Here is a 68,061-nt window from a genome sequence, read left to right as displayed (position 1 = left end):
GGTGGCAGCACTTCCATTAAAATTCGACACGAACCTTTTGCAAGAATCCGATGTGTGCTGTACTACATACACATATGGACAATGGATTATGTATACATATATATATACACACACACATATATGAGTGTATATCATATGTTTGTGTATCTGTATATATATATATATACATACACATATATACAGTATTTACTTATTAAAGTAAAATTTCTTTCTTTAACGTACTGATTTTGAAAGCGAAAGATACGTTTTAATTATTTGTACATAATACGTTTATTCAAAAACAAAGTAAAAATATCTTATTAGCTGTGTATAAGATTCCAAATGATATAAAATCAGTAGAAAATTAAAGCCTTAAACGATGAAGTTGAAGCTTTAGTGTTTCAGTAATTCGTAAGTAAAATTCATGTACTTTTACATGGAAATCACTTATTTACGACCGAAAAATTACCTAATTATGATTGGAAATTTTTTTTCAGATTGTTTAAAGTGAAAATACATATTAATTAAATAAAATATGCATAAAAGTACAATTTTTATGCAAAAATAACTTGTAGTTTTTAATTTAAGCAGTATTATTTACAACGTATAAACAAATGATTTTACATTTATTGTGAATTATTGTAGTTGTAGTCAGAGGCCCGTATTCAGAACGCGCTTTTATCGATAAAAGCGCACTTTTATCTCTGAAATTTTATAATATACGTGACGTAAAATATAGTATGTTAGCGTGCTAATATCGTTGTAAGCGCGTTCTGAATACGAGCCAGAATCTGTATACTCGAGGCGCTGGGCGTCGAGAAAACAATTGACGAGTTCAAGTCGGCAAAGCGGCTAAGTTGACTCGCCACATTTTACATTTTGTATGTTTTATTAAATATGTAAAATTCCATATCGATGGAATCCCGAAAATACATATTGCATGTGAAATTAATTTGTAATTTTCCATGTGGTTTGCAATATTACGTGATTATGTTAGATCGGAAAAATCTAGCATAATCATGTAAATATTTTTTTTTAGTATCGTATAATTCTGTAAAAATTACATTTTAAGACTGAAAATTAAATTAGACACACGCTGAAAAAAATATTTGTGTAAAATTACATAATTATGCTGGATTTTCTTTCGACCTAGCATAATCATGTAATATTGCAACTCACATGGAAAATTACAGATTATATTAATTTCACATGCAATATATATTTTCAGGATTCTATTGAAAAAGGAATTTTATATACAAAATGTAAAAGGCGAATTCAAATCGGCAAAGCGGTTCCCAGTAAACGAGAATAAATTGAAATGGATAGAGATGAAATCATTTCGACATTTCCAAATTCGCACTTCTGATTTTTTGAATCCATTTGACTGCATGAATTCATCGGATTTCGACATGACAAATAGTTCTTTCGTATTTTAATTTATTTCAATCAAAAAATAATATAATACGGACATGAATACATTCAAATTCATCACGATGAATAACTCACTTCGTATTTTAATTCATTTTAATCAAAAAATAACATAATAAGAACATAAATCATCCAAATTCAACATGATGAATAGAACATTTCATATTTCTATCCATTTGAGTTCAAAAATACTTATGTCGTGAACAAGTTTAGCCATGAATATATCCCAGTTCAAAATTACGAATAAGAACAGTCTCATTTGAATTCACTTTAATTAAAAAAGAATTTCAACATAGCTAATTTGTAAGCTATATTAGTATGAATAAATCACAGTCCAAAATTACGAAAATACGTACTTTTGTTGGTAATTGTGAAGGAGACGGGTTCATCATCGATTTCGACGAAATTAGGTTCATTCAACGTGTTTTTGCACAAAATGAACGATAATCTAGCAGAAAAATGTCGCTCTGCCCTGCAAACCGAGATATTAGCTACGTTTACAGCGACCTGATAGCAACTCGACCTACCATATATCGTTTAGATTGGTAACTAGACCCGAAGTAGGTCTAGTTACCAATCGTTTACACCGAAACAGACTTAAAAATTGACGGGGTCGTATTCAGTCCACGCTGGTCCGAATTATCTAGTCAACTCGTATTTTGTGCAAATCTCGCGTGTTTAACGGAGAAAGCAGACGACCCATTTTAGGTCAGGCCGCTAAAAAACGAGACCTGACCTAAAGCTAGATCGAGTCATCTACCAAGTTTACAGCATGGGGCCTAAATAACTTAGGTCAAATTTGAGGTACAGGCCGCGGACTAAGCGCACGGTGTAGCCATTAAGCGTTGGCGACTATAGAAGTTAGGAAATCTGTCACAGAGGCGAAACGAGGTCTATAATTGTTCTGTTCCACATGGGTTTCGACTTTCCACGCAGAGCGACTTCCACCCCATCTCCCCCTCTGCCAAGAGGCACACGATTTTTTATACAGGTAGATCTTACAGTACTTTGCGTGGAAAGTTGCACACCTACACTGAAAAAATTGCATGTAATTTTACATGGAAATTACATGTCTATGACCGAAAAATTATCTAAATATGATTGGAAATTAACAATTTACAGTAAATTTCCAATCATATTTATGTAATTTTCCAACCATAAATATGTAATTTCCATGTAAAATTACATGCATTTTTTTTAGTATACGTGCAACAGTACAATTATAGGACTATAGGAGTGGTGCGTCCCTTGGCAGAGGGGAAGGGGGATGGAAGTCGCTTCGCGTGGAAAGTCGAAATCCATGTGCAACAGTACAGTTATAGGAATAGGAGTAGTGCGCCCATTTATATGTCCACGATGCTAGAACTCTGTCCGAATTCTTGGATCCGTAGGAATGTGTAGTTGATTGGCTACACATTTCTCGGTCCGAAAATTCAGATCGAGTTCTAGCACACAGGGTTTAGATTATGGTCACAGTATAGCCATACCCAGCGTCGGCACCTTTGATATAGGTGTCCTAGGTCACGTGACTCGCCGCCATTTTGTGAAGTGTACACAATAGAGCTATGATAGGATAGACTCTTAAATTTGAATTTCTGTTAAGCTCATAATATGTCCGCCATATTCATAAGTATACAAACTAACACATACGCACTAAAAATTGCAGGCCACTAAAAAAGTTTAATGTCGCTGGGTATGGTTATACTGTGTTATGGTTCTGTAGATCCAATCAACCATGTTTAAAGGTGCATTTTCACGTGTCACTCAGAGGTGCCTTCCAAAATTTGACTTTATCAATTTGAAATATCTTTTATCCTCGTTCAACATTCCATGAACAACAAGGATAAAATGATACGCGGGTTGACCGGGTCAAGTTTTGGAACGCAACCCAAACTGGCCGTTTCAACAAAAAAGATCACGATGACTAAAAACTATTAGATCAATTTTATATATAAAAAAGGGTAAGAAGCGTTAAATTTGACATTTGAGCGAGATTTGATATGTTGTTTGTATTTTTCACGTGTCACTTGCAGCATTAACATGCTAAATTAAACAATTATTAGGTTATTCTGACTGCATCGAATCCTTTAACGGGATGAGCAACAAAGAAAAAAAATTAATTAGGTTATATAAATCGCGATCAACGCTGGTCAACATGGTCGAGACAATGTGATAGCACTATCAACAGCGTTTGAGCGTTTGATGCTTGTAGTTGAAACTGTTCAAACTACAAAATTTCAGCCGTTGAAATAAGAGTGACAAATCTGTTGCTCCAATTGCTTATTTTAGCAACACGTGAAATTGTACCTTAATTCCTCGGCGAGAAGACCTAAGTCGGTATTCATAGTCACTTCTTATTTTAAGATCATCTTAAGACGCTAATGCGGCTCTCTGATGGATTCATAACATCTTAAGACTGAACTTAAGATGATCTTGAATATAAGAACCGACTATGAATACCGGCCTTATTTATAGTCGACTTAAACTCGATCATTGTTTTTTTCGGCGCGCCGAGTTACACAGGTTCTGATCGGCTGCAATAATCAGAAATAAATGTAAAATTTTATTTCTTCTCTAATTTCGGGTGAAACTTTTTTTCCGTCTATACGTTGTAAAAATACCGCGTAAATTTAAAACGACAAATTATTTTCAAAACAGTACTTTCACATATGTTTTTACTATTAAAATATATATTTTCTCTTAGAAAAAGTCTAGAAAAAAATTTTCAGCCATAATTAGAGAATTTTTTTATCATAAACAAGTAATTTTCATTCAACAAGTACATGGATTTGTACAGTGCAGTTTACAAGATTAAATATGCACATAAAATTTACACCGAAATATTAGCATTAAAAGCTCGATCGTTTAAAGCTTTTATTTTCTGGTTGTGTATTCACATCACAGTTTTACAAGATGCTTTGTTTAATATTGACAATTGTTTTACTTTTTATCAACATTTTATCATTAAAAGCATTCAAATTTTTGGCAATTTCAGATCTTAAAATCTATAGTGAAGAAATACACGTGCGTATATCAACGATCATTTGATGATGCATTTGATAGTGGATTTTATGAAATATCTATCGATCTGATGTATTTAAGCATTGATGAAGCAGAATCAATCAATGAAAGTTCGGTCATTCGTGCATTTCGGTCTTACGAGACGATCTTGCGCCATGTGTGCCGTATTGCGTCAAATACAGCGGTGAAAGCAGCTGCAACGTCGTGACACGCGTCCATTGTCGGTATTTCGTGGGCAACGAAAAATGAAAAATCGTCCCTCGTATTCCCGTCTCTTGCTGTATGAAATCCCTTCGGCCTTTGCCCTCTGATGTTGCGAGGATCACCTGGACCGCGGAAGAGAGAGAGAAAGAGAGAGATTCTTTGGGAAATTTATTCTCACGGCTTGATATCTTTTCTCTTTCCCGTTAGCGTTGTGAAATTTCTTCTTCGTACAATTTGTATCATTTTAATTAAAGAGATCTCGAGGCATATCGAAAAAATGTAGTTACGCAATGTTACGAAAATAATTTGATGTGTTACATAATACAAATAAATAATTTAAGAAATCGACTCGAAATTTGTATTCTTTGTGACTTGAAACACCTTATGCCTACGATAGTGATGGCGCTACAGATCGAAAATCGGTGAATTTATCGAAGAACCCTAGGGCGAGGGTGCGAGGGGTTACTCTAGGTGTTCAAGCGAATTGGGGGTCATCAACCCCCCTCCCTCTCTTCCTATCCAACGCATGCCATCATCGATGTAGTGGCCTGCCACTAAATCACCCTAACTGAAAGGGTTTAAATGCTCTTTTTCGTGCTCTTCTGCAATAGGATAATAACCGTAACATTTAAAGAGAAATATGAAATAGTGATATACAGTGTGTATCTCTTTCCTCTTTTTCATAATTTCAAAAATATCCAAAAAATATTAGTACATATACACATGCAAGTTTTTTTTTAAAGTAGATTCGAATGTTAACAAATAAATTTCTAAATATAATGTATTCTAATTAGATTCTAATTAGAAATAGATATTTGCAAATGTTACTAAAATATAAAAAATTATTAATTACATTAATGCAGAATGCAATTACAATGTGCCATACACAATGCACGATTATTTCCTCATAGCAAAGTCGTTAAAACTTATCTTCATTATGACGGACAACGAATCGTAGCGATATCACGATCGATACTTTCTCTCACAGAGGCTCGTTAGAAACATCTGTCGCGACCTGACATAGTCGTTCCTACGTTGCGGCTGCGAAACATCAGGACAATTTCTGTGCATTGTCCTTTTGAATTATTGCTTCTCTCTCTATCCGAATTTTTTCAAGTCCACATACATTCTATACCATCAATCAACTCTTGATAACAATAATGCTGCGAAGAGTGCAAGTAAATAAACTACTATTAAATTAATGCTTATTTACATAGCGCATTAGATTATTCGTAACTATCGGAAGATTCAATACGTTACGCAAATAATTGTAATCTGCGGTTGCACATTGCGAAACGAGACGCTTCATAACAACATAAATTAGGAAGAAATACTCAAGTAAGTTGACAAAAACTCGACAGGAAATTTGGGACAGCTGTCGACACGGTAGGCTAGAAAATTTAGAAAAAGAGCCACGTCGTTAACGGCTAATTTCGGAGCAACTTTTGCCGCGTGCGAGCCTTCCAATATCTCCCAGGATCAAGTTTTTATGTTTGATAAAGAGACATTCACAGCGTTGTTTTCTAAAAAAAAAATGTTATTGAAGATGATCTGCGTAAGGGATGCTGCGTACAAACTAGCAATAAAAATTCTATTTTGTAGCTTTGTGTCGATATAAATTACGTATTCTTAAAATAACTATCATTCAAATTACAATTACAATTAACAAAGGTTGAAAAACAAACAACGCATATCACGTAAACTTGTATGCGTTTCACGTGCTCATCCTAGTACCGTCGCGAAGTTTGCGAGTACCATCGATCGTCCTCTGCACGCGGGTCTTTCGCGAGTTTCGTCGCGGCACGTCGCAGGAGGCCGTCTGTGCGCGAGAGTGTAAGTGAGATGATGCGCGCGTGTGTCGTGCGTGCGTGCGCGCGCGCGCACCCGGAGCACGCACTTACGCACGATCGACGCGGATCGTTCGCTCGTTGTGCGTGGCGCGCTACGTTGCCATGACGACCAGTGGCAGTGCGACGCATTGATCGCAGACTCCCGCTCGCTCGCTCGCTCGCTCGCTCGGCGGTGCGTGGACTACGGAGTCGAGTGCGTAGAGACGCGACGGAGAAAGGAGAGGAGAATACGCACGCACGTACACACGCCCGAACGCGGCATGTGCGCATGCATGCACGAACGCATGTAGCACGCACGCACGCACGCACGCACGCACGCACGCGAAGAGGCAGGCACCGGGGATAATGCGCGTACGAAGCGGACACGCTGGGCTTCCTCGCTCTTTGCCAGGCTCTTTTTCGTTTCGTGTTTTACAATGACGATTTAGAGCGTCGTTTAAGCTGTGGACTGTTATTATTCTCGCCTATATACAACGATGATTATTAATTCAGCTTCCTTTTCTACGTCTTTCATTTCCCTAGTCTTTAATCAAACACACGTTATGGTTAGACGTTCTCAGTTCAATCGTTTTGCCTTTATTCTCTAGATTTTTACAGGATAACGCACGAAACGTCATACCTATATTTGCTTTATTTGACACATTTATTTTTAGTAAAATTGGTACAGAGATGAGAGAACCGATATAGAATTAATTGACGAAGTTTCGAAAATTGGTTAAATGGTATGACATTTTGCATGCAGCCTGTATCCCGCTTCCTACGCGCGGGTGATCTGTTTCAAGTAGGATTGATGTAAACTGTAATTTTAAGATTTATCTCACATTTATCTCTTTCTTTATAAATAACAACTATAAGATAATGACATAAACATAAATTTAATTATTTTTCAGCCGCGTGCATAGCGTTATATCACAAAATATAGTCTCTACAGTTTTAGTTCCGGCTTTGAGCGAAACAAGATGCACAAGATATCCCAGTTTTTTCTCCACAAAGATACACTTCAAGGTAATAAAATCGCGTCGCCACGCCGCGCCGCGCCGCGTCGCGCGATGTCGGCCGGGCAGAAGCGGCAATAGATGGACGAAAGGGTTAGCTTCGAGATTAAAAGGAAGTCACCCCCTGCTCCTCCCTTCTCTTCCATCAATCACAATTATATCCTCTCTCTCTCCCCTGCTATCGTTCATAATTACTGCTCGTGACTTTATCCCGGCGCGGCGCTCGAAGCTGCCGGTCGAGCAGCTTGGTGTAACGCGAGAGAAAAAGAGGAAAGGGGAACACGGATGCTTGAAGCGAGATGGAGCACCATAGACTTTTGGCACGGAGATTACTGTAAAACTCCCTGTCGGGGGTGGCAAGAATCTCGAGGAGAAAAAAAAAGTTTCGTACCCTCCGGCCGTTGTTTTGCTCTCGTCGTGGAAACGGAAACGAAGCCGCTATATCTCTCTTTAAAAAAAAAAAAAATCTCTGCGTGTTTTCGAGCTCGCAAAATTTCTACTCGGACGAACCCAGTGAAATATTTTCTCGAACGCAATTGAAGCGCGATCGCTCGGATGCGTCCTGTTATGCAGTTCGCTTTCAGTAAATAATGTCATGGTATTCGATGACGCAGAGCGTTCGCGCGTGCACGGTGCATTAAACGCCACCGATGAACTTACGTCACATTAAAAAAATTGTTGCTGAGTACCCAAGGTCGCTTTTTTATGTAAGTTCGCTCGGGGAAAAAAAATATCATAGGTAAAGTCTGTGCCGTCAGCGCTGACCTTACGCAGTCCTTTTTACACGCAGAAAAATCTCGATTCCGTTCACGTGATGATATTTTCAATCAATCGAATCGAGCGATCAATGAGACGACGACGTCTAATTAATCTAGCGGTTTCGCGAAATTGTAATTGTGTTGGCGCAACCGCCGTAGGACCGACTGCCGTCGACAAACTTGACCTATCCGATTGCGCGCTCAGGAAATGGCACGGAAGCGGAAATGGGTCAGACATGTGATTTGATACAAGATGCGTACGATTTTGCACGTCGAAATCGGAATTAATTAAGTCTCTCGCCGAATTAATGACACGTACACACATATATACGTGACACAGCAGCCTTTCTCTACTTATGTATTCGGAGCATTTTTTTAAACAAGTCCACATCATTTGCGCGCGGTCCATGTGCTTCGCTCGTCATCTTGCGACTTGGGAGGGATCAAAGGTGGGCTTCCTCTTCCTGAAACGTGACATCTGGACGCCGTGAATCGACTCGGAATCTCGATTTAATCTCGCCGAGACCCCAGATGCGAGGCAAACCGCTGTAAATTATCGCGGTACCATTTGGCGTTTTTATCTACGTACAATGAGTATGAAAAAGAATACTCTACCTTTAAAAAAAAAAAATCGTGATACTTTTACAATTGGTTTTCGATTATGGACTAGTGAATCATAGAGTAAAACGCGAGATATAGCACGTGAGATAAATTATGAATTAAACGTGAAAATGTTACACTTGAGATAAATTATCAAGTATTTATAACGGTTCGAAAATTTCTCGCAAGTAAGATTTCTTTTAATTAATACATTATCCTTCGCTCCATACAATATATACATACGCTATCGCAGGACGACCTCGCTTCCCTGCGGAAGGCCCCTTACGTCCGTCGTTGGCTCACACACGCTTACGCGCGTGCATATAAACGGAAACCCTTCAAGTAGCCTACCATCCACCTCATATGTACAGACACTTCTGTCACGCACGAGTGGAGGGAAACGCGTAAGGTACAAGTGCACGCGTATAGGCGCACCGCGTGTAGGTGCAACCCGTTGCACTTATGTACGTACGTACGTACACCTACAATTCACCCCTCGTTTCGCTGGACGCGAAGGGGTGGCCGAGGGGGATACCGGGGTGGCAACTCTTGAGCAGGTGCGAGTGAGTGGGTGCGTTTCTCCATGCAGAACGGAATCTACAGCGAATCCGAGACGCACTAAATAGTTCCTCTCTTCCTTTCCCTTGAAAACGCGCTTTTCAGCATTTTTGTGTTCATTGCCGTGACGTTCGGTATCTTCATAAAAAAATTATACATGAGAATCATGATTTATGCATCGTTTCGTAACCGGCTATCGGAACGGACGAGATACCGTGAAATATTTACGCATCAAAAGCATAATCATTGTCGTTACTATTGAAAATTACGAGCGACATTCTGTGTCGTATCAACGTTATGATAAGGACTTTGTAGGTACGTGAAAATTGTCAGAAAACGACGTGAAAAGGGTCGTATTACATCCTCCATAACATTTCCGCGTGGAACTTGCGCGTGTCTGACCTCCAGTTTCTCCCCCGTCATCCCGTCATTCGGCCTTCATCCCTCTTTTTGTTCGTCCTTTTCGAACTAACGCAAGTTGCGAAATCGAGATCCTTTATTTTACACCCTCTGGAATCTTTCCTTGCATTCTTCGAACATTAGTATATCCACCTTGATAAGGTGTCACGACTAGTACTGCGATGTTGTGATTCATGCAACATTACCCTGGCAAAGTCGATAAATTATTTAGTACGATAAGTCGTCATAACAAACACTCGATATTTGCCCATTTTATTATATAACTTTGAATAATAATTTATTTCAAAGATTCAAGATATCTTTTAAACAATAATTCCTTTTTTTCTTTACTAAACATTTTACGCGATTTACGGTAAAATAAGCATTTTTACTGAAAATAGCGATATCATAAACGACAAAGGTAAATGAACTGTCTTCGTTATTCATTCGCGTATTAATCATATCACGTAGAACAGATTTGCTGTTATATTACATAATTACGAAATTTTCTTCCGCCGTCCTTTTCTCATTGAAGTACTTATATTGTATAAATAATCTTAACATATGGTGATACAACTATTTGTTGAAACATCCCCTAAATAAAGTTCTCACATATTGTTGAAACAAAAAAAATAACATTAATTAAAAACTATATGTAGAATTAATAATCTGTGATAATAGCGCGCAATTGCGCGATTTATCTCTGTAGAATGCTTATAGTGAATCAGTGATCGTGGATGCCAAAACATAAATAAGAAATATTCGAGATGATTTTGCTGTAATCAATAAAGTATATAAAAGATTCGTATATATATGTATTTAAATGTACGATGCGAGTAATAATATTGGTATAGCGACATCTCTCACTGAAAGATTCTCCACCTATTAATCGCAGAGAAACACGTCGAGTGCATTCATTGACGCATTTAACAGAATTATGCTGTTCGTGATTCGCAATTAACAATGGTAATTAACGATAAACTGACAACGTGTATCCGCCTCTGTCTTACACCGCTGGTAATACGTGTCGCGATACACACTTTTACTCGGATACACACCGTTCATAGAACACTACATTATCGGTACCCACTTTCAATGCTGTTGCCAGGCGCGCTCTATGTCGCAGAATTACAACCGTGAAGAGAACGACGTGCACGACCGCGTTTAATAGCGCTTACCCCCTGAAATTAACCCTTTCGCGCTATAGCACGACGCCGTAGTCGCAGTATCCTTAGAAATTCGGTATGATCTGGCACGAGCAACCATGCGGAAACCAGAATAAGTCGGTGTAAAGTCGATTTCCGCTACCCTGGAGTGCGACTAGTCTCTTTTGCACAAATTGTTGCTCGCATCTACTCTTGTACCCCTCCGGGATGGAGCATATACCGTCGCACACGTCATTCCTAAAAGCACAAAGAGAGGATTGATATTTTCTCATTCTCGGTCTCCCTTATGTTCAGTTCATCATCTGATATGATGGTTCTAATGTGACATAAAAACATGACCTCTCTTGAATTAATACCACTTAGAGTAAACGTGAAAATTAAAAGTAAAAAAAGTAAAACGCAAATTAAATTAGAGTGATTTTACAAATATTACAAGTATCCTTCGTGGCCCTGTGTTAGATTTACTGTTAAGATAAAAAAGACAACACAAACACAAATTCTCTCAGCATACTTACAAACATTTCTCGCTTCTGACAAGCTGCGAATACTTGTTTTGTCCAGGAATATTAACAACATACATCCAGTTACCCTGTTTGTTCAAAGCGGCTCTGGGAGCGATATATTGGGCTCGTGTGGGACACAGGGAGATGATTTCCGAATCCGACTGCCTTTTTACTCGGTCACCCTTAAGATTCGCGTATCCCAATAACGGGTTTACGCTGTAACTTCGCGGTGCTATCTTGTCACCTCGCGAATACCTATTATTTAAGACAAGATATAAATATATACAGTGAGTGCAAAGAGTATACGCACAGATGATCTCTTTTATAAAAGTCTTTTAGAAAAAATAAACACTAATTAATAATTTTATACAATGAATACGTTCTGTTTTAATATAGAATAGAATTTATTTATCTTAGCTTACATTACCAAAAGGGACTTCCGTTCTAATATAAACAAGAGATCTTCGCATGTGCCTGGTCTTAAAAGCTAAATTTCTCGACTCTACGAATACTTTTTGTACATCTAAACAATGTTTTATTTTCGCTTATTTTTAAGATAACATGTTTTAATTATTACATATACATTTTAGATCAAATAATTTTGGGAAAAGTATTGTTTATTTTATCTTTTGTGAATAAATTGCTAATTGATGTTTACTTTTTAAAAATAAGGTTTTTGAAAAAGATATCTGTACGAATATTTTTTGCACTCACTATATGTATATTAGGTTGCAAGAAGAAATCATCGTTTTTAACTTCTCCGTGCGATATTTCATACCTATTCGTTAGCCACGATTGGTTTGACTCAAATACGTTTATGGATTCTTGCGAATGAGCACGCTCGATTTGTCGTTGGACGTCGTGATGATACTTCAGCGTTACTTCCGGAAAGAAAGGATTTCTTTGCGAGTACGGCGGTGTAGAATATTTGTAACTGCAATTCGACAAATCGAAATTCTAATTTTGTACATTAATATCATTTTAGTGCTTTTTTGTTTGTATTATTATTTGTGTCTTTTCATCTAATCTCATCTCATCTCGTACAAATAATATAAATAATTTAACATATGAATACGTAATAAGTCTTACCCATGATAACGACTACTATTGGATGGAGGTCCGTACACTGGAGCTGGCTCTCCTCCAAGAGGAGACTGCGAATATAATTGACTATCGTCTTGTCGTGGATAATCATAGCCTTGATTATAATCCGGTGGAGAACTTAAAAATGATAATAAAAAGGATATGAGTGAAGATATCAATAACATTCAAATAAATGATTAATTGAGACGTATCTAAGCAATACATTACATGCCATTTTTTAATTTTTCAAGTGAAAGAAAAAACTTATTTTCTTGAAAATTACTTCAAAAATTATCGTAATAACTAAAGATATGAACAATCAGTCTCTGCAAAAAATTTTAATTTTTAATTCTAATTAAAAAAAATCATGTTAAAGTTGTTAAAAATTCAAATGTAAGTCAAAGTAAAAATGCAAATTAAAAACGTTGCTTTCCAAATAAAAATGTCAGTCCAAACGTTGTAAGTCCAAGTAAAAATGCCAATTGCACAATGGACATACAACATTATGTGTTGCAAACTCTCCGTTTATAGCACTTTTCGCGCTAAATATGTGATAGAACACAATATATATATTTACAGTTCATGCAATAAAATATATTTTCACAATCTTGGCATTTAAAATATTTTGTTGTGACACGTCTCAATTATATAATATGTCAACGTCTCTAATGATAAAAATGAGTAAATTATTCGTACTTATCTGAGTCTCTTGTGTGTATATAAGTTTCTTTTACATATATGTATCACGATATTCCAGTTGTACTGAAAATATACCTGTAAGCGTTGAAATCGTCGCGGGACTCATCTTGCAGCGCGGTGTTAAAGTCGAAGCTGCATTTGTCGACGAGAAACTTGATGAGTTGTCTAAAAAAAAATAATAATAAAAAGGAAAAGGAAAAAGAAAGAAACCGTTACCTCTGCCGAGAACGGAATACAATACGTTGATAAAAACGGGTAATGCATTCTCTCGAGGATATTACATTCGACCTTTGGCCTCGCGCGCGAGCAGAGATCTTGCTGCAACGCGTATCAAAGATACCGGCCATTCTGTCTCTCAACTAGACGACCGAGATTCGTCTCTCTTCCAGGTTGACAAAAGGTTATTTACGCAGGTGCGTTCTCAATTGGGCATTGCGCAACTGTGTTAGGTCTGAGCAAGCATTAACGAGGCGAGATGCAGTGTGTTTGTTTGTGGCAAAATGACACGCGCGACGTCGCGCCGTGAGCGATAGCTAGGCCGACTTGAGTCAGCAATTTGATATTGTCAATCTAATTGACCGTTGCTCAGGTCTTTCTTAAGCGCATATATAGCTATCGGAAGTGACAGCTGTCGTAGTCCCAAGTTTCTCCAGTTAAAATTATTATATCACCTTGCTGCGGTAGGATCGTTGCAACTTATCGAAAAATTCTATCTTATTTTACTATACGGTGCTGAAAGATTTGGAAATTGCATGAGACAGAATACGGTATTAGCGATATTTTTGAATGTCCGAATTGTTTAAAAAAAAAGAGTTTGTTTTGTACGTTAAAATACCGCGGTTTTATTTGTACACTACCCGTTTCATTATTTATTTCCTGCAAATTTGTCCACAATCGTGTACGATTCGCGAATGTTAAATACGAGTGTTATCCATTCAAATATTTGAGATCGTTTTGAAAGAACGATTTGTCTAGTGGAGGAGAAAGGAAGAATCGGCGTTTTTGATGAGGCTCGATTTGGGACTATTATAATGGGTCCAATAATTATCCAACAAAAAAATTATGACCGCGCCAAGGCCATGGTCATGGTACGCTGAGCAACGATCTCACGGACGTTCTTACATTATAGTTGCCGCTCACTTTACGTAACTCATCCTAACATCTTCAGAATAGGACTTAAGTGTGAAAGTGCACGCAAAAATTTAGGAAATCGACTTACAGCCGACTTGCATATGTAGCACGAGAACCGCGGCACAAGCGGAGGAACTAACGAACGCTCGAACATTTCATGTCTATGATTCCATTGCGGCAAAGATGGAGTTCTCTTGCGCTAGGTCGCGCTTATTAAAAATGAGAGACAAAAATTATTTTATGCCAAGCGAGAGTCTATCTGGCATAAAAAAATTGGTTGTGCAAGCCTATTAAGGCAAAACTCGATGCTTTCGAAAAACAGATTCTCACCTCAAAGGAAGAGAGGAGAGTTAACAGACTTTCCCCTCCAGAAGCTTTTCTCAACGTGTGCGTCGGTCATTTGTATGCATGGAAGAAGGCGGAAGATGGACATGGTGGACGCGGCGAAAGGAATATCAACAATTGAAAATGGGTCGACCGGATCGTCGCAGATTTCCACTTGTTGCGTTACCACTCGCCCGCCGGGCTGGACAGCGATATTTTTAGGAGAAAAGGGGGACGAAGAGTTCTAAGGGCACTTACCGAGGATAATGATCTGGGGTTTCGCAGAAGGTCTGCCCCGGTGGCGCGCATTGGGGGGTGAGTCCTGGAGGCGCGGGTACGAAGGGTTCGTACTGCGGCCGTCCTGGACATCCGTACTCCGTACAAGGTTCACCCCAGGTAACCATTAAGAAAAACTGTTGGTACAAACAAGACATTACAATACAGACATCGTAATAATATGATTCAGAAAAAGACGTACTTCGAAAAATTAAAAAGTGCCTATTTTTAAATTTATTTTTCGATTATTAATATTCTGTATATGCCAAAATATACATTCTCTTTGTATACGCATGTAAAAGCATAGTTTACGCACGTTTTGTATTTGCGGTCAAATACACGTAGATGAAACACGAGATCTTCACTAGTGTTGACTAAGCGTAATGTATAATATGGGACCAGTTATTGTGAAATACTGCACCGACTTGTAATTGATCGCTTATCAGGATACTTCCTGTACTGTGCCTATGGTACAAACGCGTGCTTTTTGCGACGGTATTAATCGGCTCTGATTCAGCCTACACGTAATTCGATCGGCAGATAAAAATGCGTTAGCTATTAATCAAGGTGAGTCAATGCGGAAACCGCGATTAGAAAGATGTACAATGTGCAATTAATAGAAAGAACGTTACATCATATTTAAATACAGCTTCTTGGATATTCTACTATGATCGGCGATTGGTTATTTTTAATATTATGCTAGACCGATCACTTACGATTGATATTAGATGCCACGCGAACGCCATTTCGATCTATCGTTATGATTCACCCCTCCGTGATAGAACCTTCTCTCCTGTGGTGAGCACGGCAGGTGTCTCGGCAGGAAGGAGGCCGCGAAGTCACTTAATTGGCATCGCGTGCTGATCAATCGCCGTGCCAATGTCACCGCTGATAAACGATAACCCGACCCGACCCAGGATCGCTGCTCAGAGGATGATCGTAAGAGACAGAAAATCCCGTTAAGAGAGGACAAAATCAAATTGAGTTTCGCGCTCGATACCTTCGAATTTTTCAGATAAACGACAGCTTGCGTTCGTTGGCCGAATCTCGATCCGCGTTGACTTTTGCGGATTCTAAGCCGAAAGAAGGCGATCCAATTCGGGATTGATCACCCGTCTTCTCTAGACGCTACTGTTGTTGCAATGCGCGTGACTCGTTGTCGCACCGACTATGACAGAGTACGGTTAACCATAATGGGCGTCTTTCCACTTTTGGCCAGCGTGATTCGAAAGTGTCCACGACACTGGGTCCAGATACTGGCGCGATTCGATTCTACGCGCCGCGAGTCTACCTAGCAACGTGGGATACGTGGGTATACCTGTGCGTTGGCCCCTTCCTCGGGCGACGTGCACGAGTTCTGCGGTGCTCAGGGTGGGGTAGGCGGACACATACTTTCACTGGAATACGTGCGGCGAGGGATTCATCGACCTTATGACAGCGTGAACTAAGTTTTTTCTCCGGATGACACGGATACATCTTGATTATGTGACGGAGCTAGTGCGTCAGGAAAGAGAAAGAGAAATGTTATTGCTTATATACTGAAGCTCGGTATAGTGAAGTTTAGTAGACAGAAATCGTTAAAATTTCTTTTCTTTTACATGAAATATGCACGTGTCTTTCACTATAAGTTCTTAAGAAGATAGATTGCCTTTTGGTGAAAATTCGAGGTCACTCGCTGTAAGATAACAATGTCAAATATTTAAAAATTGAGTAAAAGTAATGTTAAATATTTCGAATATTCCTGTTTTAATAAAATAGTTGATCTAAAATAAAGTTATATTAAGAAGGAAACATTATAAGAAAATTAAATGGTTTGGTTCAAATATTTAAAATACTTCCTTATAATATTTTCTTTAAATACATATAATAATCTGAAATTACGACTCCTGGTCGTTACTTACAGGGGATTCAGTAATCTAAAATGAAAAAAGTAGTCTTATAATTGCAGAGGGGAGAGAGACGTCATTACATAATTATGTTTTATTATTATTTAGAGTTTTTATTTGAAACTCCATCTCTATAATATTTTAAACAGTCAATTACTTTTTTTATTTATATGATACATCAAAAATGCAGCTATAACATTCTCATAATATAAGGATTTAAATAATTATTTGCGTTTATTACAGACAGAATTGCGACTAGGATATAAAAATGAATCATTTTTTGATAATTCAGAAAGCGCGCTACATGGATTCCTTCATTTGGCTTAATCTAGGAAAATTAACATTTAAATATAGCGGTTTTACAGCCATGTTCATTTTTAGGTTCGAGTTGTGCTTGTGATACACAAGATGACGCTTGAAGTGCATGCTTGCATTTAGTACAGGACTGTGTTATCTACTGAGAAATACTGGTGTCAGGACTGCTAAGTGCTAAGCCGTATCTGCCGCATTAGAGCTGCTGGCAACACTTCTCATCCATTCCAACTTTTAACATAACCCTGCGGCACAGTCGGCAACAGTCGGCTCGTTCATTCATTTTGAATCTCCGCATATGCGAAACGCGATCACCCAGCTCGCGTTATATTGCTCGAACGGATCGTGTGTTTAAAGGGAATCTCTGATGTGAATGGTGCTTAAAGTTTGTTGGTCGTTAAAACGTTTCTCGCCCGTTGTGACGACTTGTTAATCGTTGTCGGCGTAATCATGGCGGCGACCTCCTCACGAGTAGACGATCTCGTGCAATCCGTCAGCCTGCACAATCCACGAAAATGGATGTTCAACGGTTACATCCTGCCCTTCGTGATGCTACAGTCCCTGTGGATCTACTGTTGGATCTTCGTTTATGGCGTTGACGAGTACTATGACGCGGGCCTGGTGGGCATCGCAGCAATCGGCGTGCTGCAGATTTTCCTGTGCCTATGCTGTCAATGGTCGGTGCACATCCATACGTTCATAAACTGCAGCTCCGTAAGTGGCAATTATCCTTCAATCTGTCTCAAATAACGGGCACGTGGCTCTTCGTGGCTCCAATATGTTCCATAATTTGGTAGCCATTCGAACGCCCGGTCGTCTGCTAGAGTCGATCACGTGACACCTCGGCGGTACATTCGAACATCGCGAAAGATAAGCTTTGAGCATAGAATCTCATTTCAGCGTTTTATTTTGCGTTATTCCTTTCTTCTATTCCGTAAATAAAATTTCAGGAGGAGGATCCACACAAAGCCAGGATAGTTAAAGTAGTTCCCACCCCAAACAATGGCAGCTCGGAGCTGATTTCATTACATCACACGGATGAACAGGAACCTTGGTTCATTTTTCAAAAGACAAAATATTACTGGGACCCGGATAAAAGGTCATTCAGAGGGCTACAGTTCCCAATCAATCATTCCGTGAAACATTACTCTGAATGGAAAGGGTATCTGGATCAAAACGAAATTAAGAAAGCAGAAGAAAAATATGGGAAAAACAAGTATAGTGTGAACAACTTGCATCAATTCCTCGCAAGGCATCTTTTACCTCGCTGAAAATATTGTTTTTTTTTTACTAGATTGGACATGATTGTACCAGAATTCTGGGAGCTCTTTAAAGAGCGCGCTATTGCTCCGTTCTTCGTCTTTCAAGTATTCTGTGTGGCACTATGGTGCTTAGATAAATATTGGTATTATAGTATCTTTACATTGATCATGCTTATCATGTTTGAGTGTACACTGGTGCAACAACAATTAAGAAATATGGCGGAGATTCGTAAAATGGGCAATAAACCTTACATGATAATGGTATTAATACGAATACTGTCTGCTTGCGATTTACTTATTTCGGGCCAATTTCGTTTTCACGCTTATTTTTTTCTCTTTTAGGTGTATAGAAATAGACGATGGCGTTCATCATTTACAGACCAACTAGTTCCTGGAGATATTGTCTCTATTACAAGGCCTCAACATGATAATTTAGTGCCATGTGATATGTTGCTTTTGCGAGGCCCCTGCGTGGTTGACGAAAGCATGTTAACAGGTACTTTAAACAAGCTAGTAATATGTTTAAATCACAGACATAGATCATAGCAACTGAGAGAGAGAAATGTCTAGGTGAATCTGTACCTCAAATGAAAGAACCTGTAGAAGATATTGATGGAAATAGAATTATAGATATCGAAGGAGATGATAAACTTCACGTGCTTTTCGGTGGTACGAAAGTTGTACAGCATGCACCTCCTAGCAAAACTACTCCCGGTCTTCGAGGTATTATTAATAAATTTTATTTTTCACTTATAATGTTCTCACTCACTTTATTATTATTTACGGCATTAATGCGTGATATTACAGCGACCGATAATGGATGCATTGCTTACGTATTACGTACCGGCTTTTCCACCTCACAGGGAAAACTTTTAAGAACGATATTGTTCGGCGTTAAACGCGTTACAGCCAATAATTTAGAAACTTTCGGCTTCATTCTATTCTTGCTTATTTTTGCAATTGCTGCCGCCGCATATGTGTGGATCAAAGGTAATTCAATGTTACACATAAAAGTGAGAATTACGATAAATATTAACATGTACAAATTTCGATTTTAGGCAGCGAGGATCCTACAAGGAACAAGTATAAATTATTTTTGGAATGCACATTAATTTTGACGTCTGTTGTACCACCAGAGTTACCTATAGAATTATCTCTGGCTGTAAATACGTCTCTGGTAGCTCTATCCAAATTAGGTATTTAAAATAGATTTACTTTACCGAAAGCTTAAGGATGTATAAAACATGGAAAAATTATAAATTTTTCTATATTGCATTTGAAAGTAGTACGAAAAGTTTGATAGCGATTTAAAAACTTGGATTCAAAAATAATTTCAATAAGAAATACATATAATACATCTTCAAACCTATGAGAGTTACGTATAAAAATTGTTATGCCTCTTTGCAGGTGTATTCTGCACGGAACCGTTTAGAATTCCATTCGCCGGCAAAGTCGATATTTGTTGTTTCGACAAGACCGGTACGCTTACTAGTGATAATTTGGTTGTAGAGGGTATCGCGGGGATGAAGTAAGAAACTACTATCCGTTTTATTATCTTCGAGTAATCTTTCGCGCTATTAGAAAGTATGATTTTAATCTTTTACTTTTTAAGCGGTAAGCCAGACGTGGTCCAAATATCAGATGCACCTTTGGAGAGCATTCAAGTACTCGCCACGTGTCATTCGCTTGTTCAATTAGACGATGGTATCGTTGGGGATCCGCTAGAAAAAGCTACTCTCAAAGCTATCAATTGGAATCTCACGAAAGGTATAAATTTGCAAATAAAATACAACACAAACATATTAATACGCTACTTCATGCTAACATTTCGTTTAGGTGATTCTGTAATTCCTAAAAAGGGTAAATCTTCCGCATTGAAGATTGTACAGAGATATCATTTTTCATCGGCTTTGAAAAGAATGTGCGTTGTGGCTGGATATAATATTTCTGGGGCTTCAGACGTACATTACATGGCTACGGTAAAAGGTGCGCCAGAAACATTGAAGAATATGGTGAGCAAAATAACATTTGTCCACAATTTTAATTGATTTTTGTGTTTGTTGTTATTGATATAATCTGTTTCATTTCAGTTATCTTCTGTGCCAGAAAATTACGATTCAATCTATTTATCTCTTTCACGGCGCGGTGCAAGAGTTCTCGCTTTGGGCTATCGAAAACTTACCGGTAGCTTCTCCTCTCAAGAGTTAAGAGAATTAACTCGTGAAAAGTTGGAGAATAATCTCACATTTGCGGGATTTGTCATCATCAGCTGCCCTCTTAAATCCGACTCGAAAGCTGTTATTAAAGAAATCGTCAATTCATCACATTCGGTATGTATGTTGAGATGTCGATGATAAAAGTTTCAAAAAAATTTTACATAATTACCAAAAACTGAACGAGTTTAATATAATTATTTAGGTCGTGATGATAACGGGTGACAATCCTTTGACGGCTTGTCATGTAAGCCGCGAGCTACATTTCACGAAGAAACCTAGCACACTTATACTAACCAAAAATGATGGCGAATGGTTGTGGGAAAGCATAGACAAAAAGACTCAGCTTCCTCTAAGCATGAAAAATATTGAATCGCGAAAAGAGATCTGGAAAGAATATGCGCTTTGCGTGACGGGTGAAGTACGTAAATGAATAAAAATGTCGACTTTTTTACAATGATCGTTTGTTATTGCATAATTAACTTTTCTAGGGCTTATCGTATCTGAAGGAAAAAGAACGGGGACTTCTTTGGAAACTCTTGCCACACGTTATAATATTTGCACGATGTGCACCGAAGCAAAAAGAATTCATTATTATATCGCTACAATCTTTAGGCTATACGACGTTGATGTGCGGTGACGGAACGAATGATGTCGGAGCTTTGAAACACGCACAAGTGGGTAAGTTGACGAAAAGAGTGTGATAAAATTTGAATGTACTTGTTTTTCTTTCTTTTTCCCTGGTAGGTGTCGCAATTTTGTCCAGTCCGTCCGTGGTTACTGAAAAGCGAGAAGATCCAAAGAACGATAATTTGATGTCGCTCATAAACAATGGACCAAGAAATAATTCGAGAATGGCATCGGCGGGGTCTCGTGCAAAGCTGCAGAAGTTCCTGAAGGATATTGATAACGAGGTACAAGAGCCACCCGTGATCGTGAAACTCGGCGACGCTTCCATCGCGGCTCCCTTTACCAGCAAAATGTCATCCATTCAATGCAGTAAGGATCAATGCACGGGATATTATTGAATTTATTTATTCCTTGGAAATACAAATTTTTGTATACTTGCAGTATGTCACGTGATCAAGCAGGGACGCTGCACACTGGTCACCACCCTGCAGATGTTCAAAATACTAGCGCTGAATGCACTGATACTCGCCTACAGCCAGTCAGTGTTGTATCTAGATGGAATCAAATTTAGTGACGCGCAGGCGACTTTGCAGGGCGTCCTTCTGGCGGCATGTTTCCTCTTTATCTCACGATCAAAACCGCTGAAAACTCTTTCGCAGCAAAGACCGTTACCAAATATCTTTAATTTGTACACCATTGCAACTGTATTATTGCAATTTACTGTACATTTCATCTGTCTCGTTTATTTGGTGAAAGAAGCTACGATTTTATCTCCAAAGTAAGTTATGTTAATCGGAATTATTTGACCATGTTCTTCAAATTACTTCTTTTACAGGGATGATAAATTAGCAACCATCTTTAATACTACCAATGAAGTGAATTCGTTAGAAGAAAATGACAGTATTGAGGAAGAGCCGTTTGAGGCAAATTTAATTAATAGTACTGTATACATAATCGCAATGTGTTTTCAAGTTTCTACTTTTGCTATAAATTATCGAGTAAGTTGCCCATTATATTCTATTATCTAATTAAAAGATGCAATATCATTATACGATAAACACTAATTATATTACGTTCTATCAGGGTAAGCCATTCATGGAAAGTTTAACACAAAATAGAACTCTCTTGTTCAGTCTCGTGGGCAATTTTGCCGTTATTTTATTACTAGCTTGTGGATTCTTGCCGAATTTCGCGATGCAGTTCGAGATTGTAGACTTTCCAAGCAAAGTAAGTTTTACACGCAAGTACATAATTAAACTTAATGCAATTTATTTGCCGTTGAATCTATTTGGCATATGTATTTATAATACTTGCGTGTTGCAGTTCCGTACGACACTGGTTCAAATACTAGTCGCGGACTTTGTCTTCGCGTATATAGTCGACAGAGCTTGCCTATGGCTCTTTGGCGAAGGAAGACAACACAAACTGTGATGAACTATCTTTTATCGATTACAGACTGTATTGAAGTTTTTTTCTATGTAACTTTTGTTACTGATCTTGTTCCACGTTAAGAGCTGACAATTTTTATATTTAAGGATCGATAATGTACCTGTGAATATACACATAAATTATTTATCTCCATGCGCATTTTGTATTTTATGTCGTACGTTTTCCGTTTTTTTTTGTTTTCTCTATTCATATATTCTGTATAAAAATATAATGTGAGAATATAAATATATGCATCTGATCATTACCTACCTAATTGTTCACTTTGTGTAGTCAACTTTTTCTCCGTGGAACAAGAAACAACACTCTCGCGATCATTATTTATTATCGATAAAGGTATTACTCATCGCGCAAATAATGTATCTATGAAGCGTATAACTTTTTTATTTACTAAACATGTTTCTAAAAATACTTTTAGTTTATATATGTTAGTTTGTGTTTGCTCTGAGGAGGGCTCAAAAGTGAGTCGAAACATGTAAGCGCGTTTAGTAAATAAAGAAGTTTCACGCTTCATAGGTGTATTATTTGTGCGATGTCTTCTGCGCCTGACTCCTAGTGCCCTTGTTTTTTCCAATTCTTGGATTTATAAGGAGACTTGGTTAGTTTGATTTGTTATATGGTATTATTTATGCTCGATATTCATTAATAATTATTTCTGTAATAATCGTATTGTCTTTATATATGGTATATATTAATGGCGCAGAACAAATTTTATAGACAATTTTAATATTTCATTAATATATTAAAACAAATATTGATCGCTTGAGAAAAAAAATGCGTGTACATAAGTTGTAGATAACGATTCTGCTTTTTTTCACAGTGCAATATTCCTAGTGCAAGTTTTGAACACAGATATAGACATATAAATTTATATATAAATTTATATAGACATATTTTATACAAAAATACACATAGAATGCTCACGAGGTTGTAACTAAAACTTGTTCGTAACTGAACAAATGAAACATGAAAAGCTTACATGCTTACGCGAATGACTTTGTAATTGCAATATTGGACACGATTATACGTAGTAGTTTTATACATCAAAAATTACATTCCACTTCGATGATGTTGCATGTTGCGTAACATAAACAATTTTGCGTTTGCAAATTAAGCATAATTATTAATTTTTAAATTTCGTTAGCAGTATGCAATTCTCATTATTTCATTATACAGAAGGAATAAAGTGAAAGGATAACATTCGTTTATTGATATGTCGTGAATTGAACTAAGTGTAATTGTATATTGTACATTTATAATAATATTAATAAAGAAAATGTTCAAAATGATTATTGCAATTCTTTTTCAAATTGATATTAATATGTTAAAGTTAAAACATTAACAGTACAGTTAAAATTCAGAAGATAACGTAAAAAGAAACTAACTTAATTGAATTCATTTAATTTGTGTTTAAATGGCTAAAGAGATTTGCTATAAGAAAAAATTATATCGATGTTGCAAGGAGAGGATTATTTATCATTTGCCATATTCGGTGAGGTTATCATTTTTTATTCTACAGATTCGCATTTGAGCATTAAAACTGCTCGACGGCGAAGCAATCCTTACAATTTCGATTTTGTTAACGCAACCATTTTGAATTGACATCAGAAATAAAAAAATTCCTTTTTGCGATCGACAACAAATTCGTTTTTTTTGCATACCACCACGCAGATTTGATAATAATTAAACTAGTGAAGATATCTAAAACTCCTAGGCGGAAAAATTTTTACGAAAAATATAGATTGAGACAAGATCTTAGAAATTTTTAGTTTTTCGTAGATATTTGTAATGGGATGTATAGTAGCATTGTTTGTTTGAAAAACCAAGAAATCCTCCGCCATTTCCGTATACGTCTTCTGATACTGTATTGTAAGTTTTTATGAAACATTTTTTCATATTTTGTGTATCACAAATATCTACAAAAAACTGAGAATTTCTAAGATAAACGAATCTCACTTTACGTCTCACTACGAATATCTACGATAAACTAAGAATCTTAATCTATATAGTTTTTCTGTACTTTTTCGTAAAAATTTTGTCCATCAGGGTTCTCATTTCGATTCATATATACTAATAAATAGCTGCAAAAGAGGATGTTAAATTTTAATGTTAGTTTTTTAGTTAATACGAAGTTCGGAGAGATATACAAATTCTGGAAGAGTTGTAACTAAGGCGGAAATGAGTAACGTATCATGGAGAAGTATCGGAAATATAAGAGAAATTGTAATTTAGAAAAATAAATTTTATTACATTTTATTTGATAAACAATTGTTAAATAAGATTAATATTAAACATCTTCGGAATTAAACAATAAGGACTGTATTGTTATTGAGTAACAATATGTAACTTGTACAAGATTTTCAAACGATTAACGAACGAGGAGTCCGATACAAAATAATCGTTGGTTTCCAACTCTAGCTTTGAAGAATAAATATGTTATCAAGTTGTACGTGTTTGTACCAATAATACAATCTTTTATTGCTTAATTCCCGTAATACCTTGATATCTTACTTAACAAGATTTTTCGGGTTTGTCTTTGATAACAATTTTTCCATACTCCCGATGTTTCCAAAAGATAAGCAATACACTATTTGATTTTAAGTAGCCCTTTAACGATATATAATTCGTACATTTCGAAACTTCTTTATGCGATAGCAAAAAATCCCTCTTTTCACCAATTACTATCTTTTCTGATAGTATTATAGGACACGTTGATACACACAGGTTAAATCATGTATTTATTAATATAGAATAGTAAAAAGAAGAAATATTTAATATGACTGACTACTCTATATCATCGTATGATGTACACATAAAACTAATTTATGTTTTAATCTATAAAATCTGTTTAACCTTTTAATATATGAAATATAAAAAAAGAATTTTTAATGGATTTCTTACAATGACGTCATAGACATAATACGCAAATGTGGAGAACCATGTTACGTTACGTATTGTGGAGACTAATAGCGTTCTTGACCGTATTTAAACTGATTTGGGTTGGATAATAATATTGCATACTCTATTATTGGTAGAGCATGTGACGTCATTAATCTAACTCGGATCAGTTTAAAGCCGCTACGATAAAAAAATTATAAGGATTGCTAATTAGAGATTAGAATTCGACCAGACAATAAATAATTAATTTTAATCCGTTTCGTTCCGATCGACTGAATTTTTTAATTCGCAATTCTCAATCTCTAATATGTATAGTGCGACTTGTGCTTTAGGTCGGTATCCACCGGTTCTTATATTTAAAACCATTTAAGTACAGTCTTAAGATATCACAGAGTCAAATAAGAATTTTAAGATATTAGATAGTTAAGACTTAGATAGTTTTAAAATAAAAGCCGACTACAAATACCGGCCTACGAGCAAAGTTTCTCAGTCAGTATCTCTTGATCGATAACACTTAAATCATTGTAAGCTGTCGTGTCTCAGCTGTACACACTGACTGTGCTACCGTCAATGGTGCCTTTTTTTAGCGAAAGTACGCGTGATTTGTGTTTCACGACGTAATCGTCGCTACGGTGTCGAAGACTGTCGAGCCGCGGCTCAGTCGATCGCGGTCGTTGCTTACGGACGCGTCCCACTTCGCTCGCATCTGTTAGTGCACGATAGCCGGCTGACATCCACGCGCTTGAAAGGCGAGGACAGTGAAGAGCATATGTCACCGTCGTTGAGGAATATTAAAAACTCATACTTTTGGCGTCATCGCGCGGTGAAATCTCGCGCTATGTGTCTCATGAGGAATCAAACGGTCAAAAGTTCCCGACAGGAATCTATTGCGTGAGATTGGATATTCGGTCGGCAAATTTTCGTAAAGTAGTTTGAAAACTTTCTCGCTTTTTCCCACTATTGATTCTATTCATCCGAGACAACGAAGGCTACGATTATATTGACGATTTGATTCGCGAATAATCAATAAAAAAAGATCTGGAACTTGAAGGGAAGAGACGAAGAAAGAGAGAACGGAGAAATAGGAGACGGAAGAAGTATTGATATTGTTTAAAAAAAAAAAAAAAACAATCACTCTGTTTATCATTTGGAGGAAAAAGGATCGCGGTATTTGAAAACACCGCCACACAGTGTAGCAGTACCCGGTACAACAGAAATCTAGAATCGGACTGGAATGAAATAGTTTCGAGTTTTAATTTTTGCTCTAAGGTTAGTAATGCGTCAACAATTTCAAGTATACGAATTTCAAAAAAGTCAAATAATATAATTCTTTTATCGAGATGAGGATAGAGACGCGAATAAGATCGTTTTTTTTTTAACTCCTCCAGTGTCCATGATGACATTTAATGTTGAATATCAGGGTAGATTTAATTTTTCTTATGCTACCAAACCGGTTAGATACGATTCGGAAGTTTTTATCAGCCAGTTCTCCAAACTGCATGAAATAAATCCAGATTGTTAGTATAGTTTATGAGACATATGCTACATTCAAGCAAAACAGCAAGTCACGATATCGTTAAAATGACATTAAAATGAATCGGAAATAATTGAAAAATGACTTTTAATGATCATTTTAGAGTTATTTTGACATCATAATGACTTGTTGTTCTGCTTGACATCATAATGACTTGTTGTTCTGCTTGGGCAAAAGCAAATATAGTTCACTTGAAAATCTTCGGTAAAAATAGGATGATTGAATTTTAGACACTGCTTGTCAGGTAGCAAGCTACATCATTTTGACGTCAGCTTGCTACCAGGGTTGTTATATGACGCTTTAACATACGTTGTAGCAAGCTACGTCATTTTGACGTCAAATGACGTCATTTTGACGTCAGCTTGCTACCAGGGTTGTTATATGACGCTTTAACATACGCGAATATTCGAGATAAAGCAGCTATAAAATTTGTTCCGTTCTTCTACGTGATTGCCGAAAAGGAAAGAATTTTTTAAGTTTTTTCAGTTATGATTGCATTCCGGAAAATCATCGGTTGTGTTTGTATCATACAAAGGGAAGAACAACGAAAGAAAGTCAGAAAAAGGAAAATCTGACAAAAGTAGGAGATTAAACGGACACATTACACATGAGATAAAGCAGCTATAAAATTTGTTCCGTTCTTCTACGTGATTGCCGAAAAGGAAAGAATTTTATAAGTTTTTTCAGTTATGATCGCAATTCTGGAAAATCATCAGTTGTGTTTGTATCATACAAAGGGAAGATCAACGAAAGAAAGTCAGAAAAAGGAAAATCTGACAAAAGTAGGAGATTAAACGGACACGTTACACGGCTCTTACCGATCGCTGATTAAGGACAGTCCGTGCATCGCTGTATCAATATATTCCTAATATTCGAGATCTTGCTGCGGAACATTTTCGCGAATGTCTCGGCGAATCACGTAATTAGGTGTGCTAAATATAAGGAATGACTATTAATAACAATAGAAGCATGTATCGTCTGTCGACTATTTCGCGCGTGGTCATAATGGTCGGTAAATGCGAATTATCCACTGTTGATGCGACTAATTATATTCATTCAGCATATGTTATACTGTATAATCGTGATAGTAGGAAGTACTCCAATCAAAACGGAGTTGAAAAACCTCGAATTTCATAAAATGCTTGATTCAACTTCTAACTCCTTTCGTTTGTGTATTGGCTATATTATCGAATTCCATTACTTTGACGTTGATTGACTGTTGGACTTTATATAGAACGATAACGCGCGAGACTAGTCCAATTGTAGCTTTCCTCATCAAAGATCTTTCGATCTAAATCATCATTTGTGAGATGCTATTTTATCTATCTTCAGAAGAGTTCTAGAAGCGTAGCGATTAAATTTCGCGATATTGACGAATATGCAAGTAGTTTTTGAAACATTTGACGTAGAATAGCCTTGGTGATTTGAATATTAATTAGCAATGCAAATTGTACTGAGAACGGTAATGAAAACCGATATGGTCTCACAATCGGTTTACCAACGAACTTTCCGCTTGTTAACGCTCGCGACTCGGCAATTGACCCTGATTGATCAGAAAATAACAGAACTTCGAACCCGTAATTTCATGTGACTAGAAATAGTATATCTATTGTCAAATAAACTCTAACACCAGTAAAGACACTTTTTTTTAATAACAACATCATAAGAATATTCAAAATGTGATTGAATATAAAAATAGAAATGTGAGATACACACACACACACACGCACGCACGCATACAGAGAATATTCCGTAATAACGCTTAAGGGGAGACTCCTAAGATCATTTTGAGACGAAAATCTTAATACCAAAATGTTGAAAAAAAAGTTTTTTAACATATTAATGAATATTAATAAATATTAATGAATATTGATAATTAGAAATATTAACAATTTTATCTCTGTATGCATAATATTTATATCAATATTAATAAGAAGCGACAACGAACTTTTGCTTTTAACACTTTACATAATATCATGAATGCTCAAGGTAATATGATTTACTAACTTTAAATGTTTCTAATTTTAAAGACCATATCGCCTTGATATTTTGATATTAGAATTTTCGTCTTAAAATGATCTCAGAAATCTACCACTAAGTGTTGTTACGGTCTTTACAAGATACCCTGTATATAAAACAACTAGAAATCCATAATAATGTAACGACTTATATTTTTCAGTCCCTATTTTTGAGTTAATTCTTTTTAGTCGTGATTGAAAATTCCTTTGATTAGATTATCTTCCTCTGATTAGACCGTAATCTAATATACGAATAATTGTAATTCACTTCGCTCGTTAATGTAGAACGGAAATACGAGATTTGAGGGATGGCATCGCAAGCTGTGGAACTGAGAACACTGCTACGATTGTCATTCAACGTTAACAAGACCAAATTACTAGCACGTGCGAAGAAGTCACAGGTCAGTGGCTTCTCTAACAGGGAAACGTTAACGATGGCGGGCATTAACGATATGTTTGCAATATCCTTTGCGATCAATTGATGACGTGACATACATCCTTAATATATTTGTATTATAACGCGTGATACTTAATTACTGCCTATATTGATAGACGCTAGACAGTAAAACGCGACTTATACAAGATGAATAAAGAACCGGGCGCAATATTTCTGGCGATGCGCCAGTCGATAGTCCTTGCGGTAGGACTTAGCGGATTAAAAATATCGCCGACTTTGCAATCTGAGACATGACTCACAATTTTAACGCTGATCTAAAAGAAACACAATACGTGATTTGATGCAAATCTAAAAGTAAAGTGATTGTGAAATAATTTTTTTGGTTCATGTATTAAACATGAAATAATTAACATAATTATTATAATTATATGCGACAATCTTTGTCATTGCAAGCAGTCGCGATCAACAAGGTTAATTAAGTTTCATGTATACTGTCGATTCTGTAATATCTGTTATTGAATGACACTTATGATTTAAATTAGTAAATAGTATTAATAGTCCGATTAACAAATGTCAATAATAGTTCAATTAATTAATAGAAAGACTACAAGGAAAGAATTAAGAAGAGTTGAAATATACAAATTTTTGATAAAATAAAATTTAATTAAATAAAAATAGATAATAAATTATGTATTCATATATGGTAAATTAATGCCAACGTTGATTAAGATATGCTAAGAATATAGTAGAATTTTATGGTGATTATATGTTGCGGTATATGCATGTTTAAGAATTTAGTTAAGCATAATGCATCATTTCGAATGTATTGGATAGATTTAACTCTTTGATTTCAGTAAAGATGATAGCTGTATCGGAAAGAGGATACTTTCATTGGATCGATTGGCTGGTGTTTGCACTTATGCTCTTCGTGTCTGCCGCAGCCGGTTTGTGGCACTTCAGAAGAGCGCAAAAGTCGAACACACAGGACTACCTGCTTGGTGGAAGAAGCTTAGGACTCTTTCCCGTGTCCGCTTCTCTCGTCGCCAGGTAAGCTTGGTTCGTTATTCTACACGATTTAAGACTATTAAAAGAAAAAAAGGAAATATAAGGAATAAATGAAAAATGAGAATTTAAAACATTCTGAAACATAACAGAAGAATTAAAGAATTCGTTAATGTTAAAAAATTAAACAATTCTTTTTATCGCCATCGTAAATTTCACATTTTAATTCAGAATAAAGACTCTTTTAATATTTCTGTATAACAATGTTCACGTCAATTTTAGAGATTAACATTACATACTCGGAAAGAATGATCTTACCAAAGTATCTAAAAATTCAGCTCGATACAGATCTAAAATTAATCTTGCTACAAAAAAATTTTATAGGATGTTCAAACTGGTTGCTGAAATGTCAAAATTTTTTGTAGCATTGCTCATCGTGCTTGAGATTCCTTTAAAATTATTTTGATGATTCAACAAAATTATTTTCAGATTTGCATCTAGCTAAATTTTTAGATACTTCATTAAAATCATCCTTTCCGTATCTCATTTATCGTGTAATTCGGGCTTGATTGATTAGTTATGCAGAATATTTAATCCGACCGTAACTGTAGTTTCATATCAGGCGTGACGATTTTGGGTACTCCGACGGAGATCTACAACTTTGGCACGCAATATTGGATCACGATCTTCTCGATTCTTTTTTCCGGTATCGTGGTCGCTACTATATATCTTCCTGTCTTTACTACCTTACAACTTAACTCCGTTTACGAGGTTAGTTCTCTCCATTTAATTCCGTTTAGTGTACCTCTCGATGTGGCATAATTTTCACGATTCTCTTCTTTTAGTATTTGGAAATTCGATTTAATCGCACTGTAAGGATTCTGATTTCTTCAATTTTTGTTTTCGACGTGGTAAGTCTACATCTGGCCTGTTTATGCTTTCATGACGAATTCAAAGAGTAAATTGAATAAGAATCAATTAATTTCAGATTCTTTACCAGTCAATCGTAGTCTATGTCCCTGCACTGGCGTTAAACCAAGGTATTTTGTATAGTTACATTATTCACGTTCAGATTTTAACTATTTCCATGAAGACTTTCTATGATTCATTGTAGTGAGCGGTATCAACATACACTTGATCGGAAGCATCGTATGCGTCGTATGTGTTTTCTATACCGTTCTGGTAAGTTGCCATTTCGTGTCTTTAATTTTTTTTATTAGTTTTGATCAACGAATTATTCCTCTTTTTCACTTCGTAAATTAAAGTAAAAAGAAAAATTGAAATGAAAGATCGTAAGATTGTCATATTACACTTGAATGTTAACAAGAACAGTATACGCAGGGGGGATGAAAACGGTTGTGTGGCGGTCGAGAGAACGGAAGCCTAAGCTAATTTTCCGGGGGAGGCTCGTTCGCCAAATTCCCGCGGGATGGCTGGAGTTCCTCGGACACGGTCTACCGTAGGAAACAATTTTCAGTGGACAATGCCGCGAAGAATCTCACGCGAGAGCCTTAGTACTGGAAATGTTTATGGACGGAAACTGAAAGCCCGACAATGGCGCGGGGAAACAATGGCGCGGAGAACGTCGAGCGGATGTTATCGTAGCAGCGGATCACAAAGCCGGCGCTGAAGTGATTAATCGCGGGATCGCGCGCCTGTAATTATCCGAGCAATTTGTTGGATCTCGTATTAATGAGAATTTATCGTGGTTGAGTGGCTCTTTACAAATTTGTTTATTATATGCCGCCTGCGCACGCGCGAGCATGCTGTGGACTGTATGCAATTGCATGCACTCGAAAAAGCATTCGCCACTAACGCATTCTTCAGAAATAGATAATACCGGCGCGGAAATATTGCTTTTTATCGGAAGATTGAGGAAGTCGTATTTGATCATCAAATGATCAAATTCCTAATTTACCTTAACTCTGATGATTGTCACAAAAGAAAATACACTGATTAAATACAGATACGTGTAAATAAGTATATACATGCAGATCAAGTAAAATCGTTACGAGAAATTCAAGAGTGTTTCATATAAATAAAATATTTCGTTCTACACTGCACTCGGTTTTTGATCTTTTATTAGGGTGGTATTCGAGCAGTGGTATGGACAGACGCATTACAAGTCGGCGTGATGATAGCAGCGGTTATCACAGTTGCCTCTCTAGGAACTTATCAAATGGGAGTATCTGAAATTTGGAATAGAGCTAACGATGCCAATCGCATCGAATTTTTCAAGTAAGAATTCAAAGAATATCATCAAATTATATCGCGCAAGCATACCAAATATTCACTCGTATTCTTTTATTTATTTTGTATAGTTTTGATCCATCGCCCTCCACGAGACACACCTTTTGGACAGTACTGATTGGTTCTTGGTTGTATAATACCTCGTATATCGCTGTCAATCAAACTATGGTGCAACGATACATATCGTTGAAAAATACAAAGATATCTCAAATGTGAGTATACCGATTACTTTAGCAACTTTCAATCATACACTGAAAAAAAATATAGTCAATTTTAATAAATTTTTAGTTCAATACTGCCAACTAAACATTTACTTACAGTAAATAAATTTGTTCAGTAAAAAAAATGATTGTTAAATCAAATTAATATTTCTTGTATCAAATAAATATATCTTTATATTTAATAAATATTTTGTTGGCAGTATATATATTCAACTAAATATTTATTAAAATTAACTATATATTTTTTTTAGTGTAGTAATTTTGTTATAAAATGATAAGAGATAGTAAAGAATATAAATATTATATTATACGTACACAATATTATATATAAATGTATGTTTTACTCTCTATATATACTATCTCATATAATAACTGTATCTTATAATACAATTTATAACATAAAATTACTACAATTAAAAGTTAATATATCACAATACTATAAACAATATCATTATATATATATGTATATTTTTTTATAGAATAAATAGAAATAATAAAATGCTCATCATTCATCATTTTAGTTTCTGTCGGACTTTGTCTTGGTTTGCCAATAAAGTTCGTGAAAGATAATTTCTTTTGATTGTTATGCAAATTACGTAAACAATTCGGAAAAATACTCTGAAAAAGAATATCGAATCGTACATTCACTCTGCGTGCGTGTGTGTCTATATTAATATAGCCAATGTTACAAATCTTTACATATCCTAATTACAGATCCATTGCGATATTTACCATCAGCATAATGGTGTTTATTTCAACATGCTGTTGGTGTGGACTAGTCCTTCTCGCTTGGTGGTCGCCACCGAAATGTGATCCAAGAGTTTCTGGCTTAATTACGGCCGATGATCAATTGTTGCCGGCTTATGTCATGGAAATTGCTCATCATTTACATGGGATACCTGGCCTTTTTATTTCTGGAATTTTTGGCGCAGCACTCAGGTATCACAAAACAAATTAATATATATGTAAGTAAATTGTCTATATGAGTAGTTTTTGCGGTTGTGTTAGTTGGGGGGGGGGGGGGGGTTTTTTTTTTTCCAACAAATTTTTTTAGCTAAACGAAATGCTGAGCGTAAAAATTTTTTTTACGGAAATTTTATTTTAAGAACGCATAAATAGCGCATTATTATATAATTTATTCATTAAGATTTGGTTAAGTGGGGAGGCCAGCTAGGTAGACGTTATATTTACAGAGTGATAAGATACAATTCGTAAATAAACGAAATGTACTTACAAAGTTAAAATATGCAGTTAACTTCGTTATTGTGTTTTATCGTCTTAAGCCCACTTTAGACAATAATTCGCAACAGAATTCTATTTATAATATTGCATGTCATAACATAAAAAAACATTGTAAGGAGTATCAATGATATATATTTTCTATATGTATGTATTTTATTTCTTCAAATGTTTTCTATGTTTATTTTTATTTCAATATATGTAATTAAGTAAGATATAATATTCATTCGCTGAGGTGTCTTTACCAAAATCAACATATTTCGATCAACGATATTTATGGAAAGGATGGTTTTCTTAAAAATAAAATAAAACGGGCGATTTTTTTATGCGTCAAATCGATAGCAAATAAATAAAATAATTTATTATTTTTACCAAATTTCTCTGTACTTATAATTTAAATAAAAAAACAAAGTTATTTGTTGTTTAGTTTAGCTGACGTGAACCATTTGACCGAATGAGAAAATTAGCAATTTTCGTGCTCATGATGTTTAGTTGTTGATCTGTCGCGAGCAAATATGAAAATTGTCCTTTTTTCGCAGTTCATTATCAGTAGGCTTCAACTCGACGTCCGTTGTGATTCTGGAGGACTTCGTTAAAGGATGCTTTAAAATGAAGCCCAATGATCGTTGTTCCACGATTTTCGTGAAAATCCTTGTCGTCCTGTTTGGTGTGATGGCGCTATGCTTACTTTTCTTGATCGAGAAATTAGGTGGAGTTCTATCTGTGAGTGTTCAATGTTATTATTTTATTGTAATTTATATTAAAACATCAAAATGCTATAATTTTTATTACTGCAATTAAAAATACTGTAATTTTTATTATTGCAATTTAGGTGACGGGTAGTTTAGCTGCTATCGCTGCCGGAACTTCCTTTGGCGTCTTCACTCTAGGTATCTTGTTTCCGTGGGCAAATTCCAAGGTATAGATTAAAATGTGATCAACTCTCAGATGGATAAATTATTTTCCGTACAACCTCTAACAATAAAAAACTATTGTTTCGTGTATATCTGTTTTGTGCAGGGTGCCTTTTTTGGTACTATTGCAGGATTCGTTATGTCTGGATGGGTCAGTTTTGGTGGGAATGCGGCCATTGGTTCTGGTCTCATAATGCCAAAGAAACTTCCAGTGCCACAGTGCGAGGGAAATATGAGCCAAAATTTCTTAAAGCAATTTGAATGGCACAAGTGAGTCGCTACTTTTATTTAATTTGTATTGAATTTGATCTTGGTTCTAATTAACAAACGCATACATTGTGCAGCGAAGACAATGTCTTCCCGTTATATCGGTTGTCTTACCACTGGGTTGCTCCTATTGGCACGTTGGCGGTACTTGTGGTGGGTGCGATTGTCACCTGTATGACAGGTGCGCAAAATCCTTCATCGATCGACAAGAATTTGCTCTCTCCAGTGATTCATAGGTAATCAACTCGTTTAGAAACTTTTGTTACAACTTTTATTACAACGAAAGAAACATCACTCTTAATTTACAGGTGGTTACCACAACAAAAATGTTCACAAGAGGTAGATGGATGTGTACCTGTATCGACCGATTTGCAACTATCAGCGAATTTATTATCGGCTCTTCGCAAAAAATCACAACCTAATTAACAATAACGTTCTATAGAAAACATAATAAATGGTTTCGCAAATATATCATTGTTATCAACTAATGGATATGTTAAACTGGCAATTAGAAGATTTTAAAGTACTTATTATTGATTTTTATAATTAATTTTTTCTTTTTTTCAAAATATGTTATTTATAAAAATTTATATATAAAATAAATCTCCGATTATCAAAATTACATTTCACAAAAAAATTACATATCAAAGTTTCAATTTTGAACAATGGACCAATTGAATTTAATGTACGTAATTAAATTATACATATATAAATTTCGAAACGACTTTCAATCTTTAAAATAAAAATAAACAATCAATTCAAGGTTAATGAAAGTCAAAGCAGATGGAGGTGCTCAACGATACAATTACAAAACTTTAATTACTTTCCATTACACAAAACCTTTATTTTTTAACGTTTTGATTCTCTTTGGGAGTTCTCTTTAGCGAAATTACGTATCCTAACTCATTTTCGTTGAATGATCCGTCAATTAAAAATCGCTCGTTAGACGTACTCGACTATCTAGGCAATACAGTCAGAAGTTCTTAGTTTCCTGTAATATATATGGCTAAAACATTAAAAAATAGTTAAAACGTTAAAAATTAGACATCAACTACCTGTCAATTTTAACTACGAAAGCTTCGTGACATGTCGGGCTTTTTGTTTGAGAATTCACTGCAGTTAGAAATCTGATAGTGACTGATTCTTGGTGGATCGTTCAAAGAAAATGAGTTGGGATATGTAATTTTGTTAAAGAGGACTTCAAAGAGAGTCGAAACGTTCAAAAATGAAGAAAATTTTGTGCAATGAAAAATAATTAAAGTTTTGTAATTGTATCGTTGGGCACCTACGTCTGCTTGGACTCTCATTAGCCTTGAATTAATTGTTTATTAATGTACATTGAGTTAAGTGTGTAGAAGAAAAAATATGAAGTGATATTTTTATATGTCTATATATATATATATATCGCAATAATATAGATAATGCAAATTATTATATATGTATTTTTTACAGAATAAGTAGAAATAATAAAATGCTCATTATTATGATCATTCATCATTTTAATTTCTGTCAAACTTTATCTTGGTTCACTGACAAAGCTCACGAAAGATAATTGTTTCTTTCGATCGCTATGGGATATGCAAACACTTATCCTCGAAAAAATAAAAAGAATAGCGATCGAATTGTGTATTTGCTATATTCAAGGCACGAATTCGTTGAAAAGCCACTGCTAAATGATGCATTTATTTAATATCTCGATGAATCGCGTCGTTCGCACGAAAGAGCCAGGAATTTTTCGCACGAGGTCCATGCGTGATCGTCACGGGCAGCACGTCCCAAAGAAAATTGTGATTCGCAAGTTGCGTAGTCTTTATTAAGCGCGCTTCATATGCCATTTGCATTCGTCTGGGCGGCTGATAGATTCGGAATTTCCACGTACGCCCTACGCGTGTGGCTTATATTATATCTATATATATATTATATATATATATATATGTATATACATATATAAGTGTATCTATGTATTTGTATATTATATGTATGCGTATGCATATAACGCGGAGAAACCGGAGGAGCGGAGACACGACGCGCGTGGACTCGCGCGTTCGCGTTCGCTTTGGAGACAGACCAACCAGGAGGGATGGTCGGAAGAGAGCCGGGGTTGAGAGAGCGAAAGGGGTAGAGTGGCTGAGGTGGCGGGCTACAGAGATAGATATAGACAGATAGAGGTGGATAGAGAGAGGTCGCGAGGCTTGAATGGGGCTAGTTTGAGATAGTTAGCGGGCCTTCAGGGGCACAATCGGCCGCGATTGGCGGGCCTACAATCACACGTCGCATTATATGTCCATCAGCACGGCGGATCTCGCAAATACGCTATAGCGTGAGCGAGCGAACGCGCGCGCACACTAACGCGAGTCGTCGTCCGCTCACCACAAAAATACTGCGACGTGTTCCGCTTCAGCATTCGTTTTCCTTGCGAATGTTTTTACATTTCGGCATTGTCCGTTTTATCTCTTAAACGTTCTGAACATTGCCGTTACCGTCGCGCGAAAATTCCATCCTGAACGTAGGTATTCGGTCTCAAAAGGCAGCTCGTTTAGCCCGAGTGGACATTAGATAAAGTGGACAACCATGAATCTCGGTATAAAGAAGGAACGATATCTCTATTTTATTCGAGCACGACGTACATAAAAACGTTTTAATAGCTTTCTTGGCTGTGCACAATTTTGTCCTACGCACCCACGGTGGAGATACCTGCGATTCACTGGAATGGCGGTTAATAAATTCTTAATACATGGCTTTTTCGGGAGCGCCGATGACTTCGTTCGTCCATCCGAGGAAAATGTTCCGCTCGAGAGACGCAGACACGGGACATTCGTCCGGGGGCGAGTTGTCCCGTATGCAAATTCGTTTTATTGTCGCGGCACAGAGAGCGTAGTCGAGCAGACGTGGACCCATGTAAACGGTCATCTTCGCTACCCGCCTTAATTTCATTCATGCCCCGCTACCCTCCGGCTACCCCTCTCTCACCGCCCCACTTTAATTACTGCCAATTGCCCTTGCCGCACGCGAATTATGTCATTTCCACATGAGCAGCACTTTAGCGAAATTTTCGCTAGGTAGTCAGAAATGAGACGACTGCAGTCTCGTTCTCTTCCCGCACTCCCCCGCGCACTCTCTTGCGCTCCCTCGTCCTGGTGTAGCGTAATAAGGGAATAATTAATTAACTCCACTCCCCCGCGTTTCGTTTTTGCGCTTCGACCCTCGACGGAATAAAATTTACGTGTGTCCCGCGTATTAATTAAATGTCGTATCTTTCTCTCTCTCTCTCTCTCTCTCTCTCTCCCCCCCTCTCGTTTTTTATGAGAGTGCAACGCGCAATCGTAATGGTTGATTGAAAATAATCTGAGAAGCGAGTATAAAAAATGCATTATATTGTCTACGATGAGAATACGCGGGATTATAAAATATTTTTGAGTAGCAGCGTCGTGGAAACACTAACAAAATATCTGTAGGCGAAAGGAAGAGACCATTTGTTCTTCTAATTCAATTATTCCTTGTTACAGTCGCATCTGCAGAGAAGCATCCCTCTTCTACTCGAGTTATTAGGCGGCCGGAGTACGAGCGAATTCCCAGCGAGCGGTCAGTGGCGACATTCCGGCGTTGCTGCCAGCACGAATGAAAATTTCACAGTCTCTCGATTCCCTCCCAATTCGAAGGATAGCAGAGATCCTTCGGTCACGTCGAATCTCCCGTCGACCTAACTCTGGTTATATGGATCGTCGCATATCTACACGTTGACGGGGAGGATGGGCAGAAAAATAAAGCCCCTGTGCCAGGAGGCTACACGATTCCGAAAGTGAATCACGCGAATTAATCTTGTGGAAAATCAGGTCAATCGTGAGATCCCGATGGATCGCTTTGCGCACTTGTTGTTACGCCAGTTAGATCAATCGCCGAAGAAAGTCAAGTAGGATCGAACCGTTCGTCAATTCGATGGCCTTCCTTGATAGCCCGACAATTTTCGCTATGGAATTCATTATGCGTTATCGTGTAATCAAGTCACTGTCTCATTGTGCTATATATCTCCGTTACATTATTTAACGTGTGTAATATTTCTTTTTTGTTTCACATTTAGTTATGCTTAGCTACGAAAAAGATTCTTTAATGACAACACTAGTTTGTTTTTTTTTTCCAACGTCCCGACGACATGTTTCGCTTAATTGCGCGGGTAGTTGTAGCACATCGTGTAGCACATTAGCGGATACGAAGGCACCGCGTTATCACACCTGGGCGATTTTTCTCCATTAGCGGCATTGTTTCCGCACGAGTGTGTCGCCGGCCCGACCGCGCGAGTCACGTGAAACTGATTTGTAGCTGGAGCCAGGTTTATAGAAAAAAACATGGTAACCTCCAGCGGCGACAGAACGAGGCAGCCTTGGTAGTGTCAAGTTGTTAGTTACTAAACAGAAGTTATCTCGCAGCTGAGCGGAAACCATTGATAGCGCAAAATTGAAGTACGTAATTAAATTACGGGATAATTCTCAAGATTATTTAATAAAGTAATATTGGTACCCAAATGGATTATTTTTTGAATTCATTGAAAAAAAAGAAATGTATTAACACTATGGCCATCATTATCTCTGCTTGTATAGTATATAGAAACATCAGCACTCGAACCGAACTCGACTAACAAATTTCGACCGTTATCTTATATTATACAGGGTGTCTGAGCTTAATCTTTCCACGCAATCATTTTCGAAGTTAAAAGTTATTGGAAAAAATCGCGTGGGTTGATTATAGTAACGATCGAGTTAGCCCGGAATATTTGCGCGTAAATGTCTCTTGAGCGTGGCAGGGCGATAAAGGATTTCCGAAGGTAGTTTAATTTGCATCAGGCCGGCCGGTTGTATTAAAGCGACTCGGATAAGAAAGGATTTCGGGTGGGAGGGGGTGGGGCACCATTAATTCTCACGGAGAATCCGCCTTGCTCTTCTTTTCCGACGTTACGGCAGTTAGTCGTCACTTAGCTAGTTACTCGCTTACTTAGTCCACTTATTTTAATCGGGCGCTCGTCCGCGCCGCCTCAACCCGATTCTCCGCTTGTTTTTACGCCTTATCCCTTAAGGCTAATTCATTAATTAATTCCGTTAGTACCCTACCTACCGCCGCTGCCCTCCCTCCCTCCCTACCTCCTCCTTCATCCTGTGTTCCACCGTCCCCCGCCCCGTTTCTCTCCCCGTTGATGCAACTCCAGCGAACCTCTTGAAGCACGGGTGGGTGCTCACTAATTAAAGTAATTACTAAATAAATTGCAATTACACTAATGGATCGAGCATGACGACGGATACACTCGTCAGGAACTGTCGCCGAACTTTTCCTCGGTTATGTTGTCGATTACGAGATACCTGCCGATGTCGGTATTCCACTCAGATGTGGTCGTCCTCGTCGGCGTTGTCGTCGTCGTCGTCGTCGTCGTCATCGTCGTCAACGTGACCCTTCTACTAGGCCAAGTAAAATTATAGTTTTATCGTCGTTACTAAGTCTTTGCGTGGGTCACTCGCCATGAAGGCGAGGACTCTCTTCGTGAAATTATTATGAAGAAGCAGTAGGCACTTGTCGTTTATACATCACTTGTGCATCGAACCTCGGTGCGGCGGTATAAATCTTTCAATTCGTCCCCAGATATTTTTGCAATAGACCGCAAAATATATTTCCGCTACTATGACTTAGAGCGTGACACGCTCTATGAAATGATAAAGGAAGTAATAAAATATTTGGAAATCGCTGCGCGGGTTTGATCGCTCTCGGACGCTGAGCGCGCCGGCAAACACAGATAGTGCGTCAACGTGTTAATGGGGCTATCAGTCAACATACACGTTTGAGTGACGTCTCAATCAAACACCAACGCGTATTTTGAATTCGCGTTACATCGACTATTCCGATTTCCGCATTCGCGTTCGATTTAATGTCGGTAACGTTCTTCGAGGATGAGAGCGAGTCTCCTTCTCTTGTGGTTGCTCGATGAATGTGGATCAATATTAATTTGCGACCGCGAAAAGTAAATTCGAAACTGGAGGAGAATAAAACTTTGTTGTTGTACTATCCGCACCCTAATAATAAAAAAGAAAAAAAAAATAACTCCCTGTGTATCGGATTTATAGTTAGCGACGCTTTCCTTTCCTTTCCTTTCCTTTCTTTCAGCAAAAATAAAGCGTTACGCGCTCACAGGTGCGAATGCACGCCTGAAAGTATGTTATGTCGATCGAACCGACGATCGCAATTATCCAGTAGGTAACGATTCCCGAAGGGCCGCCGCTAATTAATATAACCGGCGACAATTCATTCGCGATTGACAGGAAAATGCGTCGAGCGCGCGGCATCGCGACCGGTCCGCGTGCTCGTGATGGGGTGAAAGGGGGCTCGAGGAGGGACGGAGGGGCGGCGGACTGGAGGCTCGCAATTTGTCAGGTGACAGCCGAGAGACTGGAATAAATGGACAATTACACAAATACAATGTTTGACGTCATTTCAATGACGCGAGAGACACCTGTGATTGATTGTTAATTGCCTCGGTTTGTTACCCTGACCAACGACGGGATTGGTGGGGACGTGCGCGTGAGGAGGCGGGGGAGGTGGTCCAGAGCACGATGGATACGAATAATTTAATTGAATCGATCGACGCGCGGGAGTGTTTTCGCCGCTCCCACGCCACTTCTCTCTGTTCCTCCTTTTTATTCAAATCCCGCTCATTTGTCTCGCCGGTGCTTTCAGATCTGTTTGCGACATTATCTCGCGAGAGGAGAGGGAGAACGTTGACTCCTTTCTCGCTTATTGCAGCGACAAACTAAATTACTGTTTATCTGAAGAAGAAGTTACACTTGTTATCAGACAATAGGATTGGGCAAGTTCTATCTCTCTGGAATTTGCAATAGAGATTTACCGATTCCTAGTCGTGCGAGTGCTTATCGTCAGTTTTGCATTTGTTTCTTTAATAGTTTCTTTAATAAAAGGCCGCGAGATGAGAGAGAGAGAGAGAGAGAGAGAGAGAGAGGGGTGGACCCAGACTCGTTTCGCAATGTTGTTAAGATACCATTAGTTATAGTGAGACTGTGAGAACACACTATGGAGTGTATCCATTGTGCAGCTTAGTTAAACAGGAAGGAAGGAAGGAAGGGTTACGGCCGTTCCCGTTTGTCTTCGAGCGCGCGGAATCTTCGCGTCAAATCCCCGAGGAGGATCCAATTAACTCCCTAAGAATTCGATTCCTCGTCCACGCTAATTCCAAGATAGTGCGCCGGCACTATCAGATTAGAAAAGACAATATTTGCCGCGGTGCTTGTAACTCTAATCGCGTATCGCCCAGCAGATGCTCCTTCAATTAATAGCGGCTACTGTTTGCTTCCTTCCAGAACCTTCCCTCGCACCTGCTGATTAAACAAACCGGCGGGTAACAGCGCAAGATATACCCAGTAGGTATCAGTTAGGAAAATGAAACAATCGCTAGTGTACTTTTCGGAAAGCTATGATGATTCAATATTGTTCAAGTTATATGTATATAACTTGAAAGTGTGTATATACAGTAAGTACGCTAAAAGATTTTAACGGTAATTCCTTACACAAGTTCAAGACGAAAATTTCATACGACCATACGTCCGAAATGGCTTACTTTCAAAGATATAGGGGGGAGGTTTCAAAAAATTTCGAAAACTACTCGAGTTATTTTAATGAAACTTTAAACATGTACAAAGTTTCATCAAAATAATTTAAGTAGTTTTCGATATTAAAAAAAAAAACCACCCTGTATCTTTGAAACTAAGCTGTTTCGGACATATGGTCATATTAAGTGTTTTGCCTCGAATTTGTATGAGGGACCCCTTAAAAATGTTTTTAACATATTTAGTATACATCTTGTATAAAGATTAATAGTCTTGTCATAAATAAAAGTAATCGTTTGTAATGATCCAATAATTTTAATATAATCCTGGCAGCTTGTAAGCCCGGATGACATGTTTGTTGGGATCAATGCAATTTCAACTTATTCCACAATATTGTTGAAAATTCTCTAAGCCAAGATACGTTGTTCCTTCTTCATAAAAGAGAGATGGAATAAAATTGAAAATATAACAAAATAGTAGTAACACAATCATAAAAAAAATCAAATTGTATATTATTTAAACCGTGAATATCGCACGCAAAAAAAAGATTTGCTAAAACAGCTAAAAACTTCATTGATTTAGCAAATCCACAGCCGTAATATAGGAACAGCCAGTTTTTTATATTAAAGCAGCAAAGTTGTGTAGCTGAATTAAATTAAAGATTGTAACTAATCATATTTGTTCTAATAGCACAGGAAATTTGTTAATACAAACAGCAAAGAAAACTTTCTGAAAAAATGAATCTATTATAAAAGTCAACATTTGTAACAAAATATGCTAACTAAGACAGCGCATACTTTTGTTGCTATAATGAAGAAACTTATTATATTACCAATCTTCATTGTAGCAAAGAATAGTTGCTCTAGCAATTCAAGTTAATTAAGACAACAAATTCTGATAAATACATGGTTTTTATTTTAACACAATAAAAAAATGCAATTCTTGAATTATTGAATAATACAACAATAAACGTATATACAACTTTTATTTAAAGTGTTACTTAAATGTATTAAGCTGGATCTTCATAGTACGAAGAATGCGGTTGCAAAGTTAGAACCTAATCTAACCTAATTATACGTCACGTTTAGGCTCTGGACATAAACACAGGACGCACTGAAGTTAAATTTTCGCGTTCTGCGTTTTACGTCTTACGGCCGAAAATATGTTACGCAAGTCACACTATGTCTATAATTTTGCAACTTGAGACCCGCGTTCAACATGCTATGTAGATTAAAATATGTATTGCAAATATATTAAATTAGTTATTTCAACTGAACTAATTTGTTGCAATAACAATGATAATATTACCAAAGATGAGTTTGTTATATGAGCATACTGATGACTGCTTACAGACATAATTTCTTTGTTGAACCATCAAATTTTCTTAATTACAGATGTCGAATTCGCGTAGCAAGCTACAGCTTTGCTGAATCAGCAAATCTATTTTTTTTTCCGTGCGATAAAGCCTTTCTTCTCCGAATAAATATTAAACCATAATCGGATCGAATTATTAATCATCACAACGTTAAATATTTTCGCGGCATCCGCCTTATTTATTATTTCTCTCACCGAATATTTGCGACTCGATTATCGACTGTTGACTTTTCCTCGGGCATTCGTGATGACGCGTCGTGCCTCGCCGCGATTCACAGTCCAATAATTATCCGTTTTCTGTTTGCATTGTTCTCGGTGTTCTCCAACCCACAATTTAAGGAAATTTCCATAATAAGCTACGGTTAAGAGTAATGTTAGCCGAGGCATAAATCCCTCGCGCCCCCTTTATACTGATGACTGCTTACAGACATAATTTCTTTGTTGAACCACCAAATTTTCTTAATTACAGATGTTGAATTCGCGTAGCAAGCTACAGCTTTGCTGAATCAGCAAATCTATTTTTTTTCCGTGCGATAAAGCCTTTCTTCTCCGAATAAATTTTAAACCATAATCGGATCGAATTATTAATCATCACAACGTTAAATATTTTCGCGGTATCCGCCTTATTTATTATTTCTCTCACCGAATATTTGCGACTCGATTATCGACTGTTGACTTTTCCTCGGGCATTCGTGATGACGCGTCGTGCCTCGCCGCGATTCACAGTCCAATAATTATCCGTTTTCTGTTTGCATTGTTCTCGGTGTTCTCCAACCCACAATTTAAGGAAATTTCCATAATAAGCTACGGTTAAGAGTAATGTTAGCCGAGGCATAAATCCCTCGCGCCCCCTTTTCTCCACCTTCCCATTCTTCATCCACCCACAAAGGAGGCTTCCTCTGACTTCCCCCTTCTACCGCGGGCGAAGATACACCTCGCGATAAGGACTGCTTTTTATTTCCATACAATTATATCGACGATGTAACCCACCGGATCCGTGCTTTGCGTCTATGCATTGCCTTAGGCACGTCTAACGAGGAAATATATGGACTTGTCCGTCTTCGATTTTTGTGGACGTCAAAATGTTGCAGAATTACAAATAGAAACGTGTATTTTTTTTTTATAAATACAAAATATTAAAAACTCGTCGAATTCAAAGGTGATATACATCTCTGTACAAATATCACTGTTATTTATCATTCGAAATTCTTTACTTCCCGCTTTACATTTTTTAATATCTCTTAAAAAATAATTTGTCATCACCGAACTACATAGACGCTCGGGTTAAATATTTGAACATGTAAACAAATACGTCGCGAAATACATAATGTGAATTGAAATCTAATTTATTTAGCACAAAAGCGTGCAAAGAAGAACAAGGATATCGCTTGGAGCAAATCAGAAACGATCGAGGCTACATCGTGATTGCGATCTCGTAAACTGGCAGCGGCCAGTTGGCAGGGTGATATTTCACGGTAACGGTATTTAGTAGAACCGTCGCGACTGTCATCCGCGATGAAACGACGGAGGCAGGGAAGGCATTAAGCGTAATGAATTACCAAGCGAGCGGAGTAATGTGTCTTAATTACGGCCTGCAGCACAATAATTATGTAATTAGGCATTGTTTGCCGACCAGTCCCTAATCACAATCCCGATGTCGCAGCCTCGTCACGGCTCGAAGTGCAGCGACGTGTTATCGACCGGTAGCTTTGTCTCCACTGTTGTTCGCTCATACGCAGATCTCGCACATTTCATTCGAAACGGTCAAATTAGACTTTCTTGGATCTCTCTGATAGACGTGTAAGCAATAATGTTCTGTTCCCACGTTGAATTATATTTTCGAACTAAACAACATTTACGAATAAAAGTAATCCAAGTAATATCAACAATTGACGTTATTAATTAATTAATCTGAAATTTTTGACAGATCATCTTCCCTCTCATCTTTCTTTCTCGCTTCTGGTTACAAAAGACATGAGGTACGGTATATCTTTTAGTTTCCCATTTAACCCAAACCCTTTTGAGAAACTCCAACTCCAACTCGTAATCATTCTACATTAGATCCGTGTGCTTTGAAATTATAATTGCGAATATAATTAGCAAAAATGGTCCATCGCTTCGAAAGTAATTCCCGGCACGCGACATGAGCTCTTAGCTCATGAATACCGAGGAAACTCGTGTTCGTGCTCGATATAGACGGACATGATTATTCGAAAGCTTAGGATCAAACGCGGCTACCGACGGAAACAGCGGCGACCGACTGACGGAATAACTAATTTATCAATTCTTCGCTTCGGTTGGCTCCGATACCTGTGGCTGTATTTGCGAACGCGTGTAAACAGAACTCCCGAAACACGCAGTCGCGTCGTCCTTGTGTTTGGAAAGCTGTCCTCCTTTGAAGGCTCTCTAGTGCGAATCCCGCGATCGTATATTCGCCTATCGGAATTCCTTGTTGCGAAACAATCGTACAATTGCTGCGAAGAAGCTCTCTCTTCTTCTCACAGAACGCAGGATAACGACAGGATCGACTGGTGTCCCCGCTTGTGAGGGATGTTAAAAGTTAGCTTAGCAACGTCTCGTGTTGCAATAGTCACCACGGAACAAGCCGCGTGTACCGCAGTTACGTGGATTTAGTTTCGTGAATAATGGCCCAATTAGGAAGTAATAACACATCTCTTGCCGTTAAATGACTCCGAGTTAGAATTAGCGAGAGTCTCAAATAGTATAATAGTATACGGGTCTTTCATTATGACATTTCGCGAAAGGGTTGGATGAGACAGAACGATATCGTGTTTCGTAGTCAACGTGGCAATTAGCGATTTCTAATTATTTGAAAGAAGCTTATCGGACGATATCGTACGAAGAATCGCGGCCGAATGTTTCTATCTTCAATGTCACTTTCAATATTTTTATAAACAATCTTGATAGAGTGACGTGGACGTCGCTTTTCTGACGAAAGTCGTAAATCGATTTTAATGGCAAACTGATCCCGGCCGTCGAAGATTTATACTGTCTGGCTTTCAAACGCGCGTAAAAAATGAACTCAAATACAGGTTTAATTAGTGTCGAATAAAATTGCTGGACTGGCTGTGATTGACTGAAAGGCTCGTCGAAAAAGACATTCGGATATTTCATTATGCCAGAACCGAACCGACGTCAATTATGCAAATTATGAGCATACGCATACACGCGCGCTTTCACAGAGGATCGGCCCGACCAAGAGCGAAAAATTCATTTATGAGCTTTTTGCGAGATGAAATATTTTTTTAGTTAATCGTGTTAGCCTGTCGTTGCGGTCCGCCGTGACCCCTCGTGACCCTACCTGCCCTCTGCTCTCGCCCTCCAGGGCAAATTCTCATAAATCCATCGACTTTCCGATATCATCCGGTTTAGTAGTTGCACTTGTTAAGTCTTACATGGCTGTAACTGAAGGAACTGTATGATATTATATGAAATTAATGATAGGTAAAATGATGGATTAATAAGTGTCTGGTAATGAAATACGCTAATCAATCGGTTCCTCCTTTTGTATTTCATCATACGTTTTCTTCTTCGTTTATACTTTCCTTTATTTCCTTTTCCTCTTTTACTTGGCGTATTCTCTTAGTCGGTTTATCTTTTCCCCGTACATACGCGTCTTTTCCGTTCTTTTATCCCTTTCCGTCGATTCTTAGTCGGTTTATCTTTTCCCCGTACATACGCGTCTTTTCCGTTCTTTTATCCCTTTCCGTCCTTTTTTTCTCGCTCTTCGTGTATTCCGTTCGAATTCGCGCGAGCACACTTTGGAGTTAATTGCAAATATAATTAGCAGCTCGAGTCATAAGCGAGGCCGTTTGAAAATGACTGCCCCGTTTGTTTATGAAGTGGATCTCGCTGGACACAGCGCACGCGGCCAAAGTAACGAAACCCATTGCTAATTATCCACGATACGGCGTTTAATTAAGCCGATAGCCGATGGCAGCGATATCCAGACCTAAGCATAAACACGCTGTCTGAAAATTCGGATAATTTTATTATATCACGAAACTCTTTTTAAAATCTCGACCAGAGTATTAATGTTTCAAACATATTGGATGAGGAGAGACAAGGTTTAACAATTATTGAAAAACATGCGAAAAAATATCTGTTCTTGCTTTCTACGCATTATCGTCACTTTCTATAGAAGCGCAAGTCACCTGAAACGCATACGAAGACACTTTCCTTAGGCAAAGCAACGAGAGCGGACGAATTTGATGTTGCGATGCATAAAAGCCGAGCCTCGGTTGCGAAAAGAATTTTTCGTGTGCCGCGAACGCGAACGCAAAAGCGAGCGCGAGAAGACAGTCCAATATTTCCCGGTGGGAATCGACAGGTGTCCCCCGGGTGGCGGGCTTCCCCTAAGTACTGCTTACTTGGGGAATTATGTCTGTCACGTCTGTCCGTTTGCCCGATTCATTTCACATCATCCGTCCGCATTCACCTTTCGCGCTCGCACGCTGCTTTTCCTCCGATTGAAGTTGGCTTACAGCGTTCGTGCGTACCGAAACGCAAATGCTGTCTCAATAACGTTGCGCCGGCGTGCTCTCCCTTCAATTCACCGCGAGTGTGCGACAAGATTCCTCACAATACGTCCGGATAGAGGTAACGTAAGCTCTTGGGGGTCGACGCAAGCTCTCTGACGACTCTTTGTGACATAAGAAGCAGCCACGGCCGCTGAAATTCAATGAATTACTTGGGAATCGTGCTTTTGAAATATGATCGAGCTTTTCATTTCACGCGCGAAGCTTATAGTGACGAATAAAATGTGCGAAATACTATTTATAAATGCGTACACTGAAAAAAATTTCTGGTTGAAAATGGACGAATCAGAAATTTCTCTCTCTCTCTGGTTAAATTTATTAGAATTCTAGTTGAGATAACCGGAATTCTGGTTGATACTATATTTCTAGTAAAATCTACTAGAATTCTTATTTTTACCAGAATAATTATATTAATCAGAATTCTAGTTATCTCAACTCTAAATATAAGAATTCTAAAAGACATAACCAGAAAATTCTGATTCGTCCATTTTCTACCAGAATTACTGTTTAATCCAACCAGACCATTTTTCTCAGTGTATCTTTAAAACATTTTTGTAATAAGCTAACAATCGAGATCTTGGAGATTAAAAAAATGTGCGTTCGAAAAAATGCATTGTTATACGGTATTACGTCTTTAAGATTATCCAGAACAATTAGCAATCAATTAGCATCGTTATCTAAAAGAGATTTTTACTTCTGGAGTTTACGAGATACATTTTTTTTGTATATACACGATAGGCGAGTGATGCGGCACCAGCGTGCATAGGTATCGCGTGTGTATCGAACGGAAGTGAGGAAGGGGGAAGGGGAGGAGAAGAGGGAATTGATTTTAGCGCTGGGCTTTGTGAAATGAAACCCGGCCGAGCCATCGCCATTAACAACGATAAAAATAATCCAATCCGACGTTTGTTTGATCTATCAGCGCCTATATTTCGTGCACGCTCTATTCGGCTGATTACGATCCTTCTCGATTTAGGTGGCGAACAACGCTGTACCGAGCCGAGCCGAGCGGAGCCGAGCCGAGCTGGATCCCGCGTGCGGGCAATCGCAGTCCGCGCGAGATCGAATTTATCGAATCGTGCTCGTCGAACTATATTCGCGATAGTAATTTCAATTACTAACCACTTTCCGTCACTGCGCCGGATTTTCTTTGTCGCTGGACCAACATGATTTGGATTAAGCCAGCTCCTACACACACGGCGTACATACATCGATCATTGACGAATGTACTGACCGTCGCTACATCGGTGTTGAAATGACGTTGGGCACGTGCGAATATATATCATATGATATTGGGTATATCATATAAATATTAGTTATATGTAACATAGTGAATGTGCGCGTTAATGTTGTAAAAAATGAACAGCTGAGGTAATTGCTGTAAATACTCTTCAAGTTATTTTCTATGTACAATTTTTATCAAATAATAAGAAGAGAGGAAATTTATTTGTAGACGTGATTGTGGATGTACATTATATTTCCTGACAATTATTTAGTATCCTTTATCTTCAAAAAGAAAATTGTTGAATTATTAAACACAGATTTCTTAACAAGATCATTATAGATAATTAAGCAATATATGATAAAAGAAAAATGTGCTATAAACTGTCTATTTTGCTAAATGGATATTTAAACTATTAGGCAATGAACTAGATGTCAACATTATTTTTTAATATTTTTCCCAAAAATTATTGCAAATCTAATTAACATTGGCAATATCTAGAATTATTAACTAGTCATGTATAATTTATATAAATATAACGTTATATGGAGCTTTTTTAGCTTTACAATCCTTGATTAACCAAAAGAATCTTGTTTTTGTTGTAAGAACTTTTTCGCGTTTACTCCAATTTCATTTTTAGGCACTAAACCCGCTTTTCGCGTTTATCCATTATGTGTCGTTAATAGTAAAGTTTATGTAATGTACAAAGGGAGGAAATGGATTACAGTTTCATTGAATAACTATATTTTTCCGATTATTACCATTTTTTTAATAATATTCTTTGACAGTTAAAATGTAAAAGAGAGTGGTGAGCACGGCTGCAATTTCGAATCATCGAGATAATCGCAAAGTACGTTTTTCCCCATTTTATAGCGATATTATGTAAAACAGGGAACAGGCGAATACGGAGAATCAGGCGGCGTGGTATTGAATTTTGTGCGTTAATTTATTTGAAAAAGTTAATGATGGCAGCCGGCCGATCATAAAAAATATTCGGCCAAAAAATGGTCGGAATACGCAAAATGAAATGAAATGAAATGAGGAAGCAGGTAACGCATAAACTCGAAGCGCTGCAAACGATATTTAATTTCTCGCTTCTGTTTGATGTAACGTTTTCGAAATAAATAATTAAGATAGGTCGTCCGGATGGCGAGAGAGCTTTCAATTATGATTAATGATCCGTGTAAAATTGTACTCAAGTAGATACAGAAATATGCATAATTTTTTTTCTAGAATATAAGTCAACAATAAAAAATGTATAAATTCTTTTAACCAAAATAAAAATAATGAACGACTAAAGAGATTTATTTTCAAGATCAGCGATCCTTGTTAGAATCTTGATTATGGATCGTATGCTAAATGAAAGAACGATGAGGAATGGACAAGTAATTATCATAATTACATAATTATAATAATTGGACACACTCTTAATTTATCTATATGCTAATTACTTCACGCCAGCCCATCCATAATCCTTACATATGAATTATTAATCGGCACTATACGTGGGCGCGGCGATTACTTATTAAAAATAAGCTCGCGGGGGCGGCAAAATTCAACGAATAATCATTCGTCGACAAAGCGAAGTCGTGACGAAAAAAGCCCGCGCTACAGTCACCCAATCGGCAGAGTCATTTCGTCGATCTTAATTGGTCAATTCAAAATCTATCGTGGCTTTATAATTTGCGCAGGAGAATCGAGTTAAATTTCTCATCGTCTAAAAAGCCGTTCAAATATCAAAAGAAAAAAAAAAGAGCAAGAGAAAGAAAAAGAGAAAGAGAAATTGATATCTTTCTTATTGCACTTAAAAGTGATAGGAATTCTTTTGTACAGAGCATTTCTCCATTTAATCCCTCGCGTATTTCCTAAAATATTCAAGTACTCGTCAGCACCACTCCACTTCTTTTGAACGGACTTGTTTATGATGATGGTGACTGGTGATGTCATTCGTATCTTTTTCGAGTAGTTGGACACCTCCTAGGGATAGAACAAATAACTTTGCTCGATAGCCACAGTTTTCGCGAAAAGGCAAGCAAACGTTGACATAGAAGACGGCGGAAAGAGTCGGTGGAAGAGAGGGGGGAAGGGCCGAATTCATTCGTAATTCATGGAGATCGGCCGACGGTCCCGTCAAAACTTCGAATATTCGTCCATCAAACGTTTTCCCCGTCAACTTTCGCGGTGTCTAACGGTTTCCACCCCTGCCCCTCCCCTCTCCCGTCGGTCCAGCTGACGGCTCTTCCCGGAGAAAATGATAACCTCGTTTCCGACCACTTTGCGTCGCGCCACGTACGAGTTTCACGAACTTCCCCCCCGTCGTGTACCTGACGTAATCGCGTTACTCTCCCTCGTTCTCTCGTTTTCGTTCTCGTTCTCGTTCTCTCCCTGGTTGTGCTGTTCTTGCTTCTTTTTCGGCGACGTCGTGGTGTCGGTACAACGTCAAAACGTCCTACGTGACCACTGATACTGAGAGGGTGATGCCATGGCCATCCCCATTTGGCGTCCTGTTCGACGATCGAAAAACGCCTTTTTGCAAAGACGAGCGGCGGGAAAAATTCATCGGTCGTTTTCTATCATTTCGTATTCATCTTGTTTCAATTATTGACGTTCATAGAACAACGTTGTCGAAAGTAATGAAGCGAAAGTAAATTAAACGTCTATAAATATTCCTCGCTGGTAATTAACGAACGATCATACATCGGACGGATATGTTTCGTGGGTTTTACAGCATGTATGTGACACGGAGAAAAAGCGGTGAAATAAAAATAAAAAACGTTTACACACACGAATCCCTCTTGCGCCGTGAACCACCCCTGTGCTCACATCCTTTTATTTCCGCTTTCTCTTGCTATTCGAGCTGCCTCGAAAAATATTTTTCACAATATCAAAGTTTACCGGACACTATATTTATGTACAGAGAGAAATTTTACCCCCCTTATCTTACGTCACTGAGGAGATTATCGATTCTATCACAACTAAATTTTATGCGCAACATGTGTGATCGATCGATCATTCTCTCTTTCGTCTTTATAGAGAGGTAATAGATCGTTGATCTCTCCGTCTCTTCTTTTCATAGGGCGGATGAAGGAATGCGTGGAAGCATCCTTTGCCGACGGACGAAACAAGTGTCAGTGGTACGGTCGCGGGGGGTGGGTGGATTATTCCCCATAAAAATCCGAGAGAGCGAGAGGAGCAGGCGATGGAATGGCAAGCGGGGAGAGGAAGGGGGCTTAGAGGGGGTGAAAATTACGCGATGCGCCGGAAACGACAGAAAATATAAACCAGGTGAAATTTCGCAGGCAGGGAATATACCGATTCGGCGTCGGAGTACAAATACGAGAGACTGTTCCATCCCCTCTATCTCACCCCCTCCTTTATCCAGCGGCTCTCTTTCTTCCTGTCAGTCGCACCGGCGGTGGCGTCGTTTTTACTGCGGCCTGAGCGCCGTGGCGTTAAATGTTCCATGCCGCCGAATATTCGCATCGCACGCTTCCCTGGGATATCCCTTTATTTTGTCGGAATAAAGGCATAAACTCGCGATTAGGCGGGGAAAAGGGAGCAGCGGCGACGCGAAAAGCCACCCGTTAAAAACAACTGCTCGCGTTTCCCCGCATGTTATACGTTCGTCGAATGCATTATCGAAGAATTTTAAAAGCACCAAACCAATTAATTTGTCATTTCTAATATTTTTTTCAAACTTTTTTTTAACCGTCGTGAATAAGTGAAATTACGTTCAGATCGATCACGTTTAAATAAATCAGGTGTCACATATTATTACATTTCGCATGGGTTGTTGTTTAACCAATAAAACCGTCCATTTTTTTGTGAGACAATATCATTCGCTTGCGAATCGATTCTTATTAATTTTCGGACGGTTTTTATAACGATGGTCAATTCGCAGAAGAAGGAACTAGCGTTCTGGGAACGACTGCGGCGACAATCGGGTCTCAACTGAAGATCGATACATCGATCTCGCGGCGATAGGTACTACCGTGACTCGAATTGAGTCGGCAGTTCGTGAATAATTTGGCGAAAGACAAAAGTGACATCCCGATCAATTGCGCCGTGTCAACAAGGATCTTGGCAATGGAAGGCAAACAGTCAAATATTTGATAGCCGCCTGCCCGAAATTCAAAAATATTCGACAAAAATACCGCCGCCGGGCCCGATAGAATGATTAATTCGTATCCTCTCGCGAATCTTCCCTGACCTTCCTGCTCCTCCCACGTGTTTGCATTCCTCCTGCAATCTTACTCACTCGGAATCAATTATCGTCAGCTTTTGTCCGATGGCCGTTTTATGCTTAGTTAGTTAATCTCGTCCAGGTCTAAAACAAATGAATTTGAAGTCGGGGAAAGGTTACTTAATAGGCAACGTTAGTTACGCCCAATTAATTTCGCAATATGCAAAAAAAAAAAATACAAAAAGAGACTTTATCCTCCAATACATATTTTGTCATTAGTAAATTATTTTATAAAAGGCGTTTAAAAAATGTAGAAGAGATGCAAATGTTATCTCTTCGCAGTCCGTAAGCAGGCAGCAAGCCATGATACGCGGCGCAAAACAGTAAAAGGTAAGATAAACGTTATGAATCCGACTATTTACTCGGCGAAACCGCGCGATAAAGATTCCGCGGTGCTATACCGATCGTTTCGCGAGATCGTGAAATATTCTCGAGTCCTAGGCGGAATTGTACTTTGGAAGAGCGTTTACTGCGCGTGAAACGAGGCCTTACCGGCGAGTTCTGAATTTTACAAAATACGCTGGGGCAATGTACTCCCTCGTGGTGCGAGCACCTTCACGCCAACGGAATATTCTTTTCTATATGAGACATTATGTGATGTGGCTTTCTTTATACTACATTATAACAAAGTTGCCAATCTCGCTAAACTATTGCGCGTTTTTCGCGAGGACGCTTCTGACATACCCATATAGTTATTAAACATATTTCTTTTTAATACTAGAAATTTAAAATGCCTATTACGGTCGAAGCTGGATCTTCGTTGCTTAAATAATTCAATCTTGAATTACTAATATATACTATATATGTACTTGCATATATACCATATTGTAGTCTTTTTCAAACTGCGCGCCGAATTATTTTTCCGGACTAAATAAACGCAATTAAAACTATTCTAGTAATCGCGAATTAAATCGACAAGCAATTTAATAATTTGATGCTACCATCAAGTATTATAAAGATATTAATATGTTAAAAACTGTTAATAAATTTATTGTGAAAAATATTACCTCGGCCGGGACTTGAACCCGGATCTCTTGTATTCCGTACGAGCGTCCTAAGCCATTAGACCACCGAGGCATATATCTTTTTTTCAGTCATACACTAAAAAAATTAATTGGGTGATTCAGCAAAACTATAGCTTGTTGAGCGAGTTCAACACCTACAATTAAGAATTGATGATTCAATAAAGAAATTATATATTAAGAAAAATTTCCCGCGTCATTACAACGAATATGATTACCTATAATCGTTAATTGTATATTCAGCTATACTTTGCTACTTTAACATAAAAACTACAGCTGTCCGTACATTTACAGCTGTAGATTTGTCGAATCAATAAAGTTTCGAGTTGTGTTTCAACAAATCATTTTTTCCGTGTAAATTTTAAACATAATGTAAAATATGATCCCTCCCTGCGATCTTCATCTCGTCTTATTTCTGATATACTTCCGGCTCATATTCCACTTATTCGCTTTATCTTGAGAAGGGTGGAATCGAAGATGCGTTTGCAGCGTGGGCAGCAAACGCGAGCGGGAACTGAGACGAAATCGCAAGCGAAGAAAACGTGGGCCTGTCAGATCGGGAATGCGTAGGTATTATGGGCAGGCGGACAAGAAGAAGAACAGGAAGGTCTCGGTGAACTCGGCCTAAGGCGTTTGCGGGCCTGGGCGTCCGGCGCGCTCTGTACTTACCGCGAAATGAATCAAGTCGCTGGTTCCAAGGCGGGCAGGTGCTTATTACTCACTCGTAGAGACCACGTACGCCACCCTCTCTCTCTCTCCTTCCATATATCCTCGTGCGGAAACCTCCCTTGCCCTCTGGCTGCGGCCCGAAACTCCTCCTTTATCGTTCGCGCCTCGAATACCTCGGAAATCTCTCTCTCTCGCCCACCATCTCCTCTTTGTCGCTTCTCTCGTTGCAAAGCTCGCGATTATCGCGCGTAAGACTAATGCTCGTAGTCCACCGCGAACTTCCCGCTAGAAATTCCAGATTCCGATTCCGATATTACTGCGGATATCTGCAAGTTGCGCGGCGCCGCCCGTGCCGTTCCGCTCCACGCCAAGATTTCTACGTGGAGTTCGATCGTAGATCGTACGGACCGTTTGCACTTAGATGGTGCCAACGAGTAAATCAAATTCGGCCACGTCGAAACTTCTCTCTCGCCTTAAGGGCCGATCTTCGTGCCGATCGCCGACGGCTTAATCGGTGCCTTTTCCGAATTTCCGCGAGCGCGGCACGCTAAGCTGATCACAGGAGCTTTCCCCGTAGTCGCGTACTTCCGAATGCCGACGTGCAAGCGTAATGGGGTAACGCGATTAGCTGTCGGTTTTCTCGCAGGTGCATAATGTCGGGCGCGCGCGTGAAATTTCGCCGTTGCGGAGTTTGTCGTTCGGACCGAGCGGAGCGAGCAAGGAGCGAAGAGAACGAAGGGGATGGGGAACGCGTTCCTCTAATGGCGGTCATCTCGAATACCCCGAGGCAGCTATTGTCTCGGTTTATGCCTTCCTTGCGTATATACCACGTCGTGTGCGCATTGCAGCATTGCAACAACCTTGAACCGCCAAGTAACGACGATAGGCATCTCTCTTGCCTTACCTGACGCGATTCCTTCGCGCGATCAACGACTCTATCCAAACTATAATTACAACTATAATTCTTAACTTGAAAAAAGAAAGACGCAATCCGCGCGTCCCGCAAAAAGCTCATATCCCATCTTACATTCTACGATGCGAGAAAGGCTGCTCTATCTAACGAATATTTCCTGAAAGTCAATCGTCCGGAGCCTAAATCATTCGTTCGCTGTCGCTCGATCATAAATCGTAGCCACATTCCCGCAGACTGACAATCGTTCGTGGTGCGAACGGCCAATCATGCGAGATGCATCTTCGTAGAGATGCTGGGAGAGATAGAGAGGGATGGAGAGAGAGAGAGAGAATCGTCGACAATCGATGTAGACGTATGTTTGTGTGCGTAACAGAATAGAGGCTCGAGCTCGTGTGAGAAATTGCGCTTACGGAATAAGCGTCCTTCCTTCACGCCCTTCTCCTCTTCACTTCACCCTCCCGCGTGCAACTGGCGCCCGGAGGGACGATCCCGATCTCTCTCCAACTATCATCCGTGTTTGTATCCATAACGGCGATACGCGTGTGGGTGTATATCCCCTATCGAGGACGTAGTCGCGCGTAATAACTGCGAACGGTTTCGTTCCCGGCGTTCTCCGGGATCAGATTAGGGACTCCGACCGTATTAGATCCTCGTGAGTGCGGTGCGCCGAGATCGTATCGCGGCCGACGCTAAAGAGGAAGCGGTTTCCTTCGCGACGATCGGCCCCTCGCGACCGTCTCCATAAAGCGCACGATTAACCACCGGTATCGGCATGTAGATAGAACGACACACTCTCCAACAATTTAATCATGCAATCTGCAATGCGATTCGATGATTTGCTCCTGTTAAGGATTCATTGTTTCGAGAATGGAAAGAAAGAACCCAACAACTTTGATGTCTTCATGGTATGAGCTGATAGATATATTTTAACCTTTAGAGAACGGAGGATTATTTTTTAAATTAATTGTTTTTTTTTCCATTGCCTTTAGAATGTGACACTGTCTCAGCGGTATAACAGTAACTTTTTTGTCTTACAAAGGTTAACCCTTACCGTACCATCTACAATTTGGTGCCTCATCCATACCATCAAGGGTCACTTCAAATCTCTTCGTTTTTTTGCCTCTTCAAAATAATTTTAAAAATCTCTAAAAATTCACCAACATACTTTCAACTTTCTAGAATAAATATTGACTCTTTATTTTGGAAAATAATAAAATGTAGTATAATTTATAATTACCGAAAGACTCAAAAAAACTTGCACGAGCAGGAATCGCTCGGCCATTAGTTACCCATATTAGTACGGTAAGGGTCAATGGTGCTTTCCAGCAAGAGACAGAGTGTAACACAGTGATCGTTTCATCTTGGTTCAATAATGGCAAACAACGAGGATGTAATGATTCACTGTGTAGCACTGTGTCATTTGTGTCTCTTGTTGAAAAACACCCTATAAGATTCGATTATTAAGAATTGTGATTAAGAGAGTAATCGTTCAGATATTTATATATGCTATACTAAAATCATTAAAGAATGTCGTTTCGTACTAAAAAAATGTTTGCAAAATTCGACTTTTTGTAAGAATAATTTCAAAATGTTCAATGTAATTGAGTCTGCCGTTGCACTGGACATTTGGTACGGTTCACTCAGCGAGAGTGAAGCTCATCGGGAAGTAGGATGGCTTTCGTGCCATGTCTAATCTTATCTCGTTGTTCTGCTCGTCGTCCGTCTCCCCGGTGTCGTTGAATCGCTCGTAAATCGAGCGTGCTGAGAGAGGGGCCTCCCACGAGTTGTACGCTTCGAGAGAATCGATTTCGCTTCCGTGTTTGCGGGATTGCGTCCCGACTGGATCTTCCGCGGCGAACCCTTCAAAATCGCTCTTTGACCGCTCGCACCCCTTGAAATCCTCCCCGTATCAGATTCTCTCGAGTAGAGAGCTGGACGGATCGCTAGACGGATTGCCGACTTTGGTCCAATGGCTCTCGGACATTCCGAAAAATTAGTAGCTGTCCCATCGCGATTGACCGTCGTCAAGATAGATTTGCAATATTATCGCTCGGTGTTTTAATAATCGGGGACGTGATAAATCACAAATGGCATTTCGAATGGACAAGACGCATTGTTACTTTAGCATTTGTACGTGCGCGCGTACCTACGTCATCACATTAAAATATATATATTCTCGCGAGTTTATTTTTGAGCTTCCTTGTAGGCTATGCGAATCTCATATACTTGTGTTTGGTACCTCAGTCAGTCCCAGTGGGAGCTCATGCTTCATGTAAGGAATCTGACGTGAGTTCCGGCTATGAAGATGTTCTTCGGCTTGCGGTATCAGCCCCCCCGTTGCTTTCACCTATACGAAGGAAGGCAAAACGACGGATCAGCCGAGCAGCGCCGTACGCCTGCATATTTCATAACGGCTGACACAATTTCCGCGCCTTTGAATCCCTTCGGGGTCCTCTCGCCTCGCGTTTGCGTTCCCTAAAAATTTCAACGACCGAACATAACACTCGATCGAGTCGCCGTTCATCGTTGCAAACGAGAAGAACCCGCGTTGGCGAATCGTTCGACCAAGTGTCCTCCTTGCGTTGCGCGTTGATCTCGCCTACGCCAACTCGAAAAAAGCAGAACGACTCGGCGCAACGACACAATAACAACGACAACCGAGTACTGACGACGAAAAAAAAAACATCGAGAGAAAATCGCCGAGTGAGTGAGAGGAAGCCGTAGCCGAGCGCGAATTTGACAATAAAGCTTCGTTGGAGGGAACGGGAGGGAGGGAGAGGGAGAGAGAGAGAAAATAGCTGGAGGCGAGTTTTCACATTTAATTCGCGCTCGCTGGAGCAAAGGGGTGGGATAGGAAGGCTCAGGGATTAACGTCGCGAAATATCACGAAAATATGTAAATATATCGAGAGACAGGCAGTCGAGCGGGCAGCGGGTGGTAGGGTTGAAGTGGGATGAAGGTTTGAGAGGGGTTTGCAGAATCGAGTAGCTAGGGCTGATGGCGGGGTGGATAGGAAGAGCGGAGCTTTCCAGAGCATAGGAGGCCCATTGAAAGATTAAAAAACTCGCTCGCGTGCACGTCGAATCTATACTCACGGACCCTTTTTTTGTCTCACTCGTTCTTTCTCTCTTATCCTCTTTCTTCTCGCGTATAAGCGGAACATTCCCGGGGTAAAGCGGAAGGTAGAACGGCTCAGTTATTTAACTACAAAAATGTTCCCCCGACGACACCGTCGAGTTGTTTTGATCTCGATTCATATCGGCTAGATTTGGTGCGTGTATGTGCAGGTTCGTGGTACCTTCGTGTTTTGCGTGGATCGACTGTATATATTCTTATACTTTATCGACTCGCAACGCGATCGGTCTTTTTTGTTTTCCTTTTTTTTTTTTAGCAAATGATTACCACTGCTACCGAGATGATTCATCTCGGACACAGCTGAAAAACGTGCCGTTAAACAAAAGCATATGATTAGCGGCGTACGATTACCGTGAATAAATACGTGCGTGTGGGCGAACACGAAGAGAACGTAAGTAGGAACAAAAAGCAGAGGGAGAGGATTTTACTTGGTTTTAATTCCCGTAGCCGAGAGCTCGGACATAACACAGGTAGACTCTATTGTTCCGCCATTGCGCGAAAGAAGAGCCGACAGAGACTATCGGCTTAGTTCTCGCTTTGAGATTTGCCGAGATTTGGAGAACGCTTAATGCACCATGAGCGGAATAGGAACACTTTTCAGATTCTGCAAGATATCCGCGAAACTCTACATATAAGCGTTATAGTATTAATGCTTCTTCCTTCTTTTTTTTTTTTCAATATGCTACGTTTGAACGTATCGAATTTCTGTTAAGGTAGAATCATTTTCGAAATACCTGTTACCGCAAGAAGATACGATAATTACGCCAAACATTTTGCGTAACGAAATAATGTATAGCGAGATAAATGCGAGTGGAATAATTAGTACAAAGCGGAAAATGACTTTTGTGCTTCGTAATTAATCGACGTAATCCAACTTCAACAGTGCTGTACTAATTATTCGGAGATACAGAGCACGGCACTTGAGGGTTTTGATATAGATATAATAGATGTGCCCGATGCAGATTTCCGCCAAATTGGGAAATCTATATGGTTGACACAGAAAATACAACCGTATAGGGAGATGCAAATGAAACCGATATATTTGGAACTCGCGCAATGGAAACAAAACTTTTTCGTGTGATTTATCGTGATTTAACACGTCAATGCGAATTTCGCTCTCTATTTTTAAAGAATTTTGATTAATCCGACAAAATGTCAAGACGTTTTCTCGATAATGAAACTCAAAGTAAAATAGCGGTAAGCTTGTTTGTCCAAATGGATATATGAGTTTTTTTTATACCGTATTTCGAACTTAAATAAATAAAACTTAAAATATAGAGAAACATATGAATGTATCAAACTGTAAACTAAGAAATCACGAATCCAATGTGTGACGAGATCATAAAACAACATTCAATACTCGTCTTTTGCATAAATAAAAATATTGTCTTGCAATCGAATTGATAAGTTTAATGAACACGACAATTCGGAAAGGGTCAACGTTGGTTTCCAAAGTTGGGCAGCTTTATGGCGTGCGAAAAATGGCGCGCGCAGAGGAATACGGAAAATGATTCGATAACCCGATCAATCGCATCAGACAGATCGTTCGTTAGGCCACGCGTTACTGACGGCCGGTCGAATCGCGGATAATCAAAGTCGGTACAAACGTGCTTGAAATATAACACCGCGCGAGTTTGCTTGCATCAGCCAGCCTTCGGCGACGACGCGCAATGCGCCGCGTCGCGCCACACGCTCATCAAAGTGAGACCCTCTGGCGTTTTTTGCGATATATCCCGCTCAATTTTTCTTTATTCGGTGCATATTTCGCGTGCACCGCACCGAAATACTGCCTCCCGAATGTTGACGTCGCGCGTTTCACGGCGGCGACACGTCCAAAGGGAATCGCTATTAATTTATTCAACGCGTAAATGCGGCCTCGCGGAAACGCATCTTTCCGCCCATCGGATGTCACGATACGATAATTAATGATTGTCGCTAACTCGTATTTCCTTCATCGGCAAACGAAGGAATGAACCTTGAATTAATCGAGGTTTTTTTTTTTCTGAAATTGTCAGAATTATACAGTTGTATATAAGTGTGAATGCGTGATTAATTGTTAACAATATTTATGTGCGTATTAACGTATCGACCGGCCGCTTCAATAATTCCGTTTTGCAAATCATGTTGTTTTCAGTAAAAGTGTCATAGATTATTTAAAAATATTTGTACGTATAAGACTATTTATCATTCTCTCATTTGAAAGTAACATCCCGGAAAACGGATAGGCATGGCTTAAGAGAAGCAGCGACTGCAGCAGCGCGCTAACTCGAAAAATAACTTCGCTTCCTATCCCCTGTTCCACGTGCTGGATCATTGTTCAACGGCACGGCTCGGCTTATTAGAATAATACACCGTCCGCGTGTCGTGCGGAGGGAAACGATGGCCAGCTAAATACGGAGGTAATTGTTCGAGGGATTGTTGTTCCAGGTTATTCTTATGTAAATCTTGACCAAGCCAGTTTGCTGGAAGTAAAGGGGAGGAGAATGGGGGGAGGGGGGGTTTAGGAAAAGGAGGGTTGCTAGAAAGAGGGAACGGAGACGAGGGATACCCCCGTAAGCGCGCCTACGAATATTTGCACGGGGTAATTATTTCGTCCCCCGGAGGAAAGCCGGATTTCCGCCGGGGAGAGTTTTCCGCGTGTTATTTCGCCTCTGCTCGTTATATATCCGCCATTGTTCTTTCCCTCGGCGACTCCAGGACGACACGGTGTGCCCCGATCGTGCCCCTCTCCTCCCTTTCCTCATCTAGCCACGTGGACACTCCGGAATCGCTTTCCGCGATTTTCTCGGTGCTTTAAAGCCGCCCGACTTTCTTCGTGCTCGACATCAACGGTCCCGCAACGGCGCGAATTTTAATCCTCGCTCAGAATTTCACTGCCGCTTTTTGCCGGTTTACCTTGAGAGCCGCTCGATCTCCCGTACACATTCCGAAGAGCTTAAACGAAAGAGTTCAACTTTTCGTGCGCTACTTCCGTCGCCACTTTTTCTAATCCTCATCTGCATTTATCGTATTCGCGAGCGAATTTATTTCCAGCAAAAACGAACGTATCTTCCTCGTAGCAGCAACGATCGCTGTTATCCATTTCGCGCGAACAGCGTTGCATGCAAAGGTGTCCGTGGATAAAAGTAAAAGATTAGATCTTCGATACAATGTCGCGTGTCATTAAACGACCACTGCCTCTCTTTTCCTTTCACTCGCTTTTGCATCTGCCTTCTTGCACACGTTTCAGCATGGAATTAATAAAATAAAGATAGAGCCATACACACTTGTCGAACATATCGGACGTAATCATTTCAATCGAACACTTAACGTACACGCGACGCTATTTTATGCGATTGTAATCAGTAAAAAAAATCGATTTCTTAAAAAATAAGGGGAGATTCTTATCTGACAGCGATTATTAATGTTGATTTCTCGTGGTGACAAATATCATTAGCTTAAAAATGGACTAAAAATAGACACGATTGTAAATAACAATATAGAAACGGATTTCCGAAGCAAATCGTACAGATAATCCACTATTGTGAGGTTAGGTACAACTCAAACGAGGAAAGTCGATTACCTTGGACCTTACATGGGCTCACTGGAAGCCCGTCGAACATCAAAGTGCCATACGCGGCTTCCTGGTTAATTAATTCTCCCTGTTGTGCCAATCTTTCTAACGTAGCTTATCGTCGAAAGACATCATACATATAAGTATAACGTAGACTACAAATTTTATGAATACATAGGCATTATACTTTATATTCATAAAACAATTTATGCTATATGGTCTACCAGAATTCATTTGCCGTCAGTGTTTGAACGCATTGATAATTAATCTAGTTTTCAATTAATATAATATTTTAACAAATTAGTGGAAAGACTCAGTTAACTAATTGGAATGAACTGAAAAGTTTAGCCTTAGATTATTGGATTAAATAAATTCTAAACAAGTTAATTGAATCTATTTTAAGTTAAACCGTTCAAGCAAACTGATTTTAAGTCGAAGGATCTATTTTTCATCATTACTTGCTTTTCCTAAACTTGCGAATTTTTTAAAAATCAATTTCATGGATGCTTAAAATATCTTACGAGTGAGTTCTATCGGTGAATAAATCGAAAGATTTCGACTGGGGGGGCTAACTTGGCCTGATCCGTTCCATTCTCCAAAGTTCATTTGTGGAGTCTCCTTAGCTCATTTCCCGCATGTCTTGTCGCGGAAAGAATACGCGGAAGCGAGGAAAAGCCGCAGGTGCGGAGAGGCGGGGCGATTGGCGCAAGCGCAGGTGCAAACCACACCTCCACGAGGCAAAGCAGGGAGGAGCGAGACGGAACACCATCCGCGATGTTGGCCGCGATTGGCGACCTCGTTCACCTGCTTGGCCTCGTGTCCCATCCACCCCCGCGTCCCTTCCACCTCCTTGCTACTCCTGCACCCACGATGGAATCTATTAATGCATCTCTATGACGTCACTTATCGTCTCTTCCCGCTGGCTGCCTTGACGAACCAGACGCGAATGACATTTGTCGTCCTTGCGAGTGACGAAGATTCCCGATCAAGTTGCGAGTCGACGATTACTGATCTCGCTGAATCATTGACTGCCATTATTACGCGGCAAATCTGTTTTTTTTTTTCAAGATTTTACATACAAGCGAATGGCCTTGTAAGACGTATCGCGTCAAATTAATCTCGATGTAAACTCGATGTAGGTCTTCAAGAGAGAAAAAAATTTTGAATTTTTGATGATGATATCCAATGTACCTACAATGTTTATTGGACCACTAATCTTTCAAAGAACTGGCATTATCTTGTTTCGTAGTTTTATCCATGTATCTGTAATTCTTCAAGTAACTTTTTCATTATCGGCCTATCCGCGAAGAACGATTCGAAACTTCAGCATCCGATTCGAATATCCCAGCGACTCTTATCGTCCCTACTCCACCACTCCAACCCAATGCCTAAAAAGCCTTCAGTCTGCAAGTGGATCTCGCTAGATGGCGCCTCGCTGACCTACCGCGGCTCCTCGCAGTCGATTCGCGGCTCTCCGACCGCACGGTCGTCCGCAGCAGGCGCGAATTCCGTCAGCACGCGCCGACCACGTTTTGCTTCCTCGATCTAATAACACTGACAATTGTCATATCAGGCAAATCTTCCTCGGCCCTGAAATCGCGCGCGCGCACGCTATTGCGGTCAAACTTATTTCAAATCCTCCTAAGACGTGTTTCCTTCATGTCAGTCACCAACAGACAGCGTGGAGTCACGTGAAAGTGTCGCGCGACCACGAGGTGCTTGATCCTCGATCAAATTTCAATGTTAGACTCCTACGTTCCAGTTTGTTAATTGAACGAGTGTTTTTTGCAAAAGGAGAGATGTGTGCGTAAATACTTTGCGTCGTCAAAGAAAATTTGTTGATCTGAAAAACGAAGCGTGATATCCGGCTGTCTAGTATTTTAATCGTAAAAACACTTTCTAAAATAGTCTAATTACGTAAGACTATTGAAAATATCTAATCAATAGATCTCCTTAATTATTGTGATTGTAAATATTATAAAATAAATATGATAAATATTGAAATTAATAAAAAAAATGTTAATAAAAAGAATAATTTAACAAATAATAAATAATATAAGACCTTATATATTTTTGATTGATTATCTCCATTGCAAATTTCAAAGACATATTGTAATATTAAAAGGGCTGAGGAAATAAAAGTTAAAAAGCCTTGATTATTCGATTAGATATAAATTATTAATTTATTTATCGTCGTACTCGTTAAATGGCAAAACAACAACTCACGAGTGAGACATGAGAGCAGGATCACTCGACAGTGCCGCTCGAATCACCTGGATCCTGTGAGTTGAAGTAAGTATCATAAAGAATGCCGATAAAATATTTGTAACTCTAAATTTTTTTTTTACATTTTTACGTTTTTGTAGCTCAAAAATTATTATATGAATTACGACAAGCGTAAAAATGTAATTCAAACGTCATTTAATTCTCTGTATGGTGTACCTATCTAGTTTATAAAAAAAATATTTTTGTTATTAAAAAATGCGAAGAATGTATTTACGTGTTTGCTCAATAAATATCTGCACGTGAAAATAAAAATTTTTATTGAGCTAGAGGAATTATGTACTCTTTATTAGTCGATATTTGCTAAAAAACAGAAGATACGTAGTGGTTTGTGTGAAAGAACGCACGTAAATATTTAATTAAAGGCCCATTTAATTTCGACGAGCGCTAATTTCGTTTATATTACGCGCGAAATGCTTCTCCTGGATTCCTCGATATTTTGCGATAAACAGTTAAAATAAAAAAAATGTGATGCGTCGAATCAAGCACGAGGGTGAAATACTAATGGAATATCATAACTAGCGATATATATCAAAGCATTTTTCCCGCAGTTACGATTCCGCTCTCCAACGTGTATACATATTACATCGAAACTTTAAACATATGATAAATTAGCGAGGATGGAATGCATAACAATTTAAATTACGATTGATCCTTTACATAACATGTAGGAATGATTACTCGAATTAATATTATTATGTATTTCTTTTTACGATATGTTATTCAATTATAAAATATTTTACACGGAAGTGTGTATATGTACAAGACTTTTTAAATCCGCTCGCTCTCTCGTGTGTCAGAAGCTTTCAAATAGATTGCGTCACTTTGATTATGTCATCTCGTTATTTCGATATTGCATTTAGATCCTTATCGGGCGGAACTATCCGTTCCCTATCCTGCCGGCAACAATAGACACCTGCGGGTTCCATCGGCCGGTTCAGGTACGGCAATTTGAATCGCGATTTTTGCAAGGGGGCAATTTATTACACGGCTGCACGAACGGCGACAGTAGAAGAAGCTGGCAAGCCGCTGGTGGGAGGGTAATGAAATTGCAATCATCGTGTGAAATTTAATATTAATCCCGGATGTAATATGGAGAGGGTGCAGGGGCGCTCAACCGCCACAAGAATGGCGGTCTGTTATTCGAAACTGGACGTTGAACAAGCGCAAGCCGCTTTCGCGAGAAGAGGAACGGGTATCCAAGCAATTAACTCTGTCATGTGCAACGTCCGTGTTCGTCGAAACTTTTTCATTACTCAAATGAAATATCTCTATATGTATATGTGTATGATCCTATATATGTAAAAGAACATTGCGACTGATACGAGTGCTTTTTGAGCGAAACAGCAGTCGAAATGCAACGGCCGATGACTAGGAAGAATCTGTAAAATATTAGGCATTTCTAGCCAGCGACGTTTTCGCGTCGCTTTGTAAATTTAATTTTCGATTTTACCCAATATAATCTGTGCTTTCTTGTACGGCGATATAGATCGATAAAAGGAGCAAAACTGTCTCGTCAATAAAAATAGTTTTGTCGAGAAAATGACTCTTCTTTTTTGTCACGTTTTAGTTTAGTATCTGTAAAGCTTAGAAAGATGCGAGAGACAAATCTGTAAAGCTTAGAAAGATCGCGAGAGACAAAGTTCAAACCAGTATCTGCGAAGGTATTTTCTGAGAGACGAAAGATTGGTTGGGCACCGCAACGAAGTTTAAGTGACGAGCATCCGTTAAAATATTAATACTCGACTTTTAATGAGAGCTCCTCCTCTTATAGAGTGCCAGTGCCCTCTGCCTCGATCTCCTTTCCCTAGACCTTCTCTCTCTCCCCCCCCCCTCTCTCTCTTTCTCTCTCCTCTCTTGTCACGATCCAATAAATGCTGTGCGAAGAATCTTGATTCGCAAACTTTCCGGTGACTCTTTTCTTCTTAGACGTTTCGATCAGCATGATCGAAAATCGAAGTCCCGCACAGTTTTCCTCTAGTATATCCAATTAAATTCTTAAACCACTTTGTCCGAGCTTCTTGGGC

At 38.8% G+C, this 68,061-nt stretch overlaps 3 protein-coding genes across 7 annotated transcripts; 2 read left to right on the top strand and 1 right to left on the bottom strand.

Moving 5' to 3' along the window:
* Positions 1 to 10,233: 10,233 nt before the first annotated feature.
* spz5 (spatzle 5 Toll-1 receptor) lies at positions 10,234 to 16,293 on the bottom strand. 3 transcript variants are annotated; one of them, XM_018514186.1, is made up of 8 exons: positions 15,975 to 16,293; positions 15,691 to 15,896; positions 14,957 to 15,111; positions 13,319 to 13,408; positions 12,551 to 12,682; positions 12,240 to 12,395; positions 11,474 to 11,716; positions 10,234 to 11,195 (listed from the first exon to the last, which is right to left on the bottom strand). In XM_018514186.1, exons 2-8 carry the CDS (start codon positions 15,718 to 15,720, stop codon positions 11,024 to 11,026), a joined length of 978 nt encoding a protein of 325 aa, XP_018369688.1. In that variant the 5' UTR covers positions 15,721 to 15,896; positions 15,975 to 16,293; the 3' UTR covers positions 10,234 to 11,023. The 3 variants fall into 3 exon arrangements, with proteins under 3 accessions (XP_018369688.1, XP_018369689.1, XP_018369690.1); XM_018514187.1 differs by lacking the exon at positions 15,975 to 16,293 and having other exon boundaries at positions 15,691 to 15,967; XM_018514188.1 differs by lacking the exons at positions 15,691 to 15,896; positions 15,975 to 16,293 and adding an exon at positions 15,291 to 15,322.
* An 855-nt stretch (positions 16,294 to 17,148) lies between these two features.
* Positions 17,149 to 22,858, top strand: LOC108765477 (manganese-transporting ATPase 13A1). Its single transcript, XM_018514227.1, has 18 exons — positions 17,149 to 17,886; positions 18,123 to 18,388; positions 18,467 to 18,695; positions 18,777 to 18,930; positions 19,005 to 19,157; positions 19,242 to 19,424; positions 19,493 to 19,630; positions 19,842 to 19,962; positions 20,047 to 20,201; positions 20,271 to 20,446; positions 20,525 to 20,764; positions 20,853 to 21,068; positions 21,139 to 21,328; positions 21,395 to 21,646; positions 21,719 to 22,055; positions 22,113 to 22,275; positions 22,361 to 22,504; positions 22,601 to 22,858. Exons 1-18 carry the CDS (start codon positions 17,623 to 17,625, stop codon positions 22,706 to 22,708), a joined length of 3,489 nt encoding a protein of 1,162 aa, XP_018369729.1. The 5' UTR covers positions 17,149 to 17,622; the 3' UTR covers positions 22,709 to 22,858.
* Positions 22,859 to 26,262: 3,404 nt separating this feature from the next.
* LOC108765478 (sodium-coupled monocarboxylate transporter 1) lies at positions 26,263 to 35,969 on the top strand. Of its 3 annotated transcripts, XM_018514229.1 has the most exons (15): positions 26,263 to 26,890; positions 29,459 to 29,574; positions 30,430 to 30,617; positions 31,184 to 31,343; positions 31,418 to 31,483; positions 31,561 to 31,612; positions 31,687 to 31,754; positions 32,659 to 32,810; positions 32,894 to 33,034; positions 33,758 to 33,982; positions 34,822 to 35,005; positions 35,115 to 35,201; positions 35,303 to 35,466; positions 35,541 to 35,699; positions 35,772 to 35,969. In XM_018514229.1, exons 2-15 carry the CDS (start codon positions 29,482 to 29,484, stop codon positions 35,887 to 35,889), a joined length of 1,857 nt encoding a protein of 618 aa, XP_018369731.1. In that variant the 5' UTR covers positions 26,263 to 26,890; positions 29,459 to 29,481; the 3' UTR covers positions 35,890 to 35,969. The 3 variants fall into 3 exon arrangements, with proteins under 3 accessions (XP_018369731.1, XP_018369732.1, XP_018369733.1); XM_018514230.1 differs by lacking the exon at positions 29,459 to 29,574 and having other exon boundaries at positions 30,425 to 30,617; XM_018514231.1 differs by lacking the exon at positions 26,263 to 26,890 and having other exon boundaries at positions 29,530 to 29,574; positions 30,425 to 30,617.
* Positions 35,970 to 68,061: the final 32,092 nt, after the last annotated feature.

Source organism: Trachymyrmex cornetzi, unplaced genomic scaffold, assembly GCF_001594075.2.
Source record: "Trachymyrmex cornetzi isolate Tcor2-1 unplaced genomic scaffold, Tcor1.1 scaffold490, whole genome shotgun sequence".
In the NCBI taxonomy this organism is placed as follows: Eukaryota; Metazoa; Arthropoda; class Insecta; order Hymenoptera; family Formicidae; genus Trachymyrmex; species Trachymyrmex cornetzi.
Note: the sequence above shows the minus strand (reverse complement) of the source record. Positions and strands in the feature narration are given on the sequence as shown.

Bases quoted from the DNA above. Each gene is read 5' to 3' on its own strand.
- spz5 (XM_018514186.1), bottom strand. From the start codon at position 15,720: ATGGCGTTCGCGTGGCATCTAATATCAATC. The intron at 11,717-12,239 runs GTATGAAATATC...CTTAAATAATAG, and splicing joins CAATCGTGGCTAACGAATAG to GTATTCGCGAGGTGACAAGA. The intron at 11,196-11,473 runs GTAAGTATGCTG...TTGTGCTTTTAG, and splicing joins GTCAGAAGCGAGAAATGTTT to GAATGACGTGTGCGACGGTA.
- LOC108765477 (XM_018514227.1), top strand. From the start codon at position 17,623: ATGGCGGCGACCTCCTCACGAGTAGACGATCTCGTGCAATCCGTCAGC. The intron at 20,765-20,852 runs GTATGTATGTTG...ATAATTATTTAG, and splicing joins TCGTCAATTCATCACATTCG to GTCGTGATGATAACGGGTGA. The intron at 21,069-21,138 runs GTACGTAAATGA...TAACTTTTCTAG, and splicing joins CGCTTTGCGTGACGGGTGAA to GGCTTATCGTATCTGAAGGA.
- LOC108765478 (XM_018514229.1), top strand. From the start codon at position 29,482: ATGGCATCGCAAGCTGTGGAACTGAGAACACTGCTACGATTGTCATTC. The intron at 31,755-32,658 runs GTAAGTTGCCAT...ATCTTTTATTAG, and splicing joins GTGTTTTCTATACCGTTCTG to GGTGGTATTCGAGCAGTGGT. The intron at 33,983-34,821 runs GTATCACAAAAC...CTTTTTTCGCAG, and splicing joins ATTTTTGGCGCAGCACTCAG to TTCATTATCAGTAGGCTTCA.